This window comes from Malus domestica, chromosome 06, assembly GCF_042453785.1.
Source record: "Malus domestica chromosome 06, GDT2T_hap1".
NCBI lineage: Eukaryota > Viridiplantae > Streptophyta > Magnoliopsida > Rosales > Rosaceae > Malus > Malus domestica.
The window spans coordinates 4,639,592-4,711,680 of record NC_091666.1 but is presented as its reverse complement, the minus strand read 5'-3'; the positions used below and the strand labels follow the sequence as shown (position 1 = coordinate 4,711,680).

The 72,089-nt window shown below is 37.8% G+C and overlaps 2 protein-coding genes and 2 long non-coding RNA genes across 6 annotated transcripts; 3 read left to right on the top strand and 1 right to left on the bottom strand.

Annotated features, from left to right (window-relative positions):
- The first annotated feature begins 9,857 nt into the window (after nucleotides 1–9,857).
- Nucleotides 9,858–11,907, top strand: LOC103436903 (protein TORNADO 2). Its single transcript, XM_008375357.4, has 2 exons — nucleotides 9,858–10,622; nucleotides 11,447–11,907. The coding sequence occupies exons 1-2, from the start codon at nucleotides 10,125–10,127 to the stop codon at nucleotides 11,756–11,758; spliced, it is 810 nt and encodes a 269-aa protein (XP_008373579.3). The 5' UTR covers nucleotides 9,858–10,124; the 3' UTR covers nucleotides 11,759–11,907.
- Nucleotides 11,908–28,278: 16,371 nt separating this feature from the next.
- Nucleotides 28,279–30,702, top strand: LOC139197252 (uncharacterized). 2 transcript variants are annotated; one of them, XR_011582489.1, is made up of 3 exons: nucleotides 28,279–28,733; nucleotides 29,437–29,787; nucleotides 29,879–30,702. It is a non-coding gene; the product is annotated as an uncharacterized lncRNA (long non-coding RNA). The 2 variants fall into 2 exon arrangements; XR_011582488.1 differs by having other exon boundaries at nucleotides 28,279–29,300.
- A 957-nt stretch (nucleotides 30,703–31,659) lies between these two features.
- LOC108173598 (uncharacterized) lies at nucleotides 31,660–33,447 on the top strand. 2 transcript variants are annotated; one of them, XR_011581917.1, is made up of 2 exons: nucleotides 31,660–31,897; nucleotides 33,189–33,447. It is a non-coding gene; the product is annotated as an uncharacterized lncRNA (long non-coding RNA). The 2 variants fall into 2 exon arrangements; XR_001790286.3 differs by lacking the exon at nucleotides 33,189–33,447 and adding an exon at nucleotides 31,960–32,062 and having other exon boundaries at nucleotides 31,671–31,897.
- A 14,696-nt stretch (nucleotides 33,448–48,143) lies between these two features.
- LOC103437059 (protein RGF1 INDUCIBLE TRANSCRIPTION FACTOR 1-like) lies at nucleotides 48,144–50,465 on the bottom strand. The gene is made up of 4 exons (XM_008375522.4): nucleotides 50,128–50,465; nucleotides 49,688–49,885; nucleotides 49,299–49,514; nucleotides 48,144–48,892 (listed from the first exon to the last, which is right to left on the bottom strand). The coding sequence occupies exons 1-4, from the start codon at nucleotides 50,128–50,130 to the stop codon at nucleotides 48,638–48,640; spliced, it is 672 nt and encodes a 223-aa protein (XP_008373744.3). The 5' UTR covers nucleotides 50,131–50,465; the 3' UTR covers nucleotides 48,144–48,637.
- Between the last annotated feature and the right edge of the window lie 21,624 nt (nucleotides 50,466–72,089).

Here is a 72,089-nt window from a genome sequence, read left to right as displayed (position 1 = left end):
TTAAGAGGTGGTAGTTGTTGTCGTCGGTTCTTGCCAAGTACAATAACTGCTAACACGTGTCTCATATTACGGGTGCAAATCAAAAGAAAAATCTCACAAAAACCTTTTTATAGTTATCATGTAGTCTTAAGGAGAAAAAGTGAGTTAATATTTGATGTCAATATCACAGCTTCAGGATGATCATTGATGCACACAAAGGTATAACCAGTCTAAAGTAGGTGCCTCATCAAAACCTCGTCAGGTTAGTAAAAATGCAATGGGAAAAAGTGCTTCCGTAGGGAAAATAATACACTAAGATCATGTGAGTATGCTTTAGGATACTCTATCTGAGTTCAACAAAACTTCCCATGAGAACTACTAGTGATACAAATCTGAATGTTTGCACAATCCAATTTCGTGAACAACCTTATGAAAAGAGATTTCGGTAGTGACTTCATGAATATGTCGGCAAGATTGTCTTGGGATCAGATCTGCTTAACTTCAACCTTGTGATGCCTTTGTTGCTTATCAATGAAGCAAAACTTTAAAGCAATGTCCTTGGTATTTTCACCTTTAATATATCTTTTCTTTAATTGGTCGATACATGCAACGTTGTCTTCATAAATCATTGTTAAAACAACAATGATGGAAGAAAAACCACATGAGGTTTTTATGCGATCAATCACACCCCTCAACTAAAAGCATTTACGTGATGCTTCATGTAGGACAAGAATCTCAACGTGATTAGAAGACATAGCAACAAACTCATTTTTGGTTGATTTCAGGATATTGTTATATCTCTAACAGTAAAGACATAACCCGTTTGAGAACGCTTCTTGTCTGGTTAGATAAATAACCAGCACCAGCATAACCAATAAAACAAACATCACTCAGTGGATTAGGGGTTGGATTCACTCGGTAATGTGTAGGGATAGAATAAATCCATACCCATTGTACTCTTAAGGTAATATAGGATGACTTTAGCACTTATCCAATGTTTGCATGTAGGTGCATTGATGTATCTTGCCAAAAGATTCACAGCGAAGAAGATGTCTGGTGTAGTGCATTGAACCAAGTATAATACATAGCCGATTGCACTTAGGTACGCTGACCTACCCTTATACTCCAACTCAGAGTTTCAACATGCGTACTTTGAGACAAAGTATGTGATACTAACTGTTACAACCAACATGGTTCACATATAAAAAGCATGGATCCCTTCATGCATAGCAAAACATTCATAAGCATCACTCATATCAATCAACATAAACATTATACATTCCAACACATTTATACATAAACATCATACATTCCAACACATTCATACATAAACATCATACATTCTAACACATTCATACATAAGCCAACTGTGCTTCGAAAGGGTTCAACATACTTTGTGTCTTCGACACTTGCTACAATGTGCCTCGACACCTTGCCTTTATTCTCACCAACCAGGTGATGAAATGTGAAGAAGGAACTTATCTTCATGCCACTAACCAGGTGATGAAATGTACAACTCGTACTCTCCTTCATGCCACCAACCAGGTGATGAAATGTACAACCTGTACTCTAATATCATTTGGCAACTTGCCATTCATGCCACCAACCAAGTAAAGAAGGAACTCATCATCATGCCACCAACTAGGTGATGAAATGTACAACCCGTACTCTAATATCATTTGGCAACTTGCCACTCATGCCACCAACCAGGTGAAGAAGTAACTCATCTTCATGCCACCAACCAGGTAAAGAAGGAACTCATTATCATGCCACCAACCAGGTGATGAAATGTACAACCCGTACTCTCATTCATACCATAAACTAGGTGATGAAATGTACAACCCGTACTCTAATATCATTTGGCAACTTGCCACTCATGCCACCAACCAGGTGAGGAAGTAACTCATCTTCACGCCACCAACCAGGTGATGAAATGTACAACATGTACTCTCATTCATGCCACCAACCAGTCTAATATCATTTGGCAACTTGCCACCCATGCAACCAACCAAGTGAAGAAGAAACTCATCTTCATACCACCAACCAAGTGAGGAAATGTACAACCCGTATTCTCCTTCATGCCACCAACCAGGTGATGAAATGTACAACCAGTACTCTAATATCATTTGGCAACTTACCACTCATGCCACCAACCAAGTGAAGAAGGAACTCATCTTCATGCCATCAACTAGGTGATGAAATGTACAACCCGTACTCTCATTCATGCCACCAACCAGGTGATGAAATGTACAACCCTACTCTAATATCATTTGGCAACTTGCCATTCATACTACCAACCAAGTGAAGAAGGAACTCATCCTCATGCCACCAACCAGGTGATGAAATGTGATGAAAGGTGATGAAGGAACTCACATTCGTTCCACCAACCAAGTGATGAAAGCAACTAACCATTCATTCCACCTACCAGAAGACAAGTGGTACAACTTGTACATATGAACTCCTAGCATTCTTAAATAATAAAAAACCCTCACGCTTGACAACTCAACTAGGGGAGCACTTGTGCCCAACAAGAGTTATAGTCACCAACAAAGTCTTATTGCAAGCCAACAACAACTTCAGTGCATGGCATATGAAGATCAAGCTATTTAACCCTCTTGCATCTGCTTCAGACATTTCCCCTCTGTAACAGTGCAAACACTACAACTTGTAGAAAGCTTCACACTCTTGATCAAGACAGTGTGAAGCAAAACCAATTTATGGTGCCAACAAAAGCTTCATCAAAGGAGTTTAACCACAATTCTCAAAAGCTTCACACACTTTTGATTAAGACAATGTGAAGCAAAACCAATTTATAGTGCCAACAAGAGCTTCATCAATAGAGGTAACCACAATTCTCAAAAGTTTCACACACTCTTGATCAAGACAGTGTGATGCAAAACCAATTTATGGTGCCAACAAGAGCTTCATCAATGAAGGGAAACCACAATTCTCAAAAGCTTCACACACTCTTGATCAAGACAGTGTGAAGCAAAACCAATTTATAGTGCCAACAAGAGCTTCATCAAATGAGTTCAACCACAATTCTCAAAAGCTTCACACACTCTTGATCAAGACAGTGTGAAGCAAAACCAATTTATAGTGCCAACAAGAGCTTCAGCAATGAAGGGCGACCACAATTCTCAAAAGCTTCACACACTCTTGATTAAGACAGTGTGAAGCAAAACCAATTTATGGTGCCAACAAGAGCTTCATCAATGAAGGGCAACCACAATTCTTAAAAGCTTCACACACTCTTGATCAAGACAGTGTGAAGCAAAACCAATTTATGAACAAAAGCTTCATCAAAAGAGTTAACCACAATTCTCAAAAACTTCACACACTCTTGATCAAGACAGTGTGAAGCAAAACCAATTTATGGTGCCAACAAGAGCTTCATCAATGGAGGGCAACCACAATTCTCAAAAGTTTCACACACTCTTGATTAAGACAGTGTGAAGCAAAACCAATTTATGGTGCCAACAAAAGCTTCATCAATGGAGGACAATTACAATTCTCATAACTTCGAGGCAAATTCAAGACTGTTCGAAGCAAATTCAATTTATATGATTAATCCAAACCTTTAACTACTACAAGGTGTGGCTTGCATCATAATCTCTTGCTCAACAGTGTGGAAGCAAAATTTGTATATGTTGTCTCTCCCACATTTTCAAATTTCTAGTTTCCTAAAAAAAAAAAAAACAAAGGGAAATTCAACAAAACTTCATCAATGGAGGACAACTACAAATTCTCAAAAGCTTCACACTATCTTGATCAAGATAGTGTGAAGCAAAATCAATTCGTGGTACCCAACAAAGCTTCACCACAAAAGTTTCACCAACAAAAGCTTCATCAATGGAGGACAACTACAAATTCTCAAAAGCTTCACACTATCTTGATCAAGATAGTGTGAAGCAAAATTAATTCATGATACCCAACAAACCAAAGCTTCAACTACAAAGCTTCAACTCCAAAGCTTCACCTACAAAAGCTTCACCCACAATAGCTTCCCCCACAAAAGCTTCACCCATAAAAGCTTCACCCACCACAAAAGCTTCACCTATAAAAGCTTCACCCACAATAGCTTCACCTACAAAAGTTTCACCCATAAAAGATTCACCAACAAAAGATTCACCTACAAAAGCTTCACCCATAAAAGCTTCACCCATAAAAACTTCACCCACCACAAAAACTTCACCTACAAAAGCTTCACCCACCACAAAAGTTTCACCCACAATAGTTTCACCTACAAAAACTTCACCCATAAAAGCTTCACCCACCACAAAAGCTTCACCTACAAAAACTTCACCCATAAAAGCTTCACCAACAAAAGCTTCACCAACAAAAGCTTCACCCACAAAAGCTTCCCCCACCACAAAGGCTTCACCAACAAAAGCTCACCCACCACAAAAGCTTCACCTACAAAAACTTCACCTACAAAGCTTCACCTATAAAAGCTTCACACTATCTTGATCAAGATAGTGTGAAGCAAAATCAATTCATGGTACCCAACGAAGTTTCAACCTCAAAGTTTCACCTACAAAGCTTCACCTATAAAGCTTAAAATATATATATTTTTTCGAAAATTCGAAAATTTAAAAATTCAGAAATTGGAAAATTCAGAAATTCGAAAATTCGAAAATTCAAAAATTCAAAAATTCAAAAATTCGAAAATTCAAAATTCAAAATTCAAAAAAAAAATTGTCTAGGCCTCATCTTCTTTAAGCCTAACAACTTTCATAACAAATATATATGAAGGAGGAGTTTTGGGCTACCACTTAGAAAGGAAAATGGTGAAGTTTTGTTACTTTGAAAACTTGGCTACTAGCAAGACACCTCATTCGTCAACTCCCTCGACCGGAGACTTGGGGGACTCCTACCATATGCTACTGCACCTTGATACTCGGAAGTCTCACGACCACTCAGTGACTTAGATTTTTTCAAGTCTCCAACCGAAAAGTTTTCCTCACTCGGGAAATTAAGGAAGCACTACCTTAACCTACATGCTTCACTCACAAAGCTTCAACATACAAGATTCAACAAAAGGAAAAATTCAAAGAATTTAGTGAAAAATGCCTTGGTGTATTTAACACAATACGTTGAAATGAAGCAAAGCTTGTTTATTGATATCTCCGATAAGTTACAAATATGTACATATACATGAATCAAAATAAACAAACAAGAGGGATCCTTCACAAAGGTTACTCAGGAGAAGTCTCAACAGTCGGCAGAGCCTCAGAAAAAGGCAGCACTAGAGGGTGATTATTCGGAGTCTCAGTATTAGGCAGAACCCTAGAAGGAGGAGGCATCGAAGGTTAATCATTTAGAGCTTCATTACGCGGTACAGCCTCAGAAGACGAAGACAATAAATGCCTTTAGAACAAACCCACAAACCTCTGATGATCAAGTAAAATCTGACCATCAGATTCATGCAGTTGGTCGAGCTTCCTCGTCATGTTTGTAGCATAGTCATGTGCAAGCCTGTGTAACTATTTATTCTCATGCTTGAGCCCTTTGATCTTCTGTTTGAGACTTATCACTTCAGCCGCCAATGATTCAACTTGACGGGTTCGAGCAAATAGGCGTTGGGCCATATTAGACATAAAACCTGCACACTGAACACTGAGAGCCAGAGAATCCTTAACAGCCAATTCATCAGACCGTTTGGAAAGTAGTCTGTTATCTTTGGGAGTGAGAAGGTTCCTGGCCACCACCGCAGCGGTCATATCATTCTTCATCACAGAGTCCCCAACAATAAGAGGATCAGTAGGGGATAAGAAGGATAGGCGCCATATGTTGTCTTGAGAAGGCATAGCTACCTCTTCGCCAAAGTTCAAGTTAAAACGACGGTCGGATGGGCCAGACATTCTCATAAATGATGAAGGAGAAATGAGGTGCAATAAATCTTTGAAGTAAGGGGAAAATTCCTACAAGCAATAACTCTCTGAATGTACTTCTTGCACACAATTGGTGCCCTTATAAAAGAAAGGGCAACAGGGCCGTTGGTTCAAAAATCGAAGAGGCACCACTCTCCGGATTCTGAAGAGGCACCACTTTCCACACGTAACATCAGCTTTCGGGTATCATAGATAACTTTGCCAAAGATCTCTGACAAAGTTTAGACACATAAATTTTGAAGGTCCAGCTACCCTACTATTACCCACAAGGGTAAAGGAACAACACCACTGCTTGATAACTAGAAAGTCCCAATGTGTGTCAACCTCTGTCCTCCGTGGCAAGGCAGACTGGCAAAAATGCCCAACCTTTACTCACATTCGAGAAAACACTCCTAAGAAGATTGCTTGCTCAAAAATCGAAGAAGCACCTCCCTCCGAATCTCGAGAGCCAGACTCCCAACATGATTACTTTCTCAAAAATCGAAGAGACACTACTCTCCGAATCTCAAGAGTCAGACTCCCAACAGGATTGCTTTCTCAAAAATTGAAGAGGCACCGCTCTCCGAATCTTGAGAGCCAGACTCCCAACAGGATTATGTGCTCAAAAATCGAAGAGGCACCGCCCTTCGAATCTCGAGAGCCAGACTCCCAACAAGATTATTTTCTCAAAAATCGAAGAGACACTGCTCTCCGAATCTCAAGAGTCAGACTCCCAACATGATTGCTATTTCAAAAATCGAAGAGGCACCGTTATCTGAATCTCGAGAGCTAGATTCCCGACAGGATTACTTGTTCGAAAACCAAAGAGGCACCGCTCTCCAAACTTTGAAGCCAGATTTCCTTGGATAAAGCTTGTCTGCAATCTTTACACGCAACATTAGCTTTCCAGATACCACAGAGCACTTTTTCAAAGTGCTTTGACAAAGTTAAAACACGTGAAGCTTGCAGCTCCCACTACATTGCTATGACCAAGAATGGTAAAGGAATAGCACTACTACTTGTTGTTAGGGAGACTCCTATATATGTCGACCTTCATTCTCCACAGCCAGGCAGACTTGTAAATAAAAAAAATGCTCAACTTTTCTTCACATCTGAGAGGGCACTCTCAGCAAAGTTTCTCGAAATACTCAGCTTCTTTTCCTTTCGATAATACCTCTGCAAACAAGCCACACCAGAGTAAGAGTATCTCATATCATCAGGGTTAAAAGCAAGAGCATCCCATATCATGCTTTTTCCCTATCTTTTCCTTTAACCTTGTTCTTACTTGCAAGACAATAAGAAAGAGAGTAATCAGTCAACACTTGGAATCAAGCTTCTAGTCAGGAACTGACTGCCTGGAACCCCTTGCCTGATTACTTACCTGGCATTGCTCTCGAGCACTCATCTTCAACATCTTATGCTTCCAGAGAAGATACCACATCTGCCTGAGGAACAGATAGTGCAAGTAAGAAGGATACAAGGAAGCTTGTGGAGACAAACGTAATAGAACACGTGCCGATACATCCACTACTTTGTTAACAGCAAAAGTATCCCATATCATCAGGGTCGAACGTACTCTAGATTTGATGGACTTGTTTTGACCCTCAAATTCTTGAGTCGGTCTTATACTCTAGAGGAAACCAGAAAACCCTCCAGCCCAGTTCAAGAATAAGCTTGTGGAAAGTTACTTCTTCAAAAGCAAAAGTATCTCATATCATCTCTTCTCCATTTGCTTCTCCTCATCCTTGTTACTGTTTACGACACAAGGAAAAGGAGAACAATCAACCGGAAGCCGAAGTCGAACCTCCGATCCAGGTTTCTTGCTTAGAAGTCTGATTGCTTACCTTGTCTGTTGCTTCCTTCGACAAATCTCCTAGCTCGACAACTTGGGTGACTCATACTATAGGGTTTGTATCGCACTTGACCAAGCCTAAAACTACAAGTAAGCTTCAAGTGAAATTGATACATTACCTTGTGCATCTTCATCGGTTAAAGATACCACCCATGTATGGAGGAAAAGTACTTCCAAAGAAGATGCCACATCTACATATGAGACAAATAAGGCAAGTGAAAATGATATCACACTTCGGTACTTAGAAGTTTCATGATTACTCAATAGCTTGGATCTTGCAAGTCCCCAACCAAGGAGCTTCCCTCACTCGGGAACTTAGGGGAGCACTGTTTGTACCATCCTTGACCAATCCCGAAACTACTGAGCACCGGTCAACGTTATACCATCAAGGACCCAGAAGAGTTTCCCTCCAACCAAGAGGCCAATCACAGCGCGACACGTGTCGACATCAAAAGCCAATCATAGTGCGACACGTGTCAACATCAGAAGCCAATCACAACACGACACGTGTCAATGTCAAAATGAAACTAGAAACTCTCTTCTATAAATAGAGATCATTCTCTCACAATATTTCCTAATGTCATTTATACTAAATCATTCACTAGTACTCACTAAAGGAGAGCTTGAACCTATGTACTTGTGTAAACCCTTCACAATTAATGAGAACTCCTCTACTCCGTGGACGTAGCCAATCTGGGTGAACTACGTACATCTTGTGTTTGCTTCCCTGTCTCTATCCATTTACATACTTATCCATACTAGTGGCCGGAGTAATCTAGCGAAGGTCCCAAACTTAACACTTTCTGTTGTACCAAAGTCCTCGCTGATTTTGTGTATCAACAAACTCCAAAATTTTCTATCCTCCAAACTCCAAAACTTTCTCTCCCTCCATATCCCAATTCTCGTTTCCTTTTTCCTATACTTTCACCGTCGACGATCTTCGATTTCTAAGGTAAGTCTCTATACATCCAAATAAAGAACAAATTTGTTTTAGTAATTAATTTTATTTTTAAATGGTGTCTCATAAGTTGTGCATTTTCGAATATATGGAAATTATGATGTTGCAGATACTCAATTCTGCTGCTACTCCAACCGAACATGCATCAGACAGAAACCAATCATGACATATGAAAGAGAAGGATATCGGATAGGTAATACTCAATTTTGTATGAATTTTATAGTTGTTTTTTGTTGGAAAAATTTATTGCATTATTATAATAAAAGTTGATGAATTAACCTAGAATAGAAGCATCATACTGACCAAGGTGCACAAACACCACCACCACAGTAGCTGTTTTATTTAGTTATTATGGACGAATAAAATATTTTGTTAGTATGTAACCGTAACCGTAACATTTATGGTAAAACAAAGAATGTAATCCCTCATATATAAAGGAATTTGAAAATATTAATATCAAGTTCTACACCTGGGCCAACTCCAAAGACTTAAAAAGTTTAAAACCATGAGTTATTTTAATTGGGGTCTTGTGCAAAAGATGACTTAAATAAAACGAATTTATTGTCACATAATGTCATGTTCTAATAGTATAATGTATTTTTTTTAAACCTTATTTATATCATTAATTTATTGGAATGCATGGGAACCCACGATGACAGTAAACCCATACAAATTGTTTTCCTTGTGCAATGCAAAATTTCTAGGGCAAAGCCCGATTCATGTGAATGCAGCCGCCAAAAGCATTATTCTACAGAGATAACTGCTTCCTTCTAAATCTTTCCACGATTATGCATTAGTTGTTTGCAACTCGTCTTTTTTATTTAATTCCTTCATCCTGTTCAAGGTATTCTTTTTCTTTGATAAAACTTAATAGGTAATGCTATCTACACATCAATTGTTACTTTTTACATATATTTCTTTTAATTTTAGTAGTCGTATTGAATGTATTGAAGAATATCAATAACAAAAAATTTATAAAAGTGTGAGAAATAAAAATAGGTGTGTGAATAACATCAAAACCCGCTTTAAAAGAAATCATTCCCACTTGCTTTACTATCTTTACATGGATCCAAGGGAAGGAACAAAAAGTGTTGGTTTTGATGCCAATAGGGTTTAAAGGTTAAATCTGAACTCGAGGTTAAAATTTATAAAAGTGTGAGAAATAAAAATAGGTGTGTGAATAACATCAAAACCCGCTTTAAAAGAAATCATTCCCACTTGCTTTACTATCTTTACATGGATCCAAGGGAAGGAACAAAAAGTGTTGGTTTTGATGCCAATAGGGTTTAAAGGTTAAATCTGAACTCGAGGTTCTGCGCTTGATTTTCCTCTCCCATACTCCCTTGTATAATAAAAGAATTTGGCCCTTCTGGCTTTTGCTACTCCTACCTTAATTTCTTTTCCCTACCCTTTGATTTTTTCTTTTTAAACAGAAGAGGAACATATCGATCTAGAGACCGAAATGGCACTTAGCAACAATGTCATCGGAGCCATCAACTTCGTTGCGATGCTCCTCTCAATCCCAATCATTGGTACAGGAATTTGGCTCGCAACAGAGCCAGACAATTCTTGTGTAAAACTTTTACAATGGCCTGTCATAATTTTAGGCATCTTGTTCCTCGTTGTGGCCATCGCCGGCTTTGTGGGAGCGTTTTGGAGGATCCCATGGCTCCTTATCTGTTACCTCATTGCCATGCTGGTTCTTATAATCTTGCTTGCTGCTTTGGTGGTTTTCATCTACATGGTCACTATTAGAGGCTCCGGCCACCTTGAACCGAGCCGGTCTTACCTAGAATATCATCTTGATGATTACTCCGGTTGGCTTCGCCGTAGAGTTCGAAGCCCTTTTAAGTGGGAACGCATAAGAACTTGTCTTAGTTCTACAAATATGTGCGCTGAGTTGAATCAGAGTTACAGCATGGCTCAAGATTTTTTTAACGCTCACATTACCCCCTCACAGGTAAACAATTTTGTATCATTTTCTTCCAACATCAATTAATTTAAATTTTTATTCTTTTTCACTTGTTTTTCTTCATATGGATCCGATGTAAAGTCAGCTTGAATATAATTTCTAATGAAACAATTACGTGTTTGGAGTGCTTAAGGAATTGGGCTTTTTATTTATAAAAATAGAGATTTTAGAAAAATAGTTTTAATCTCGTAGGTGTATATATATAAGATCGGTTAAATGAGAGAATACTATAAGATCTTGAACATACTTTCTTTGTTAGCTATTTTTTGTAATTTATTGTACAATTTATTGTGGCAAGCTAGAAAACTAATCCCGCTAATTTTCTTTTTCTTTCGAGTCCTATTCACATTTGATAGGCCCAATATTGGATTTCTGTAAAGTTGAAAATTCTTTTTCTTTTCCAATTCCCACTATAATTTCCAGGTCTTCAAATTAATTAACGATGATTATTTTCATTTCTGTTTGATCCAAAAACTTAACTGTTAAGTACTTCAGTTCAATATGTTTTGGAGATGGTTTTTTATTAAATGGCGGAAAACAATAATATATATATATACTTGGTGCAGATTCGATCTCCACCGATCCTTCTCCTCCTAATACTTAACAATTTAACCCACTAATATTATCGTTTAAAAAAAATCAATTTGTTTTAAACTGTAAATTAATCAAGATTGTTAGAGATGTTCTAACCTCATCGTCATGCATCTTTATGCTTTATTCCTTGTGTTAGTGCAACTCCTCATACATCTTTATGCTTTATTCCTCGTGGCGATGCTTCTTCTTTCGTTTAATTTAATTTGTTATCTTTACAGTCAGGATGCTGTAAGCCACCCACACAATGTGGTTACACGTTCGTGAATCCAACGTACTGGATAAGTCCCATCAACAACGCAGCCGACATGGACTGCCTGAATTGGAACAACGACCAGACCCAACTTTGCTTCAACTGCGATTCCTGCAAAGCTGGATTACTTGCTAATCTCAAGAAAGAATGGAGAAGAGCCGACATTATATTGCTCATCACTCTCATTGCTCTCGTTGCCGTTTATTTGATAGGCTGCTGTGCCTTTCGGAATGCCAAAACCGAAGACCTTTTCCGCAAATACAAGCAAGGCTATACCTAATTATCATATAATCTATATTAATTAGGATGAATAATTCAGTCCTTTTCTTTCTCTAGCTTGTTTAATTAATTTTATTTATCTCGTGACATGAACATTACTAGGTGGTGTGGTCTTATCATATTGGTTAATTTTAAGGTTGCTTTTAGTTATGCTTCATGAAATTCGATTTTGATCACACTTTACTCATTCTAACTCAAAAGTCACAATTTTATTATCTAAAATTTAAAATTCATTTTACTTTGACTTGTAGATCTTCTCTTCGGACTTGGATTGTCTACCCTCCTATTTCGGTGCCCTCCTCGTGCCTTCCTGTTTGTGTGGTCACGGTTAAGCCACGTCAACATTTTATATTACTATTTCTTTTTGTTTTATTATTTTTATAAAAAAATATATATAAAATGTTGACGTGGCTTAACCGTGACCACACAAAACAGGAGGGCACGGGAGGGCACCGAAATGGGAGGGTAGACAATCCAAGTCCCTTCTCTTCTCCCTAAACTAAAAAGTCACCCTTGAAACCTATATATGGGACCCACCACCGAATAAGCCTATGTCACATGAACCAATGAATTGGATTATAAATATCCACTATCCATTAGCATTCATCAATAAAAAAATATTAAGTTTAAAAGAAGAAATTAAGAATTGATTTTTTTTTGGGTTGTTGTGCTTGAGTTGCAGAAATAAAAAAAAAAAGAAATTGATTAGCTTGGTGCACTCAAATCAAGCCAACACAACGGAATTAACAGAATTAAGGCAATGTGGAGCGAATTTTAAATTTTATAATGTAAAATGACGACTTTTGAGTTTTAAAGGACAAAATGAGATCAAAATCTAATTCTATAAATAATGTATCGAATTTTAAGTTTTAAATAGTAAATTGATAACTTTTGAGTTATATAAATAAAATGAATTTAAAAAAAAAAAATCAAGTTTTAAAGATGGAACTAGAAATAAGCCTAATTTTAATTTATATGAGCTGCCCAACTTCGATTTTTGTGTAATGTTGACAAAGGTGTACGTGCATGATTTGCGGAGGGAACCGAAAGCAGGTTATTACTTTTGAAATTGGGATGCTTTTTATGTAAAAATCAACTATGCATGTAAGAATTTGTGCAACTGTAGGCCATAGCTGCTAAAAAGACATTTACGTATGAAAAGAGAGTGCATGATTGTGCTATGTTGTGCACCACATCTTCAGCAGAGCCGTACTTTGTTAGTGGGCTCTACGTATGAGAAAGCTGGTACATAATGTTGTAAAATAATGTCGGGGTTCTTAAATTCATTTGTCCTTTATGTTTTGTAAATTCATTTGTAGTCCCTTATCTATTGCGCTACAGATCAATATTGTTCTTGGTATCTAACTCTGTTAGAGACAACATTAATGAGTAGAGCGACAGATAATGAACGATATTGATGAATTTGAAACATTGAGTAACAAACTGATGAATATATAAAACATAAAGGACCATTTGTCATAAAAACTCTAATAATTTGGTATAAACATTGAGAAAACAGAGCACACATCAAGTTGTTTTATTTACTCCTCATAATTTGTTGAATGCACAGTACTTACCAACATTGTTCTAAAAATCCTTGCCTAGCGTCGCCTAGGTGCTAGGCGGCTGGTCACCGTCCCGATTAATGCCTAGACATTTGAAAATTAAGAAATGACGCCTAGACATGCTGAGGCGCCTGCCTATACCTCCTAGGCACCTGTCTAACCTGCCCAGACCCGCCTAGGTTGAGACTTACTTAGATAGAAAATAGATAACTCTTATTTTGCATTTTATTTTTTTCAATAAATTGTAAGAGACTTGTTGAATACTTAAATGAACACACATTATATGCTTGTTCCCCATATGCTTTCATTATATTCCAATACTTCATAATATATATATATATATATATATATATATATATATCTGTTGACCCTAGAATCTACAAAGCCTACGTGGCGCGCAGGCCGAGTAATCTATAAGCTAACTACGTCCTTCGGTGATTGCGGGGCGTGCCAACTCGTCGGCCGAGTCTGGCCGAGGAGTAAATTTGTTGATGTTGCGTTGGGTGCACGGCTGACCTCTGCGTCTTGCGATTGCGGCCGAGAAAGGAACACGTCTCGGCCTCTTGGGCTCTCGAACCTGAAGACAAGGTTACTATTTTTACGAAGTTCAATATCAAATTCGGCTTTCAACGTGCCGAATGTAATCACTTGTGACACCTCACTTCGCCGAGAAGGCTGATGAGATGACCTCAACCAACAAGGATTCAGAAATCCTTCTCGACCGAGACTTGGATGGTAATCAATCGTTCTCACTGCAGTGCTGTTGATGCCAACGGAAGATACTGCGAGACTGATTGATTCTACGGTGACAGAGCTATCTATGCCGACTTAAGATATCACCGGTTGCTTCCACAGTGCTGTTGATGCCAACGGAAGATGTGTCAGCGAAAAAGGAAAAAGAAAAATCACAAGTTGTGAGAATTTGCGCAGGGCAATTTTGTATTGATTTGCAGGGGGCCTTCTCTGACGCACAGCTTCCCCTATTTATAGCGCTGTATCTTGAATCCGAGTTAAAATCCTACTCGGACTAGGTCTTCCTCTTCGGATCAACACCACCTCGACCAGTCCTATCTTCACTAGGATTGTGAACCTAGTCCTTAACTGAGCCGGATTCGTTTTCTGGGTTACTGATCCCGCCGAGACTCCTTATTGTACTAGGACTTGACTTGCGTTATGATCTACCCGACCTAGGCTTGGAAGCCCACGAGTTGAACGATCCATGGCCCTCTCGCCGCGCGGCCTCTCGGGCCGAGGATGATCCTTCCTTCGGCCCAAACTATTATTTTGGGCCCAAACATTGCCCCCTCGCTTCTGAGGTCCTCGGCCTGAATTCTTCGGCCGAGTTTCGGCCTTGAAGAAGCGAATCTACCACTCAGAACCCTAGTGCCCGAGTTCCAAGGCGCGTTTATTGAACATGATTGCACGATCTTGATCCCGCTAACTAAACTCGCCACGTGGCGTCCTCCAACACGGCCAATCCCCAATAATGACGTCTAAGGCGTGCGGCTGCCTGAACCGTCCTGCCATCATGATCTTATGGCTGAACTTAACCACTACCTCAATCCGCGAGCCACTACCTCAATCCGTGAGTCACTTGTCATCGTGCAGGCGTCGAAACGTCTTCCGCCATTAATTTCGCCGTCACACGCAATCGTGCGCCCCCAAAACCTGAGACCTTCGGTCTTCTCAACTGCATTTCCCAAATGTTCATCATGATCAGCAATTCCTTCGGTCGATTTTGCCCTCTGTTTTGAATTTCCAACGATTGCCCTTCCTGCCAAAATCCTATAAATACTGAAATCCCTCATTCATACTTTACGCTTCCAAAATCACTCCGAAATTTCTTGCCCTTGTTCTCCAGCACATATTTCTTCTCCCCAAGTCTTCGTTCCTCAATCTTTAAACCCAGGAAATTCTCTTCTTGTTAAACCATTCACCATGGCCTCCTTTATCTCCAAGCTTTCTAAGGAGTGCAACCAATGCCAGAAAATCATCGATCGGAGTTCAATCAAGACTATCCGATTTGAGAGTGACATGAGTACCTCTCACCAAATCTTGGGTCCTCTCTTTAAGGCGGCGGTGCCACCAACCATCACCGGGCTTCTCCAGAAGCACTGCTTGTCATCCTTGCTGCAAGGATTTGAATGGTTGAAGTGGGAGGTGGCGAGGCCTCAGGGCTCCTGGCCCTCGACCACCGCAGCCTGGGCAGCCTGGGTTGTACGAATGGAGAGGCTTTTCGGCGAGCAATGGAAAGCCCTAGGCATTTATGATGCCATTCGCCTTTCGTCTATGGATATCATCCTGGACAAGGAGCTTCTCCTGGCGGCCTCATGTTTCTGGTGTTCGGCTACTAACACCATGGTTCTCCCTCTCGGCCCCATTGGCCCCACCATCCTCGACCTCACTGCCATCTTGGGGACTTCCCCAACTGGAATTCCAGTCGATGCTGCCCTCCCTGGGCACCCGTCGAACCTAAATTTGAATGTGCTCTTCGACAAGCGGGCCCTTGAGACGCTGAGCGGTGATGGCCAAACACCCTCGAAGGAAGAGGTCCACAAGCTTCACAAGAACTTTTTCAACTACAACACCCTCTACCTCCATTTTGCCGGCCGAGGAGATGAGGCTCTGCGAGAATGGGAGCACGAGGCTTTCCTCTTTTATTAGTACAACAAATTTATTTGTTGTACCAAATCTAACAAATGTCTGGTCGAGAATATGCCAGTGGCCGAAGCCTTAGCTAGTGGTCACACTTTGGCCCTCAGCCCGGCCATACTCGCACATCTCTTACGCTGCTTGGCCGAAGTCACTCTCGACAAGGTCGATCCGCAGCAGAATGGGCCCCTCAGGGTCTTCCAGCTCTGGTTGCAGGTCTATTTTGCCCCTCTTCGGCCAACGATGGCCGATTTTTCGCCCGAGGAAGCGCTCGGCCCCCAACTGGCTCTTCGGCCAATCCCCCCCCACCAAGTTGAAGAAGTGTTCAGATACTTTTTCGCTCTCGACGACCTTTCTGATGACGAATTCTTGATCTGTCGTCGTCGAGAATACCCTTCGTCGATTAGACTTCCAACATCAGCATGGGGCGCGGACGAAGAGGCTGACCTTCGTCAATCCTGGGGGTCTTTCGTGCTTGCCCGCGACCTTCCTCTCGGCTGTGAGGGCCGCCGAGCGAGTTGGGAAGTGTATCACCCAAACTTCCTCGCTCGGCAGCTTGGCTACCTCCAAGGTTGCCCGGTCCCCCTTCTCTCCTCTCGGTCCGTCCTGAGCCGTGGACGCGAAACTGGTTCTTCAGAGAAGGAATGCAGCGACGCAAAGAGGGAGTTCCAATAGCGGTGCCAGAAATTCCGCATTCGACCGGCCACTCCAGAAACTCTTTGCACTGATACCTTCGGTGCCTGGTGGGAAGAATATACCCAACAGTTCTTTGGTGCCCCGGTCGAAACTGTTCTCGCCAAACTCTTCGGTGGTCGACCTAAAAAGGCTTCTGCCCCCCAAACCCAAGGTAATGGTTTATTTCTACCTTTTTCTTTCAATTTTGAACTACTGATCTGCTTTGCTGACTTGCTTTTGCTTCCTCAGGTAGCCGGTCCTTGAAAAATGTGGAAGTGGTCGCTGCAGCTGCAGCTGAGAAAAAATCGGTCACCTCGAAGAAGGCTAAAACCGCTGGGCCTGTCTTGCCGAGCAAACGGTCTCGTCAAGAGGCCGAGCCGACCATCGAGCTCCCTCGGCCTGCCAAGCGGGTCAAAAAGTTGGCGAAGAAAGGAGCACGGGAGATCCACGTCATTTCCAGTCAGACTCCGGAGGCAACGACTCCCAGTTTTTCCCCTTCTCTCACCGTCGGCCAGGTCGAGAAACAACCAACTCCAACCGCAAAAACAGTCCAAGTACGGCCTGTTTCTGAGGTTGGTGCAGCAGTCGTAGCTCCATCGATTGGGGCTACGTCTGCCCTAGAAAGGGCAGTCCCTGCGACCGAGAAGACTTCTCCCGCACCTCCAAAGCCTTCGGTCGTCGTTCTGGAAGAGAGCGAAAGGAGTGACGAAGTTCCAGTGGTGAGTCGCCCTCATCCCCGCCGTCACCCTCTTCCTGGGTCTAAGGTGGCTGTTTCAATCGGCCCTTCCACGGCTGACCGTGGTAAACGACCGGTCGAGGAACCAGTAGCGGCGACCGAAACGCCTGCTCCTCCACAGGACCAGGATGTCCATCCTGCGTCCGAAGCGACTGTCCCAGTCGGCCCTTCCGCGGCCGACCGTGGCAAACGACCGGCCGAGGAACCCGAGGCAACAGCGGAAACGCCCGTTCATCCTCAAGACCAGGGCTTCCACATTCATCCGCATGAGGTTACTTCAGCCTTCGTAAGTACCCTCTATCGTCTTTCCTTGATTGTTTTTCTGCTTTAGAATTCTAAACGAGGAAAATACTAAATGTCAGGTGCCTGTACACTCTTTTCACCGAAAATTCTACACACCGAATGGCGTTATCTATATTTCTTGGCCGCCTCAGTGGCCATCGAACGTAGATAACCTCCATCGGCCGCGTGAACTGAGAAGCAATCTAAGACACTGGGCTCGGCCATTGAGTTCTTTGGGTTCGAGCAACGATCCTGGAGACATGGCCGAGGTCTCATCTCGGCAGGTTAAAAAAAATGCAACTTTCTTGCTATCCTTGTCATGACTTCTTTTGAGCTTAACCTAATTTGTATGTGCAGGCTTCGTGGGAGGTCGAATTCAAATCCCTCATTTCCAGCACAATTACCGGGTCTGGTCCTTCGACCCCCACGACTGAAGCTGCCGATTCAACCGCTCTGTCTCAGTTGCGAGAAGTCTTGTCGCTTTTAACGTCGCAAGTGCTCGAGCGTAATGGTCTTGATCTGCTTGACGCATGTCTGAACGACCTCGGAGCTGACGGTCGTCTGAGCGGAGATGCTATCGTTCGGGCATCGTCGGCCTTGGAGCGGGTTCGGGAGACATTTAGTATCTTCCAGACCGCTCTAAAGGCCGAACAAGACCTGCAAGCTGCCACGGCTGTCCAAGACACTCTCCGCCCGAAAATCGACACCCTAAAGGTAAAAGGAGAAGCATTGGTCGAGCTTGACCGTCAAATGGTGGAACTAGTGAAACGTAGGTCGGCCATTGCCTCCGATCTTGCTAAGGACTTCGAATCGGGCGTAAAAGATTGCCTGACCGAGTATGCGGTGACCACAAAACGGGTCGAGCGGTTGAAGCTGGACAAGAAGAATCGGCAAGCCGAGGTCATCATGGGCGAGGTGCGGTGGTTGGAGTTGAAGGCCCTGCTCAGCACTCTTCTACCTCCTTCCCCTTGAATGTACTTGAATGTAAACCGACCGACTTGCTTATTTTGTATATACTTATCAATCTTAATGAAATGGTTTTCTATTCCCTCATTTCCCACATGACCGGGTAGTATTTTTTCAAAAACTTCCCGTTGATTGGTAATCTGTGAACCAAACCGGTCTGGTCTTTAAGATGATACGCCCCTTTTCCGTATACTTTATGTATGACGAACGGTTCTTCCCAATTTGGCGACCACTTGCCGAACCTAGGATCTTTTAGTCCTATGGGTAACACCGTTTGCCAAACCAATTCACCTTCGCCGAATGTTTTCCGTCGCACCTTTTGATTATATGCTCGCTCGGCAATCCGTTTTTGTGCCACCAGTAAGTTATAAGCGTTAAGTCACCCTTCTTCCAAATCTTCTAATTCTTGTCTCATGGACTGATTATATTCGGCGCTAAACAAACTACTTTGTTCAATCAATCGAAACGAATTTATACTTAACTCGACTCGCAACATTGCATCGTGTCCGTATGTTAATGCGTATGAGGTTGTTGCAGTAACCGATCGGGGCGACGTTCGGTATGCCCATAATGCCTCGTTTAACTTCAAATGCCACATGCCAGGCCTTTCTTTTATTATTTTTTTGAGGATGCCGATCAACACTTTATTACTTGCCTCGGCCTGCCCATTTGCCTGTGGATAATACGGTGTGGACTGTTCCAGTTGAATTTTCAAATTTGCCGTGTGCTCCTTAAACCTTTCGGCTGTGAAGATTGTTCCATTATCGGTTATGATCGTTTCCGGTACGCCAAATCGGATCACAATGTGTTCCTCCACGAAGTCGCAAACTTCCTTAGATGTTAACTCGGCATATGATTTTGCTTCGACCCACTTAGTAAAGTAATCAGTTGCGACTATTATCCATGCATGCTTAGCAGCTCCAGAAGATGGCGTGATTTTGCCGATTACGTCCATAGCCCATCCTCTAAACGGCCATGGCTTAGTGACCGAATGCAGTGATTCGGCCGGGACCCTTTGTATAGGCCCGTGGATTTGGCACTGTACGCATCCTCGTGCAAACTCGATACAATCCTTTAGTATTCTCGGCCAAAAATAGTCGTGTCGTCGAAGTAACCATCGCATTTTCCGTCTGGATTGATGAGCTCCGCATACCCCTTCATGGACTTCTTTAATCGCCCGAGCACTCTCTTGGGGGCCGAGGCATAGCAGTAACAAACCATCATCGCCTTTTCGGTATAACTCGTTCTGGTACGTGACATAGTTCGTGGCGTGGACTCGTGTCCTGCAACTATGTTTTCCATTAGGATTATCAAGGTACTGCATAATGGGTGTTCTCTAATCATCTGGTATTACCTCGGTCGTGCAAATCTCTACAGAGTCCTGCCGATCCAACAACGAAGGTAAGGACATAACCCTGGTGCGTATCACGTCGTCGCGTGGGAGGATTTGCTGGTTAACCAAGGCCGGATATAACTGTCGTAACACCGGTATATCTCGGCCTAGCTTGCCCCCCAGGAGTTGTGCGCCGGAGGCAATTTGAGCCAATTCGTCGGCGTCGGTATTGTGACACCGGGAAACATGTTTAAATGTAATACCGTCGAAGGATTCGGCCAAATAGCTGGCGACCATGTTGTAAGGTGCCAGGGTACAACTCATGCAACGAAAAGAACCATTGAGTTGGTTAATCACAAGTTCGGAGTCGCCGAAGACGAGGGCGCGGGTCGCCCGCAGGTCATGAAGGATTCCAAGGCCGACGATTAGGGCTTCGTATTCGGCCTGATTGTTGGTGCATTCGAAATCCAACTTAAGCGAAAATAACCAGCGATCGTGGTTCGGGGATTGAACGACAATTCCCATGCTCGCCGAAGATGACGTACTGGAGCCGTCAAAGTACATTGTCCAGTGGTTGTCGCGCGTATGGACCATGCCGATTTCAACGTCGTTGCCCCCAAAACCGTATGGGGAGGGGTGTTGAGCAAGGAAATCAGCCAGTGCCTGGCCCTTGACAGCTTTCTGGGCTACGTACTCCAAGCTAAATTCGGACAGTGCCATTGTCCATTTCCCAATGTGGCCCTTTACGATTGGTCGGGTGAGCATGTAGCGGACGACGTCGGTCTGAGCAATGACTTGGGTGACCGATGGGAGCATATAATGCCGAAGCTTGGAAGCGGCGAAAAATACGGCCAGGCACAGCTTCTCAACGGCTGGATAATTGATCTCCGGTTGACTGAGATTGCGGCTGAGATAAAAAATAGCATGCTCCCGTCCGACATCGTTATCTTGCACAAGGAGGCAGCCGATGAACTCTTCGGCCGTCGAGATATAGAGCTTAAGAGGCTTACCACGCCGAGGAGGAACCAGGACAGGTGGATTCGTGAGGGAGACTTTGATTTACGTAAACACCGCCTGATGATTTACGTAAACGCCGCCTGATGCTCGTCGTTCCACACAAATTTATTTGAGTCCTTGAGTTTCAAAAGCGTGGAAAACGCTTTCATTTTACCTGCGAAGTTGGCAATAAATCGGCGGAGGAAATTGATCTGTCCGAGTAAGGACTGGAGTTGTTTCTTCGTCGTTGGGGGCGGGGCATTGATGATTGCGCGTGCCTTATTCTCATCGACTTCAATCCCATGGTGATGCACGAGGAAACCAAGAAAATTCCCGGCCGATACGCCGAAGGCACACTTGGCAGGATTCATCTTGAGGTTGTGCCGACGCATGCGGAGGAAAGCCTGTCGGAGATCGTCCAGATGTGTCTGTCGGCGTTTAGATTTGATGACAACATCGTCGATGTAAACTTCGACGATGGTTCCAATTAAATCATGGAAGATGGTATTCATCGCCCGCTGGTATGTGGCGCCGGCATTCTTGAGGCTGAATGGCATAACAACCCATTCGTAAGTGCCGAGTGCCCCCGGGCAACGGAAAGCAGTTTTGTGCACATCGGCTTCGGCAATGAATATTTGGTTGTACCCGGCGTGTCCATCCATAAAGGATAAGATTGCATGATTTGCCGCAGCATCGATTAACAGGTCTGAAATCGGCATTGGATACTCATCTTTGGGAGTTGCCAGATTCAGATTTCTGAAATCGATACAGATGCGTAGTGCACTATTTTTCTTTAAAACAGGCACGATATTTGCCAACCATTCAACATATCGAGCTGTCCGAATGAACCCGGCTTTCAAAAGCCGAACCAATTCGTCCTTGATGCCGAGTTGCACTTCGGTCGAGAATCGACGAGGTGGCTGACGGAAAGGTTTACATCCGGGCTTAATATGTAATTCATGCTCGACCAGAGTACGCTCTAAGCCGGGCATTTCATGATAGCTCCAAGCAAAACAATCTTTGAACTCCGTAAGCAAGGCACGAAACTCGTCCTTCATTTGTTGGGGAAGTAACGCACTAACAAACAAAGGTCGTGGGTCATCGGCTGTCCCAACATTAATCTCTTCCAAGGGGTCCTTAACTTGGGGCCGATGATCTTCGAGCTTGGCCGGGGCGGCTTGAATTTTATCAAGAGATAAGATAGGACCATTATCTCCTTCGGCAAGGAACTCGACGAGGTTAACGCCCGAATTTGGTTGTTTAGATATAGTATACCAATGGGCCAGCAGGCGTTCCATAGTAGATGAAATCGCGGCCCTACGTGTTTCCCGATCGATGTCAAACATCAGCTTCGGGGAGGAAATTGGCTAATCCGAGTCTTGCCGAATCCTGCTGGACAGTCTCGGCGCCAACCTCGATAGCTTTCTGAACCGAAATCCGAGTCGGCCGTCCTTCTTCATTGAAGCCTTGCAATGTAATGTAGCCGACGTGGTCATCATAATACCGTGCTTGGATCATGTTAGCTTCGAAGGGCTGGCTATCGGCCGGGTGAACAGTGACCGAGTTGCCGTCCCAAAAGACAAGCACTTGATACAATGATGAAGGAATACAGCTGGTTTGATGAATCCAGTCTCGACCGAGCAGTGCATTATACTCGGTTTTGGAATCAACCACGAAAAAGGCAGTCATGTGAGTGCGATCGGCAACATTCATAGTTAACGGAAGTACACCTTTGGTTTGGGATTTGTCACCGACGAAACTACTCATTGTGATCCCTGACGGAATAAGTTCGTCATTCGAGCGACGTAAGGCCTTCATGATGTTCAGAGGCATAATATTGATTGTAGCTCCACAGTCGACGAAAACTTTAGAAACTGGATACCCATCGATATGGGCTGTCACATACAAAGGCTTTAAATGGTGAAGTTTGGCCGATGATGAACGAGGAAACAATTCGGCCAAAGCCGCCTTTAGACTATCATCTTTTGTCGTTGACTCAACTTTAGCAACATATACAAAATCAACATGGCCGACTTCTTCGGCGACTACGTCACCATCGAGGAAATTCGGTTGGGTCGTGCTTGATTGAAAATCAGCGGGTAACACATGGACCATACTGATTTCCATGTTATCCAGGACTGACGGGCCCATCAGGTTAGGACCCTCCTCACTAGCCTCATCTCTTATCTGGTCGGCAACCGCGGACTCTGTTGCCGTCAAGGTTGGACAACGAGACTCTTCTGTTCCTTCTTCGATGGTTTGATCCTGTGGTGCTGCTTCGGCAACTTGTTGGTTCTGCGTACCTACCTCATGTGAGGTTGAGATCGACAGTGTGCTCGAGGTCAGGACCTGCTCCTGGTAGTGTAGCCGGGTATCCCTAGTGTCAAGATAAGCATCCAGACGTGCAACATGTGCTATTTCATCGGTCGTAAGGCCGAAGAGCGAAATAGTCGAGAATACTTCGAAGTGATATCGTAAATACTGAAGGTCCTTCATTGAGAAAGGAAGGTCAGCTGCATCAATATCAGTGTATGGGTCGACTTCAAATCCAAGGACACGAGCTTCTCGTATGTGCTGGAACCTTGCTTTCAATCCTGGGTCTGAGGTTTTCTGGATGATTCGCTCGGCATCAGGACAAGTCAGGACTAGATCAATGGTGTCCTGGCATGCCTTTGGCAAGCCATACAGATCATTGGCCGAATGTTTCTTATGGAATTCTCGCATGTACTCCAAAGCCTCCCCAAGGAACGGGGGGTGCAAATTCCGTCAGATCTTGATCAAAGGTCCTTGTATAGCCGGCGGGGCTAATTTTCTTTCGGCCTCTTGCCTGAAATGTTCAAGGCGCGCCTTCATCTCCCCTGGTCGAAGATGATCCGTTTATCGGCCTCTTCAAACGTGGTTTCGACATCTTGGTCGACCAGCCGTTTCCCTTGAGCCAACTCTGTCATAATGGCTGGAGGTGGTCATTCATCATCAGTAGCAATTGTGTCCTTCGGCCGCCATTTAGGGACCGAAATTTCTTAGGCTGCCCGTCGGCGGGCCATGCAATCTATCCTTTGATGCCGGCGTTTCTGGGATTTGGACAACGCGGTGTAGACGCCTTTCGAAGAATGATATGTATACCAACGTTGATCTCTAGGCTGGGAGGTTTGAAGGTTTTTTGGCTCCGCGATGATTCTGAACTGCTAGAATTGCGTTTATAGTAATCATCGTCATAGAATGAAGCATCAAAATCGAGGCGCCGCCTGACCGGGGGTGTCTCTTCCATCCGTACTTTAGGACTGAGCCTATCAAAAACCCCTTGATGTTGGCCTACGTTGGCTACCTTTTGCCGGGTTGCGTCCATAGGTCGTTCGGTTACAAGCAAAAAGGGTTTCTCCTCTGGCTCACTGCCGACCTTGGCTCTACATTTGCTGCATAAAACTGCTACCCCACTGTCTTCATCGGTGGTATAATCTATCATAGGTTTGACAATAGCGGGTCCCGTTAAAGCTGTAGGCGGTTTGTTTGAACGAAAATCGGCCATGAAACGTGGCCGAGAATTCTGATTCCGAAAGCGTTGCGTCGCAACATCTTCGGCCTTCCCTTTCCCTTTGTCTTTAGGTAGGCATGCATCAACCATATTTACTGTTGCCGTGGGGAATGGGTCAGTATCAACATTCATCTTCTTCTCTGGAAATTTCAGTTTGCCATTATCAATCCAGCTTTGGACGTTGTCTCGAAACACGACACAATTGTTTGTCGTGTGTTTGCTTGAATTGTGGTATTTGCAATATATCTTCCTTTTAAGCTCTTCGGCCTTGGGAATGTTATGCCCAGGTCGAAGTTTGATGATCCTTGCTGATAATAGTTGATCAAAAATTGCATCGGCTTTTGTAATATCAAAAGTATAAACTTTTGACGGTTTCTGTGCTCCTTCAGTAGCCGAGCGGGTTTTGACTTCCTTAGAATCAACTTGAGTCAGTGCCTTGCAGACGTATGGCTTATCTATCATTATCTCAGCTGCATCCACACTAACGCATTCATCCTCGGTTGATGCATAATTGACAGTAGGATTCTTGTAAATCGTCCCCCGAGTTAGAACTTTCGAAATCTTTTCCTCGCGGAGCAAGTAATCATACTGCTCGACATGCTGGGCTAATTCGTACATATCCCGAAAGTTTGCCCCCAAGAATTTCTTTTTGTATTCGACGTCGAGGCCGTTCAAAGCAAGCCTGACAAATTCGACTTCGGGTAAAGGTACTCGGCACCAATTCCTGGCTGATTTGAACCTGGTAAGATAATCCATTGGTGACTCATCAGATGCTTGAGCCATCCTTGCTAATGAGGAAACTGACATCTCCATCCCTGGCCGATAAAACTGCTCGTGGAATTTCTCAACCAATTCCTCCCAGTTTTGGACGGAATTAGGAGGGAGATTGATATACCAAGCTAATGCTGAACCGGTCAATGAGAAGTTGAACAGCCGTAACTTATGGAAATCACTATTAACATCCGCGCATTGCGCGGTGAAACGAGCCACGTGTTCCAACGAAGACAGAGACGATTCACCGGCAAAAAGGCTAAAATCTGGGATCTTGAAACCCTTTGAGTATCCGAACGTTTCCACGTAGGCCGGGTACGGATGGATAAACTTAGGAAACTTCGGCCCTTTCTTCATGGCTGAGTCGATCATCCGCTGAACTTCGGTCATGTCAACAGGTGTTGCTTCGACCCTCTGGTCGGTTCCGTCTGACCTACTATTCGACCCTCCTCCTTTTTCCAAGTCAATTTGTTTGAACCGAACAGGAATAGGCTCGGCCGGTACAATTGGTAACGGATTGTTTCCTGGTGGTAAGTGCTGGAGAAGATCGAAAGGCCTGCTGTCACTGACTTTACTAACCAGCATTTCGAACAATCTGGTTTGTTGCTCATTGGAACTGAGTATCACGTCATGCAGCTTGTCAATGCCTCGACTAAACGTCTGCTCGACTGACCGAGACTGCTCGTCTAGTCGCTTTCGAAGAAACTACCTTGTTGGCGGATCAGATCCTTCACCACCATCCTCATCGCACTCCTCTACTATCCCTTCATTGAGAACGCAAGTGTTTTTGTTAGGGATTTCTAGACCGCGTAGTTGACCGCCGAGATTAACTTCTCTCTCTCGGCGAGTCGCGCTCGTGGACTCAGGTGTCACAGCGCTAAGGGGATTCTGCGCCTGTGGCACACTTTGTCCTATGCTCTGATTCGGCAAATCGACTGTCGACTTTCCCATAGTTGTTTTCTTTTTTACCGATCGTGTTTCAATTGGCATGAACTTCGTAGTCTAGCACTGGGTCCCACTGGGCGTGCCAAAATGTTGACCCTAGAATCTACAAAGCCTACGTGGCGCGTAGGCCGAGTAATCTATAAGCTAACTACGTCCTTCGGTGATTGCGGGGCGTGCCAACTCGTCGGCCGAGTCTAGCAGAGGAGTAAATTTGTTGATGTTGCGTTGGGTGCGCGGCTGACCTCTGCGTCTTGCAATTGCGGCCGAGAAAGGAACACGTCTCGGCCTCTTGGGCTCTCGAACCTGAAGACAAGGTTACTATTTTTACGAAGTTCAATATCAAATTCGGCTTTCAACGTGCCGAATGTAATCACTTGTGACACCTCACTTCGCCGAGAAGGCTGATGAGATGACCTCGACCAACAAGGATTCAGAAATCCTTCTCGACCAAGACTTGGATAGGTAATCAATCGTTCTCGCTGCAGTGCTGTTGATGCCAACGGAAGATACTGCGAGACCGACTGATTCTACGGTGACAGAGCTATCTATGCCGACTTAAGATATCACCGGTTGCTTCCACAGTGCTGTTGATGCCAACGGAAGATGTGTCAGCGAAAAAGGAAAAAGAAAAATCACAAGTTGTGAGAATTTACGCAGGGCAATTTTGTATTGATTTGCAGGGGGCCTTCTCTGACGCACAGCTTCCCCTATTTATAGCGCTGTATCTTGAATCCGAGTTAAAATCCTACTCGGACTAGGTCTTCCTCTTCGGATCAACACCACCTCGACCAGTCCTATCTTCACTAGGATTGTGAACCTAGTCCTTAACTGAGCCGGATTCGCTTTCTAGGTTACTGATCCCGCCGAGACTCCTTATTGTACTAGGACTTGACTTGCGTTATGATCTACCCGACCTAGGCTTGGAAGCCCACGAGTTGAACGATCCATGGCCCTCTCGCCGCGCAGCCTCCCGGGCCGAGGATGATCCTTCCTTCGGCCGAAACTATTATTTTGGGCCCAAACAATATCACTCTATTTTGTAGTTTATGATGAAATTATATATATTTTAAGTATAAACAAACACTTATTTACATGAAATATAATAAATTTACTTAAATCCGCCTAGTCCGCCTAGCCACCCGCCTAAGCCCCGCCTAGATGCCTAGGCGCTAGAACCCAGTCCGACGCCCGACTAGAGCCTAGCGTCTTTTAGAACCTTACTTACCGAAATCACTCCTCATCTTTTTCTTAAATACATAATTATTTTTGTACACCCACTTAACTTATCCAAACTACTCTCACACTCACACCCTGCTTTTTTATAACTTTTGTAGCTTCCAATTGGATTTGCATAAGCTTCAACAATATTTTCCCAAAACTTCTTACATTTCTCGTTAAGAATCTAAATAATTGGTGTTGCAGCCATTGTTCTAAAAATCTCTACTTACCGTTGCGAAGGCATTAGGTGACTGGTCACCATCCTGATTAGTCCTTAGAGTTTGAAAATTAAGAAAGTACGCCTAATCCCGCTTAGGTGCCCGCCCATCTAAGCCCGCCTAGGTCGCGACTCTCGCTTGGACAAAAAATCAATAACTTTCATTTTGCATTTTATTTTTTTTCAATAAAATGTAAGACACTTGTTGAATACTCGGGTGAACACTCATTATATACTTGTTCCCCATGTTTTCAATATGTTCTAATACTTTATAATCTCTATTTTATTTTATTTTGCAATTCATGTATACATTTATGTATTTTTTAAGTATAAATAGACACTTATTTATACAATATATAAGAAATTACATAAATCTGCCTAATCCGATAAGGCATCACCTAGCCGCTTAGGCACTACGCCCCAGCTGAACGTCCGACTAGCAACTAACATCTTTAGCACCTTGGTTTCAGCATATCAATATTAAAATTGTTTTAAAACATCAGTAGTTAGGAACCAAAATAATGCAAGTTTTCCACAAGTATTTGTCGAAACTATATATAGTTAGCCTCCTACCAAAGCTGTGCATATTTTCGGCAGGCATTAACTTAAGAGTGTAACACTTACTCATTCTATATTAAGGCATTTATATCATTCAATATTGAAATTTTAAGTGGGATGTGTTAAAAAATTGTGCTTTGTCAATAAAACCAACACAAGAATAGTACACAAATTCGTTCAATGAAACAATCTTGCAATCCATGTTAAACAACAGCTAACTCAATTTCACACCCTCCAGGTGCTTACTGTTTTTGGTTAGGTACATACTGCTCATCGTGTTTTGGGTTGCTGGGTTTGCTTCTTTTGTACTTGGCTTTCACTATGTTGTGCATTTTTTTGTCTTTTCCTTTACATGAAATGGAAACCACCGACTTATAAGTCGATGAAACTTTACAAGATACATCTTTTTTTACCAAACTTGTGTATCATTTTTCTGCACAATCATGCTAGGGAGATGGTTGTAAATTAATAATTTTTCTTTACTCAAATTTAAGAGAACGATGAATTTATAACCACATAAGGACTGCTTGGTAATCACTTAATAGCTCTTTTTTGACATATATAATTGTTCTGTAATTGAAATCATTTTCATATGTAGTTCTTGGATGTGTGTTCTTCAGTGTTAGTGACATGAAAATTTATTAACGACGGTGCATTCACAGCATGATTATTCCTCCTGTTTTTGGGATCCATCAGATTATGTTCCCTTATAAATCAGGCGAAAAATATATATCTTTGGGGAGAGAAATTTGTTCTGAATCTCTAGAGATCAGTGTCATACATGATCATGGAGAAATATAACAGAAGTTGGACTTGGGAAATCTTGTGAATGGAATACTAGTGGTTTCTTTATGATTGGGAAGTTTTGTTTTCCCTTTTGTCCTGAAAAGATCATCAACGGTGTCACCATACTGTTTGTTTGTTTTTAACTATTTCTATAACTTCAGAGTGCCAGTTTACCAAACTTTTTGTCATAATTTATGTGATTCTTAACTTTTGCATCAATCACTCAAAATGTTGAACTCTTTAACAATCAAATTCTTGTCATTCTTTTGAGAAATTATTCAGTGCTCTGGGGACAATACACCTTTCTGCTGGTATGAAATGTTTGTCTTTGAAATTGATGTTTGTTGGCAATCATGTTAATAACATGTACTTGAGTGAAACAATAGCAAGCATCCCTGTTGTAATATGTTTTTATATTTTACCTGTCACTTTTTCTTTTGCACACAGATGGGGACAAAATGATAAGATGGGAATGGATCAAAAGATTCAAAACAGAAAAAGGCGGGTTTGAATACTTATACAACATCTGTATTCTGTGACGGTTGCATCAAAGAGGTGGAGGCAGGAAGGCGTCCTGGTACACACTTGGATAAAGATGGGTACGCAAATTTGATCAACAACCGTAGTGCAGAACTTGGAAGACAGTTCAATAGAACACAATTGAAAAATAAATGGGATTCACTTAGAAGAGGATGGACATTGTGGATAAAACTCAAATGAGAGGAAACTGGTCTTGGTTGGAATCATATTAAGAGTACTATTGATGCATCTCAAGGATGGTGGGAAAATAAAACTCAGGTGTGAATCTATTTTTAGTTTATGAGTTATCATATTTTTTTCACTGTTATGAGTTTATTATTAATCTCAATATGTATGCAAGTTTTATTAGGGAAACGGAGACTTTGCAAAATTTCGTGATGTTGGCATTGAGCTAGAGGAGAATTTAGATCAGATGTTTATGAATGCCACTGCCACCGGTAAACATTCTTGCGCACCCTCATCTGGAGTACTCCGAGTTGAAAGTGGAGGGGCTTCCAAGAATGATGTCACTACATTGGAAGAAAGTGGCGATTCTGATGAAACGAGTCAAGTTACTATATAGGTACTGAAGAGAGAGGAAAAAAGAGAGCTTCTCATCCACTGAGTACAGCTGCTACGAAACAAAAGAAAGAGAATGTGGGAGGTGCTGCAGAATTGTCACGACAAATTGAACTTATTGGCATGGCTAAGAGTAAGAATGCTGAAAAATCGATGAATACTAAAGTTGCACAACCTTATAGCACTGAGGAAGTGTTGAAAGTAGTCGAGACTTTACCTGGGGCAGAGCTTGCGAGTGATTTGTGGTGGTTTGCAAGTGAGTTATTTTGCACTGAAGAGGAGAAAGATGTTTACTGTCATGAAGAATGATGACTTCAAGCTTCAGTTCCTTATTCGGAATCACAATGAGAATTTGAAGATGTTGTGTGTTATGTTGTTCGCAATGATGTTTCAAGAGTTTGCCAATTTTAAACCATCTTTGGAGTATGAGTAGGTTTAGGGTTTCTGACTGTGCACTGTCTTGTGTCTTCTACCAAGTTACTATAGGTCCTTGTGTTTGGTAAACTTTATGACCTGCTGAGAAAGCTGGACATGTACACCATTTGTATGGAAAGTTCGATCATATGAGCCCAGTTCCTACATTGTACACCGGAAGATGAAGAGAGTTTAACCAAACCTGTGGTTAAACTCTTATTATTTACTGGGTAACCCTAAACCCAAAAATAATATTTTCTAAACTCGATCTTGATCGTTCATTTCTCGTATGAGTTTTCAAACTATTGAAGAAAAATTGAAGTTCCTAATCCAAATTGAATTAAAAAGTTTTCATTTTGAGGTGATTATTTTGGTCATAAACTTGGAGGCTAACTACACCCTCTATGTTTTGGGTGATTATCAAAATAGGCCACGAGGTTTCAATTTTCTCACATTGCCCTCTAAGATTTTGAAATTGAATCAATTTACACTTTTTGTCTATTGAATTATTTGAATTTTCATTAAATTGATGACATGCGAGAAGGAAGAATATTATAAGGGTGAATATAGAGTGATTGAGTCATGTCAAGGAAGTGAATTCCATAACTTGAAGGTTATAGACAACCATTGAATTGAAGACATTAGATTTTCAGCGAAGCATTTTGTTTTTATTTCTTGGGAGACAAACTTTCTGGCAAATGTCATGACTAAGTATGGTCATTTTGTCAAATGTCTCTATATTTGGGATAGAACAATCTTTACGGATCATTTGAGACTAATAGAAAGGAATTAGTTTTGCCTCACAGCTTATTCATCTCCAAGATTACCTAGTAGTGAATGGACCTGAAAAATACATCTCTAAAAGATTTACTAAGTTGGTTTAATAATTCTCCTTTGACAAAGATTGTAGACCTTCAACTCCACTCACCTTCTTAGCAATTTTTTGACCAATTGTATCCAATACGACTACTCAAATGTGTTCAAAATCAAATATGACGGCTGGATTTGAAATAATTTGACATTTGTCCAACAAGAAAAGTATTAAACTTGCACATTTGTCCAACTAATTTGAGAAAAATGTGGCCACAGTTTTCACCACTTCTCTTTTATTTACTTCTGTTTGTAGCATATATATATGTGATCGGTCTCGAAACTGTCAAGCCTTCACTACTTGTTAAAGCCATACTATCGAAGCACGCCTTCTGAATCAACTTTCTTCTTCACTCGACACTTAGCTCCCGCACCACATGCCAAGGCTGACTACCTCGTGTGGCAACAGGTGCCACCGACTAACTCTGTAACCAATCGTAAGCTCTCACTTCCTCCTACATGGAGCTCACTTACTCCGACGTCTCAACCCCACAACAATATCTTAAGAGTCCCACATCAACCAAAGGTAATAACTTCTCCCAGCTATACATCTATAGAAGAAGGTCATTATTCCTTTCTTCCTTGCAGGTTTCCGAGACACACAAGCTGAAGGATTGTAACTGTAAGCGACCGAATCACCCCTGCGGAAGTTCACTTCCCTATTCCAAGTTAATCCTTATCTTGGCATCAACTCTTATTGCTAAAATAAATGATAACTCACCATTTTTTTCCCGGAATTACAAATTGAGGGTATTTATGCTTATAAAATGATTGAGATATAATAACTAAAGTTTTTTTTTTCATCATAAACTGGCGGAAAAATTATTGTAAAACAAAACATAACTATGTATTAAACGCACAAAAAAGAATTAGAACCAAAACAAATTATAAAATAAAATAATAAACAGTCAAATTCCCATTTTAACTACTACTTTAGAGCATCTCCAAAGGAAGAGTAAAAAAGTACACATTAACAATAACAGTAAAAAAAAACAACATTAGTGTTTTTCAACCGAAATGTCAACTCATATGTGACATGATGCGGATTGACATCAAAGATGGTTGCTGTCAAATTTGACAGCAACTTCAAATCTAATTTTAGGAAATAAGTGCTTTTCATCATTTTTATTTTTATTTTTTGTTTTAAAAATACTTATTACAATTATGAAAAGTACATAATAGTTTGACATATCGAGTGGAGAAGAAATTTTTTAAAAGGGTCAAAGTGCCACTTAAGTCTTCAAATTTAAATTGTATGTTTAAAAGGGATGGTGGATCTGTGATTTAATAGAACTCATGGAACCTTTGAACCACGAAGTCCCCGTCGCACAAAGCTTGCAGTAATTACACCATCTTAAATGTCTTACCGATCATTTCAAAGTTCTTTATGTGGTGAATAGTTCATGGCACAAGATTTTTGCACGAAAAATTGTTGGTCGTGCGAGATGGCGCAAAACCTTCATTTTACTGCGTTTTTACCCAGATATTGTGCAATGAAATATCCATTTTGTCATGCTAAGCCTTCTTGCGCGGTGAAAGGTTTCGTGGCCTAATGTTTTCAATTATTTTTTATAGCCTTGATGTTTTCGTACAACGATACTCTGATTTCATCGCACAAAGTGACATTGTGCGACAAAATTTGATGCGTCACATAAAGTTGGGTCGCGCAAATTTTTCTCTACCAGTGTTAATTTGTACAATGCTTTGCTATTACATGATTGCGATTTATTATTGGCGAGGTTCGATTTTGGCATGTCCATTTATTAATTATTTATGAATTAAGTTCTCGCCTTGTACTTTTGCGTGTGATTGGTCAGGTTGCTATCCTTACCGGTATGTGACAAATTGGGCCGTTCAATGCACTTGGATTTCTTATGAATCTTTTGGAGCTTCAAGAAAGATATTTATTGATCTCGTGAACTAGGGAAGAAGAAAACCTTCATATTAAGGTCTATTAGAAGGACCAAAGAATTTAAACAAACAATACATCGATCGAATTGAGTCTTGTTGTCCCATTAACTACGATTTATAAACTAGTATTTCCATCGCCAAGAAATTAATAACAATTTGGGTCTACTTCGTAGCTAATGACAAAGTGATAACATGCGTTACATAATCTAAAATAAAAATAAAATATTTGTCACTCAAGGAATTTTCTGGTACCCTGAAGTATGAGATACTTCGGGTGTTTAAACAGTTAGATTTTTGTTTTAAAATACAAATCTAGAATGTAGGACTTTTAAAAATCCCAAAATATCCTATGATTCAGCTAGATTATTATTGAATCCATCATCCATGTACAAGTCCAATGAAACTAGTTTTGAAGTTGCAGATGAAGATGGTCCCTCCAACTTGTACTCGAGAAGCGACAGTTCTCCTTCACGCTGGAAGACAATGCGACCCTATCGGGCGTGGCGTGGGCCGTAAGCAGGTGGGGTTAAGGGTGGGTTATTCAACAATATATATATATATATATATATATTCTTGAAATATTCAACATGGGTTGCATGGGATTGCAACTTGCATGCATCACACATTTTAACTGCTTTGACTAACAATTTCTGCATAACCTAAATTAGAGTCACTTCACCTTCACGTCACAATGTAGTTGCAGCAACTAGCAACTAGCAAAGCTCTTATCCTCCTTATTCTTCTGTTTCTTGAATTTCAATGGGCCCACTTCAATCAACTCACCCGCACCTGCTGCCTGCTTATTTTTTCGGCCCACGGATTATATCTGCACAGCCATTTGATCTCAGATTCTCAATTATTTGGAACTCCCATTTTCATTTTCAATGTTCCATTCTTTGGTGGGGGGAGAAATTTAACCTACAAGGTGCTATATTTTATATGCTCTTTGGCATTGGAATTTCAGATATGGAGAATCTTTATCTCCACTTTAACACTGGCCTGTTGTGCATCTACTATACAATTCCCCTGTTCTAATAATAGTTGTCCAGATTTACTAGAATATAATCCTTGTTCTTGCTATGACTGACACCAAATTAAGAATCAGAAATAGTACTAGCTCTTGCAACAATGCTTTATAATCAAATGTACAAACAAAATAAAACGAAAAGTAAAGGCTTGTTTTTTTTAAATAATGAAATAATGATTCGAAACTAATTACAATAATTTAGGAGATCAGGAGTTTCGAACGTATGACGCATGTAGAAAACCAACATGCTATCCACAACAAGATTGGACGACATGCAAAAGAAAAGGAAAGGCATGTTTTCTTGTACTTCTGTAAATAGGGTTGGCTTGAATTTTCTTCTAAAAGTGTTAAAAACGTTTTTGAAAAAACTAAAAATGCTCCTGGCTTAAGGTTTGGCAAAAGTACATAAAAGCGTAACGCTTTCTAGGAAAGAACCCGCAAGAAAAGAACTTGTACTTTTAATTAAAATTTTAACAAGTTTTTAATAATAACACTCCTTTGAAAAGCTCCCATAAGGGCTTCTTAATCACACTTTAGCTGATATCAAGAAAATGTTTGTTTTACTGGACGGAATTTATATATATATATATATATATATATAAGGGTCTAGTTGTATTTCTCTTCACTTGTAAGTGAGATGTCTTAAGTTTCAATTTCGTAGATGACGAGTTTGATATCAATATTCCTCATCCCTTTAATCTAAATATATATTGTTGTATAAAGAAATACGCTCGGCTTTCACAAAAATAATTATGAGCTCTTTTACAAGGGTGCCATTGGGTATATTGCAAAGGGTGCATCGACCCATGGACCCTAATTTTTAAGGGGCTCAAAAAATTTCAATTTTGTATAATTATCATTCACAGTTTGGATTTTGGTTGGATTCGAGTTCATACAGTTTTATTCTAGTTTGGATTTAAATTAAAGGGCTTGGGCTTACTTGGCTTGAGTTCGAGTTTGTCCAACTTTATAGAGCTAAATCTTAAAACCTTATTTTGCAAGATGTTATTAAACTTTGTAAACAACATCAATATATATTAGTTATTATTTAATTTTACACATCATCATCCACACAAAGCCAAATAGCATGGAGATCAGTTTTAATCTTTCAAATATGTGAAGTTGAAATACAAGTACAAGAGAATACCAAAGTTTCAACCAAGAGAAACATAAAAGCAACATTATCATCCATTGTACAAATCAAAACCAACAACAATCCTCAATTTAGTCATCCCTAAACCTGTACCTTGCTTATATAATATGAAGTTGAATGAGTAATATGTGTTTGAGAGAATTCGGGCTAGGAATCGAGTTTGGTTAAGTTGATATGCATAGGCAAGGAATCAACTCAACCCAATAAATGATCAAGTTGAGGTTAAGTTGGGTTTGAGCGAGTTTTTACTTCAATTTAATCCACTCAATTGGGTTTAAAATTGGGTTGGGCATGGATGGATTCGAGTTGACCCAACCCAAATTGCACCCCATATATATACATCCTATATTACATGTGTACATATATTTTCTATTAAAAACTTGATAAAAAGTTTTCAGTTTACATATGGCGATGAGTTTTCCTTGTTGGTCATTAAATATTACAATTGTTAAGAGGAGCTTATAATTTTTATATTAATTTTCCAATCCTCTCAAAAAATTAAAAAAAAAAAAATCTTGTCTATTACTGCCTCCCACAAGCACATGCGTCCTTTTATATTTCTCTTTTAATCGTATTTTTTTTTATGAATTAGTCCTAAATCATAATTTCATGTCAGTTGAGAAACCCATATGAGTGTGACTATTCAATTTGTTGGACTGAGATGTCGACTTCGATTAAGATAGAATGTTGATTGTTAAATTTTGCATGAATACATTGTTAAAGAAAATATCTCATGGAGGGTCCTGTCCCTTCAGGGACATCCGATAAAAAAAAAGAGAGAAAGAAATCTTATGGAGGGTCCTTTATAACATTCGCACAAATCTCCCCAAAATGTCAGAGATGCTCTATTATGTTTTTTTTTTTCTGAACAAATGATAGTATCTCATTAAGGGAGTGGGGAGTAGGCTAAACCTAACAATGTGCTTGTCCTAATAATGTAATTCAATTTCGCCTTTAGCTTTAACCCAAAAAAAAAAAAAAAAAAAAAAAAAAAAAAAACTTTACCTTTGACGAGAATTGAATCTAAAATCTCTTACTCACAAATAAAGAGGAATAGACATTTATTCTTTGTTCATTTTGGGGTCATCGAGTAGAAATTATCGTATCAAAAAAACACAAACTTGCACACCAAAGATCAGAAAATATTTTGGGCGAAGTGATTTTTACATTTTTTTTTATTCCCTTGTATTCTGTCTTGTTTTTAGTCACAATATTGAATCAATCAACAATAAATTACGAGCTAAGCAAGAGTCTAGCTAGGAACGAATGAGAAAAAAAGGAGTATGAGATTCACTTCCCTTTTAAGCACTTCAGACAATTAAATCCTTTTGATGTTGGTTTTACTCTTGTCGATTTCTGGATTAAGAGATAATCAGATCGATGTTGGTTTATAGTTTATCTAACTGTGTCATATGATATTCCATAAATAAATTAACTGGCTTGTATTCTTCCTGATTAGTTTAGAGACCTCTCTTGCAATTACTTGAAACAACATTACAAACATATAAAACTGCAATTAATTGTTCATTAAGAAACCCTTTGGAAAACGACCCTCTTAGGTTCTTACACATATATGTCCACGTATATAGAAAAACCCCGTCCTAATGCCGCCAAACAATGACCAACAATATAAAATAGTAGAAATAATTCATCACTGGAAAATGATTATTTTATTTTTCTAGAAGAAGAAGTCATATGGGAGCAGCTTTCAGTTTCAAATGTGAAAAAATCAGGTAATGTTGGTGACCTGACACGAGATCAGTCAAAGCTTAGCCATTCGAGCTGCTGATTAAGGAAAAATAAAACGAAACTTTAAAATTTTAGGATCATCAGTAACAGCATGGTGTTGGCATGATTTGGGGTATCATCAGATAAGAGTTGGTAAACAACTTACATCATGGCTTAGGCAACTTGATTAAGGAGGGGGCCATCTTCGCATATAGGACAAACAATATTAGAGAAGGGTTTTTTTTTTTTTTTTTGGCTAATATTAGAGAAGGGTTTAAAACGCATATCATATGTGAGAAACATTTGGCTCCTCAAAGAATGAAGAGGAAATCCTCTTTAAAATATCTTCCGGTCTATTCACAAACTTTCGTATTTATGATCGCAACCGTTTATATTATAGATCATTATGTAAGGATTACTTCTACAAAAAATCAATTAAAACTAAGATTATTTAGACATCGTATTGTATGAAAAAACATATGGACGAATTCCGTAAAAATATTGGGAACCGTCTATCTATGTGCAGTTAATTGACTAAACGGTCTTAGTTCAATTGATTTTTGCATAGATGATCTTTACAAAATGATTAAAACATGAACGGTTACGATCATAAGCATGAAATTCTGTAAATAGGTCACAAAGTATTTTGAGGAGAAACTCTCCTTAACCTTAAGGAGCCAAGCTCTTCTCATATTCATATGGATGCTTTCAGTTTCATGTGAATGATATATCATGTGCGAGAAAGACTTGGATCTTCAAGGACAGAAGAAAATCATCCATAAAATACCTTGTGGCCTATCCACAGAACTTTGTATTTATAATCGGAACCATTTATATGATTAATCACTATGTAAAGATCATATCTACAAAAAACAATTAAAACTAGCATTGAGCTATATAAAAACAAATGAACAAATTCGGTAAAAGTATTGTCAACCATCAATCTATTTGGTATAATTGATTGATTAAACAATATTAGTTTTAATTAATTTTTTGCAGAGATGATTTTTACATAATGATAATAATATAAATAGTTCCGATCATAAGCACAAAATTCCGTAAACAGGCCATGAAGTTTTTTTAAAAGCTCCTCTCGAATAATGATAATACTAATAAAATAATAGTAATAATCTCTAGTAATTAATAAAACACTCATTGTCAACCAAAACCCTATGAAATTACCAGTTTAACCCTCTAATTAAAACATAACATGAATAAGAAATATGAGGCAAAAATGTAATTTCACACAACCAAATTTTGCTGTTTTTTTTTTTTCAAAGCCTCACATACATGTAATCCTAACATATATCTAATTAAAAAAATTAAAAAAAAAAAACTTATCACTCCCACATTCTCTATCACTCTCTTCCGCTCTCCTTCTACTCCAAAAACAAAAATAAAAAAATTTGTCACATTTTGTGTGTGCCCATGTGTAGTATCTTATTATATAAAGTTGGGAGTCTTTGATTATTTTGGGGGAAAAAGGAGAAGGTGGTGATGGGCGTTTGCATGAAAAAGGAAGAAGCTAATCTATCTCAACTCAAGATAAAGTAGAGATGGTGGAGTCTTTCTTGTGTGCTCCTACTTGGCTACCACCAATAAAAAGAGAAATGGTAAATTATAACTTGATGCCTTTTAGCCCACAACCATTTTATGAAAAATTGATTAAAAATATTTCGTAACATTTTTTATTATTAAGGATACTTTCTTTTTTGTTAAAGGTATTTGTTTTAATTCAAAACATCATGCAGTGTGACTCTTTTTTTGGGGGGTTCTTATAATACAAAAAAGTCATTAATAAAAAGAAAATTTGTCCAAGTGTTTTTTCGATAAAAAAGTTTTGTAAGGGACTTTCTCTCAAAATTTTGTAATATTCTATTTTTTTTGTATACCTTTATTTTTATACTTTATAACAAAAATTTAACAGTTAAAAGCACTTTAGACTATTCATACTCTAGGAACCATAGAAAACCCATTTGGCCATATATACGTTAGAAGTAGCATTGGCCAATCGCCATTTCTAGTTTCTGATGAGATCAAAATGTCAATAAATAATCACAGCAACTAGTCCAAACCAATGGCCGTTTATTGTTATTGTTTGTCACATTTCATGTGTTATATATGATATTATATGCTAAGACTCGTTAAAAACAAAATGATGACTACCCTTATTTAAAAAAAAAAGAAAAGAAAAGAAAAAAAAAATCCTATTTTGTCCAACCATAAAAAACAAAAAACAAAAAAAATAATTGAAAATTTTATTGGCACTCCAAAAATTTAGTACTCTAAAAATTAATCATACACTTCTTAGAAGTATAGTTTTCTTTCTAAATATAGAAAATTAAAATGCACAATTAAATTTTTGAAGTGTCAATAATAATTTCTGAAAAATATTATCAACTATATCTTCTAAATGTTCTCAAATTTTAGTCATAAAAATGATAATTAGGGCATTTAAATTTGATACATGAAATAAGGTCACACCAAATTTTATTCCTAATGATTTTAATTCTAAGACATTTGTATTTGTATGAGGAAACAAATACAAATATGGTAAGACCCACTCCGCAATTTTTTCAAGGATCCAAACCGTCTATATTTCAATTATCATTCATAGATCATCATTTAAAAAAAAAATAGACAAACTCAAAACCACTAGGACATTTATTTTTAGTGAACAACATGAACGAATAAGGTTCTTCAAAGAAACACTACAATGACTACCATATAATCCAACGGTCGCATCTTTTAGGTCTTCATTCAAAGATTATGTCTCCAGAAAAACAACAAAATCCAACTCCATATGACCGTTAGATTAAATGGTAGTCATTTTAGTGTTTCTTTGCATGACCGTATTCGTCAATTTTCTTTGTACAAATGAATCTCTTAGTGATCCTAGATATGTCTATTTCTTATGAGAATATGATCTATAAATTATGAATTGAAATATAAACGGTTTAGATCTTGAAATAAATTTATGGAATTGGCCCTACAAAAATTTGTCAAAAAGTGTATAGAAAAATGGGTATCTCCCAATCCTAACTCATATGTAAGCAATATTACTACGTATCTTAAGTGAGACTACAAAGAGGAAAAAGAGTTTGAACTTTAAACACGTGGAAAACTTCATCTACTCTAAAACAATTTAGTGTAGGTCTTGTTGAACATGTTTTAGTAAATCCTCAAATTAAAGGTCATATACAATTCAGTGTTCATCTATCAACTTGTATGAGGGGAGTAGACCTAGAAATTTCCTACACAACCCGTTAACACAACATGTGAACGATACGAAAATAACGAGTTTCAGGTTGACACGATAACTAATCGGGTTACACGATAAGAACCTATTAATAACGGGTCCTTAACAGATTTTGTCACAGCCCGTCCTGAATTATTTTTATCGATAGCGTGAGTTGACGAAATTGCCCTTGAGCATTTGGTGATGGTGTGTGTAAATGAGCTAAGGTTTAGGACCAATTATTTTCTTTCCTAACTATTTGGACCCAATCAAATTTTTAAGTTTTATTTGTTTTGGTTGGTAACCCAATTTGGACCACACACACTCACCCTCATCCAATATCGTTGACTCTCCCTCTCTCCCTCTCGATTTTCTTCCCATTTTCCGTACAAATCATACGAACAAGTTTCAAGTATCCATTTCATTCACGGATCGAAGACTTGAAGGTTGGTTTTGTGTTCCTTGCAAGCCCAGGAACACATTGGTACCCTTGGTTGGTCATGAGGACGTCGGGATCGTGAGAACTCGAATATCGATTTCTTGCATTGTTCATGCACACGTGAATGTGTAGTTTTCATGGAGTTTTGAGGTTATAGGAAGCTTTAGATCACTCCCTCGAAGCTCGGAGAAGAGAGTTGAGACGTTTTGGAATTCAAGAAGCTCGGGAATAGTGAGTTGCAGAGGTGGCTGGTTATTGTGGATTTTTCCGGTGAGATCCCGTGAGTTTTAGGTCCTAAAACTGGTAAGGATTTGTTCTACTTGTCTTAAGCTTCATTTTTGGTATAAAATTCGTGAAATTTGGTTAAGAAATGAAGAAGATATTATGCTCTCTTCTGATAGAAGTGCTTTGGTGGATCACGAGGATTTTGACGGGGCTTCTGATAGAACATCACCATGTAGGATCACCCTCGAGTGTTGTATTCTTAGTACTTATCCTGCTTGACTGCACTTAGACTATTTATGCTCTGTTTGTGTATTTCACACTTAATTTCGCACTAGCACTCTATCTTAACTAGTTCTACTGGTAGTTTGGTTTTATTCCTTCGCAATTCCCTTATATCTCTATTGCTTCCGCACTGTGCACATGGTTACGTAACTTCCACGTGACGGGCAGTATGCCCTGATTTAGGTCGGGGTGTGTCAGATTTACACGAAGGTGAAACTGGAGTAACCCGTTTCGACATATTAAGAAAAAAGTTATTTTGATGATTTTAATTTTTTATACTATAAGACCTTACTATAAAATACAATAGCCAACAATACATGTGTACATTGTATATTAAATATGTATTATTGTAGTATTATTCTATATAAATTTAAAAAATTTAAGTTTTATTTATTTATTTTTATAGTATATTATAGGCAAAGAGTGAGATGAAAAAAAATTATAAAACACGTTAAAGCCTAATGAAAACATCGCCAATATAACTCTTGAAGACAATATATTAAACCAAAATTTCAATACCATTTTCCTTAGTGATTAATTAAAATTGAAGGGTTTTGTTGTAAAAAAGTGCAAGGTTCCTCAACCTTGAAAAGCAACTCCCTTCATTTTGCATATTCTTGAACATTTGGTATTTTGTAGTAATGTACTAATGTTTTTTCATTAGGCTCTTATTTGGGGTATATAATACTTAAAAGACAAATGTTTTCTTTATGTTTTGAAGTAATATTTATGTGATAATGTGGTATGCATATACTAATTTAGTATTATGTTTTCTATTTATTTTTTTGCAAATTATGTTTTTCATTTTCATTATTTATTAATTTAAAATATATTTACTTTAACGGGTAACGACTCCGGTCATATTACCTGATAATATTAACAGGTCGATTTCGGGTCAAGTAATATTACCCGTTTACTTTAACAGATATTACACAACACGATTCGTTAAGATAGAGGGTATGTCACGAAAATGATACGAAAACGAAAAACACGACATGACTACCAAGTCTAGAGGGGAGCATTAAAAATTTCTCCCGGCATTACCACTACGTGTAAAACATTAGATTAATGGAGTTAATTAGGTCTTTCCTTGTTTAATTTTTCACCAACCTCATAGTTGTCTTTCTTGTATTCTCACGCTCTACAAGTAATTTTGTAATCTCCTTTTTAAATTAATTATTAAAATAACATTTAAAATGAAGAGTGATGTAGTTCAAATAGTTAAGAATTAAATGTATTAGACCCGTCATTTAGTATTACGGTATAGTGATATTCCTTTTCGCTTGTAAGTGCGAAGTGTTAGGTTCGATTATCACCAAAGGCGAATTTAATCCACATTATTGCTAGTCCATTGTAAGGCTAAGCCACTATTTCTTCCTTAGTGTAGATAATATTGTTTATTAAAAAAAATGTATTGGACCCATATAACATGTTGTGTATAAGTGTTGGCCTCTCTGTTTAAAAATCCCACGTTGGAGTTTTAACAAAATAAATAATCAATTATATACAATAGTTTCAATTGTAATTGCACGGATGCTTTTACGATAAAACTCTACAGCTCTTGGCTACAAGTGATTAAGTTGAGGACATGATGATTTAATTATTTTCAAGGGCCACTAGATATTGCAAAAATCAAGAAAAGATGAACATTTGTGGGGAACTCAAAAGTATATTAACAAGGAAGCTTCCTACCGTCATTTAAATACAGAAGAGAAAATGTGGAATATTGGGTTATAAAATAGGGGATGATCCCTGACGGGTTAAAGGAAATACGTGTGCTATAAAAAATAAAAATAAAAAGGAAAATTTTGAAATAGGTCTAATTTTATAGGCTGACTTTTGAAATAAGTCCAATTTTTAGTGACTTTTAACTTTTGAAATAAGTCCAATTTTTAGTTACTTTGAATCCATATCAAAATACCTATATAAATGCGTCTGATGTTTTATAATTTTATTTGATGAAAAGCAACACGTGATTATAGTGAGGAAAAGCAAATTGTTTTGTTCTTGTGAAGTCTAGAACGTTGTTAAAGTATAGTCATCCTCCGCCATACATTAGCGAGCAGCCAAATTGTAGCAAACCGACCACCACGAGGGAATTCAGTCATTGGGCACGAATTTCAGTCGCATTCAACACGGTACATCTTTTGTTTAATTTATGCCGCTGGTTAATCGCACAAATGAAACTAAAAGAAGACTAAAATACTTCTGCAAATTTTCTCAGCTTATATAAAAATAAATTGCAGTGGCAAAGCCACATAAATGTAAGGGCAGTTTTATTTTTTGCCTAAGACCCTTGAGCATTTTCATGTTTATTCATTAACTTGCAGATACACCCCACTGGTTTTTTATTTTTTTAGGAAAACTAATGAAAAGGGTTTAAAAACTTTGAGTTTTAATAATAAGGACAAAATAAAGTGTAAAGTGAATAGTACCATGATTAATTTTTTATTTTAAAAATATAATTTTTTATTAAAATAAATAGTACCGAGAACTTTTCGTTAATTTTTTTTTTTTTTTCCGTGATCAACAATTAAATACATTGTTTAGACATTGTATTCAGGTGGGATTAGGTTTTCTGTACTACTATACAGTTGACTGGAGAACAGTTTTCTGTACCCAAAAAATATACTCCTCAAAATTTGGTGGATGTCACGTGCATTCCTCTCTACAATTGTTGGATATTTGCAAAAGATTAATAAGTTCATGAAGTGACACAGACCAGCAGAGACATATGTATATCATTTATGTAAATTGTGTCTTGAGTCAGCTAGCTGTACAAGTTTGAACCTCCCCGGTTTTTCTTAGCAAACCATTTAAGACAAGTCGTCTCTGACATTTTGAAGGTTCTGTGAAAATTTAAAAATAAAATAAAATAAAATCCTCCTTACTTAAAAACATAATAATATTTTTGGATAATATATTTATACAAAGTTCAACAATATTCAAACTTAATGAAATCAGCATCTCACTTTTACAAATTGAATAATGTCTAATCACCATGAAGCATGATTTAGATTCATCACTAAAAAAATAGAGCACGACTAAAAGATAGATACGAAAATACGTCTATATTTGTAGAATAAAGTAATTGACACTTTTGTTTTTTTATTGCCAAATAAAAGTGGAGAAAGTCTGGGATTGTTATCAGTCTACTCAAGTCTCTATGAATAAAATCAAATGATGATGATTTTTTTCAGTTAAAATTTTTTACTAGAAAATTTATACACATGTGTAATATAAGAAGATAAAATTTCCTTTTACAAATCCCCAACGTTCTCTTTGATAAAGAATATGATTCTCTCCCATTCTATTACCATCCCCTTCTAACCCATTCTCTCACACTCTTATTTTTGTCTTATTCTCTATATAAAAAATTCAAAACAAGATGTAGACGTGGTGTAATCGCAACCGTTTAAATATGAGAGAATCCTACTTCCTCTGATAACAGACAACACCGAATTGTACCCTTCTCCTTCTTCAGGGGAACTAGTTTTGTGTTTTATTTTTGCTGTATTTTCTGTATGTGATTTGGAACCCTCAACCCTAGCTAGGGGTTTGAAGAAGACTGGGACCCACTACCAGCAATCTTCACAGCCAAGTTAGGCTTCTGTATTGTACAAGAACGTTCTGGTTCTACGTACCTACGACGACTACTGACCCTGAGAGACTTTGAGAAAGAGAAAGTTGGATTGAAACGAATAAGAAATTAGACATATATATAAATAAATAAATAAATATATATATATATATATATATATATATAGAGAGAGAGGAGATAAGCAGCGTATTGAACGGTTCACAGCAAATATTAATAGAGTAGGATCAGGGACAGGGTTAGATATATTTTTTGAATGGGGACATCTTAAAACAACAAAGTAAAATTAAAAAGTTCAACCTAGTATACAAACGAACCACTCATATGTTAGGTCATAGTGTTTTATGTTTGTGGAAATCACTGTTTTTATATAAAAACAACCAACATTGATAAATCAAAAGCATTTTAAAATCCAATAAATAATATGCACAAACAAGAAGAAGAAACACAACAAATAGAGCAAGTAAACAAAAATGATAACATAAATCAATTAGAACGAAAAACTCCAAATTACAATAAAATTACAATCCTTACATATATTTAATACAAATCACCCACTTCGATAGTTAGATAGTGATTCTATTAAATACATTTAATTACATGAATTATATTGATCGTTCGATAGTTATTATATTAAATACATATAAATATTGTAGTCATTGCCTTTTCTATTGTGTATGGCATAAAATAATGGGTGGGGTGTTGTTCGCAAAATGTAAGTGAATATTCCATTTCATTAGAGTGGTTAATGAGGGAGGTTTTAGCTTGAAATTTGATACTACATGTACTCTTTTTTGTTTAAGAACCAATGTGAGTGGGGTGGGGGCATCCAACCCCAGAAAGCCTAAGGTGGCTCCGTCTATAAATAAGATTCTCTTCCCTCTTAATTTCTACCCCATTTCATCTCTTCTTATTTCAACGATTACAATCCCATGTCGACATTTTGATTCGAATTTTTTATACGGAGAATGTTGCTGGGAACTTTCACAAGCAAATATAAATATATGCAAGTTGCTGGGAACTTTCACTGACACGTGGCTGCATATATTTCACCCAATGTGAGGAACGATATGAGCGCATTCCACATTGCACGAACATAGCAAGGTGTCACTAGTACTACTCACTGCTGCTGAGCCTGAGTGCTTTTCCTCCCTTCTTAAACAACGAAATATCGTACCGGAAAAGCCGGTTAACAAAACAAATGAACGAACACCACCACCAGTCACCTGTCCTCCTCAGCAGCCTTCACACGAAAGCAACTTGTATGAAATGTGTGTATCGCTACAACATATAGTGTATTGTAGCAATAATACAAAGACACGTAATAAAACGTCTTATACTAATAATATAATATAAACATATAATGTACAAGTCGTTTTCTTCAAGGCATTTGGTTAACAATGCAAATGAACACCACCACCTGTCACCCCCCGTCCTGCTCATCATCTTTCTCACGAAAGCAACTTGTGTGAAATGAGTGTATCGCTACGATAAATGGTGTCTTGAACTTTGTTTTGTGCTCAGCTTTCTTACCTTGTTTTGAGCTCTTTTGGGTTCGTGCAGAACTATTTAAAAATCATAAGTTTCTTTTTGGACCTTGTCATAATTGGACAACAAAAAAGTTAGGCTATCGAAAAATTGCGATTTAATATGTGGTTAGGATTAATTACCAAAGAAAATCTGGTTAATAATGTCTGTAAGCTCATTATGTGATGATACGCCTTCGAATGCCACGCGCAAACACCCTTCTCACATCGAGATATTCTTTAGTGTGTCATGAATACAACTTGATATTTTAATTATAAGTCCATCAAGTATAATATGATAATTCATTAGAAACTTCAAAAAAAAATTCAACTAATTGTATTATAATACTTGATGTATCAAACCATGTTGCTCGTAACACTAAAAATTTCTTGCTCACAACAGTCCATTTGGCCCAACAGTACTACTACAAGACTTTTCTAGGTACTGAAACAAAATCCATGTACCATATATTATAAATGTTAGTGATGTACATTAAAATATATATAATTATTTTAAGATACGTCATGTACCAACTCGTATTTCAAATAGATAAAAAAAAAAAAATCATTCTACTATTACTAATAAAGTAATCACACCTATCCGTGCCATCTTCAATCACCTCAAACAACTAGGTAACTGAGTAAAAGGCATTATTTTATGGGTCGCATAAGTAACATCTTGCCCCTTAGCATAGGCAATTGAGTATTGCTAATGTTATGAAATCGCCAAGTATGCAATGTTGCCTTAATTCAGTAAAAGGTTATATTAACTCATTCAAGGGTACATTTACGCCCCTCCCTCCTCCAACCCACAATGACTAACGACTTAGAGTTTGTAGTTCAAGATGGGGCATTTTTATAAATTTACCCTTTTAAAACCGAACAATCGGACAATTCAAGAGAGATATCTAAACAATTAGTTTATTGTCTAGCGGTATTTCTATTCATTTGTAAGTAAGAGGTTTTTTTGTTTGATTCTTACCAAAAGTAAATTTGAACTACATTATTGCTAGTTTGTGAAACTTACCTCACTTCTCTATCCCTTTAATGCAAATAATAACGTTTCTTCTTTAAAAAAAAAAATCTTGAAGAGAGAGATTGTGCATTAAGTAGGCTTGTAAAAAAAAAACAAATAAAGACGGCATGATTTAAATTAAACAGTTCAGATTGTTCGATAAGCAAGTTTCAGAGCGTGAGATACTAAGAGGATCTAATCCCAATAATTCACAAGAACTATAATCCATTTGAGTCGTCGTCACGTGTCCCACCAAGATTGCCATAAGTGGACAGATCAAAGCCCAGCATCACAGTGCACGATCAAATCAACGGCCAGGTTTCTCCACACCAGTGGGACCCCACAAGAAACGTAACACAATTTGCTAAAGGAACCGCCTTTCTGAATTTCTGACCCAATAAAATATATTAAAACGGAGGGCGGCTGCGACCTCGTTATGATTCCGAGGATCAAGACCGCCTTAGCCTCCCTTTCCCTCACCAAATAATATCCCAACACGTGTCCCGCTGTGACAGAGAAGCCGCGTCACGAACCCACCCCACACGAGACGGCCGGCGTGGGCCCCGCTTAAGTTATCTTTTATATTTTTTATTTCATCGCCTGGTCAAAAACTTGTAAGGGCAGAATTAATGGCACTGAATAAAAATACAATATATAAAAACTATTATTTCACCTTCCACATATATACATATTCCACAACCCACTCCCGAGGAGTAGATTGACTTTTCCCCAACCAAAACCCTCTATTTACATCTTCACCCCCAAAACTTACGTATATTTCATATTTCAAGAACCATCCTACATTTATGCAGGGAGACCGGTAAAACTGTGAAACAGTAAAAAGACGTTATTTTTCTTCTTGTTCTGACCCCTCCACCGTCCACAGCTTTTTCCCGGTCGTCCACTTTTGTTACTGTCTTATTCTCTAACTTTTCCAACACTTGCACTTGTTCCTATACGGCTTCTATGTACAATACCAGAAAGCTAAGTGGGCGTTTTTCTAATTTTCTCCAAAACATGGCCTTTTTGAGAAAAAAGCTCAAGCGATTGGAGGGGCATTTGTGATAGACTTACTGTATAAGTGAGGCATTTAGGTAAATATACTAAAAGTGCAAGGGCTTGACTTAATATTCGATGATTAGCCCTCCCATTGGGGCTCTGTGGGGAATGCCCTTCCGTCTCTTGGCCGTTCTGTAATTAGTGGAAGTTGGGGGCGGCGTTGACGGTGTGAAGCTCTGGACTTTGTTGTGGCTGCTGCTTTTGAACCTTGCAATTCCGTGGCTGCTGCTGCTGCTGTACGAGTCATCTGAATCGGAACCCCCCATTGCCTTCGAGTACTTGTTCTTCTTCTGGGGATTACCGGATGATGTCCCCACAATCTGCTTTGCAAATGCAATGGATTGAGATTAATTAGTATGGTATTTACCCCAAAGTTTGGAATTATTGGATCAAATGCGGGGTTGACCTGAACCAATGACCAACATTTACACAAATGCTTACTTTTTGGTTGCGGGGTGTTTGGTTGGTGAGAAAATGGAAGGGAAAGTAAAATAAAACGGAATGGAAATTCAAAGTGTGACATTCACATTGAAACTCAAAGATTTATGGCGTTCAAGGCAGTGAAAAGTCAACCTCATATGAATGCATGACATTTAGTCTGAGCTCATTGGTTTGATTTTTGGTTGGAACTTGGAGACAAAACAAAAGTTTGAAACTTTCTTCCATTTTCTCAGCAACCAACCAAACAATGGAAAATGGAAAGGGAAAGGAGAACAATATAATTACCTTGCAACCAAGAGAGCAGAATCTGAAGGAATCGAGGAGGCTGCGTTCACAGACTTCACAGGTATTTGTGACTCCTTTGCCAGGCCTAGGCTGTGGCCTCTCGTTCAGAAACACAACTCGGGCACTGTTGATAATGTAGGTTTGGACTCCACTGATGTCCAGATGCTTCTGAATCTCATTCACCCTTATCACATCATGGTAAGACGACCTCCTTATCTGGACAAATTTATCACAAAAAAATATCCATCAAATTTGTCACAAAAATTCAAAATTTAACAACAAATTAGAAACAGATTGGGGAACTGGGGTTTCCCGAATAATTGAGACACAAATATCTGTGGCAAATTTGATGGGGAAAAAGCTCAAATAGCTGTGGCAAATTTGGGTACCTGAATAGCACGGTGGTCCTTGTGGTAAGAGAGGCAGAGAGAGCAGAGAGGGCCGTTCATGCAATCCAAGCAGTACATGTTGCATTCAGACTTGTGAGAGTCAGCGTGGTGCTTGCATTGAACAAAGAAGTTCTCTTTTAGCAGAGGTTTCAGCCATGGCGGCCACCTATTGTCGTCCTCGTCAGGACCTCCAGCACCCTGTAAAGAAACTCAATCAGAACCGAAAACCCACAAGGAATATCACGAGAATCTGTGAGAAAAACAATCTGAACCCAAAATTTGAACCTAGAAAAACAGAGCATTGAACCCAAAATCTGAATGCAGAGAGAGAGAGAGAGAGAGGGAGAGAGAGAGAGAGTGAGAGAGTGAGAGAGTGAGAGAGTGAGTGAGACCAAAAAGCAGAAATCAGAGAAATGAGAAGTAAAAGTGTGGGGTTTTACCATGATTCTCCTGCTCTTGGGCTTGATTTCTCTGACCGTGGTGTCTTGATTCTCGATCGCCAGCTTGAATGAACAGAAATGAACACTGGTTTGCTCAATGCTGAGATGAGAGAACACAGAGAAAGGAGAGAAAGTAGAGAGAGAAAATGTGTTCTTGCGAGTGAAAAGGCAAGGCTTTTGGAGAGAGAAAGAGAGGCGTTTTTTGGTTTATAGAAGCAAGAGTGGAGGCGGTGAAGGAGGGAATGGGTTCTTGTATAGAGTGGTGGATGGCGTTAGAGAGAGAGAGAGAGAGAGAGAGAGAGATGGGTCGTTCTTATCCTCACGAAGTCTACCACCGCAGCTGAGTCCGAACCCGAATCCGAACCTAAGAGAGATGCGTTGGGCGCAAGGAACCACCCTCCTTCTTTCCTTTTAATTTCCCTTTCATTTTCATATATTATTCTTTTTCTTTTCTTTTCTTTTCCATTTTCTTTTTTAATTTTATTCTATTATTATTTAAAGCTTTTATTGTCACTAATTATTAGCGATTTGTTGGAGGCGTACCTATTCTTTTTTCTTTTATTTATTTATTTTTTAATAATTATGTGACACGAGACATGACATCTATTGTTTCTTTTTTTAATTCACGTATTTTGAGGTCCCTATTCTCTATTGTCCTAATCAAACTTTGTCCCAAACGCTAATCTCACTTATTTTTGTTTTCTGATTTTCTAACTGACAAAACTGAATAAGATATTTATGAATAAGTGCACCCACAATATAATTATGCTATTTATATGGGGATTTTTTTTTTGTTCATATTATTTTAAATGGGGATGGTCACAACTAAATATTAATCAGTAAAATGTTTTTTGGCATCGTATTCATGTGAGTTGCTCATGAGATTTCTTTTAAGTAGAGACAACCAAAATCAAATGACTAAAAACTATTTTGAATTCACGTGTTTTAGTTAATTATTTCAAAAATTTTCCATTGATGACACAATTTAACTAAAGAAAGCTTTTAAGCCTTCGCGGTGAATTTATATCAAGCAACATAGGTGGAAATATAAATCATTAGACCTAATTAGAACGTGTCACATGCATCATGCCCTCAAAATGGCCATGTTAGTTGTTACCATTGTTCTAAAACGTTATGCTTAGACGTTACGCAGTTGACCACCACGTTTTATCCCTAGGCATCTAGAAAATAAAAAAGGGTGCCTAGATGGGCTAGGCAATTTTGTGACCTTTTTATCAATTTTTTTAATTTAATAAAATGGTTTATGATCAGACTCTCACTATATGCTTAAGTGGGTTTAGATAGAAAAATAGATCATTTTCATTTTGTACTTTGCATTTTATGTTTTCAATAAATTGCAATTGTTTGATACCTAGATGAATACTCATTATATGTTTGTTCCCTATGTTTTCAATATATTCTAGTGTGCTTCACAATTTATAAATCATTCTACTTACAATTTATGTTTCCCCATACAATTGTATTTTTTTTTAAGTATAAGTAGGTACTTATTCATATATTACTTATTAAATTTAAATAAAACCTCAATTTTCTTTCTCATTAATTAAAACCTTATTCATTTTTCATTTTTGATCAAGGTCCTTTGAATTTTCTTCATGTCATTATTCGAATATTAATTATTTGCAAGTCATCATATATCAATTTTGAAATTAGAAAACTTATTGATCATTTTCAAATATATCTTTTTAGGATTTTTTTTTCACATATATCTATTTTTAATTCGTACCCATTTTTTAAATTTGTACCAATATTCTTTTTAATTTACTTTGAAACCATAATTTTGAATTTTAATATGTACCCATATTCTTTTGTGAATGTACCCATGTTAATTACATGTATTTGTTTATGTCTTACAATATATTAATAATTATATGCGTACATTATTTTTTTGCTTGAACTATGTGAAGAACAATATAACTCTATTATTGATTTTTAAGTAATTGTTATATTGTAAAAATATTATTTAAATTTGTTTAAATTTGAATGAGTAAATGCAGGTGTTAAATCTCTTAATTAAATGCACAAGGTTTCATTCTAACAATTAGGTTGACTAGAAACCAGAATCAAAATGACCCTAAAATAAAAACTGCTTAGGCCCCTAGGACTAAGCCCCCTACTCACCACCCAACTATGGCCTAACAGCTTTTAGAACATTAGTTGTTATGCTTTAGGGCATGGGTAAAACCGTAATCCCAACTAGGGCAAAGTGAAAACCTTAATGAAGAATGGTGAATTTCACGGTTGGGGTTCCAAACATATAATTCGAATAAATGTATTTATAATAATGAAATACACAGCAGAAAATAAATAGTCGGGTTGGGGCCTAATGCCTAGACGGTTAAGCGGGAGTTAGGCAGAGGCCTAAGCAGACTAAGCAGATATAAGTAAAGTGATTATATATTGTATAAATAAGTTCCTATTTGTACTTAAAAAATACACAATTGTATACATAAATTACAAAATAAAATGACATATAAATTATAAAGTGTTAAAACATATTGAAAACATGGGGAATAGACATATAATAAGTATTCATCCTAGTATTCAACAAGTCTCTTACATTTCATTGAAAAAATAAAATGCAGAATGAAAATTATCAATTTTTTGTCTTAGTGAGAGTTACGATCTAGGCGGGGTTAGGCAGGAGGCTAGGCGCACATTCTTAAATTGTAAACACTTAGGGATTAATTGGGGTGGTTGCTAGCCACCTAGAGCCTAGGCAGCTCTAGGCAGGGATTTTTAGAACGGTGTTATGTAATCTCAATTACATATTTGGTTGGTTATGATTGCAACAACAAACAAATGCAAAGGAGATTTACTTACAAGATTCCTTAGCCTTGCAAGCATTGCTTTTTAGGATCATCCTTGTACTAGTTTTCTTCCTCTTCACAATCGATTCATGTAGAGCTCAAAAGTGTTTAGCCTCTAGGAGTATCTACACTGATAAACTAACAACAGATGATACATGATCAAGGTATTTAACCCTTCATGATTGATTGAATTGAGCTAGTAAGATCACTTAAATAATTAGGGTGGGCGGCACACTGAGAGAGTTCTGCTAGGGTGTTTTCTCGCTTTCTCTGAGGAAAATCTTAAGTTTTACTCTAAGGGTTGGAGATGGTATAACTGTAAGGAATATGTGTGAGAACACGAAGTATTTATAATACCATACCCACACCCTGGCATTGGGCTTGACGCCAAGGGTTTTGCTCCTCGCTTCAAATGCAATTCTCTGACCCACTTGAGCTTGTGGCTTGTCCCCTTTTAATTAACTAAAATCAAAGACCTCTTTTTTTTTTTTTTTAACAAACTTTTTTTTTTTTTGAACAAACGATATATCTACACTAAAATCTAAAATTTATATTAATTAAAATAATTTCAACAAGCTCAAGTATTTTAATCCAATATAATTAACAAGTAATTATATTCATCATTATCCATATAACGTTCTTAGAACTATCATAGGTGTGTGACTTCTTAAGTTCAAACTAAAGCCGGCAGTCAGTAAATTAATAGATTAATTTAATTCCACTAGCCATGAGTGACATCTCGCAGTATATCAGGGCTATCCAAATTAAATAAAAGTATATGTGATTTAATCATGATATTGTTTCGAACCTTGGTTGTAGTTAAATGCAATTTGGTTCTTTTATCATCCATATCATGATCAAGATTTATTTGATATGAAATAGTGTCAAATCACATGTGAATATCTTTGATCACTATGATGCATTTCATGTTGAAACGGTTGTTACAAACCATAGGTTGCTTAGAAAGTACTCAGCAAAGATTTTTGAGATGGATCTTCAAGTGGTTACCATGGATTGCTCTTTCTATAGGACAATTACAAGAATGTAACAGATTCCTTATTGCTCAAACATATATCCCATAGTCGCAAGTTGATATAAACTTTGAGATAAAGTTAAAATTCATAATTCTAAGTACAAGATATCTAGTGAATGAGACTGCCTTTATTTGTCTCAAAAATAATTTGAACGGATGAGAGTGGAGGCATATATGAATTAGGGGTGAGACAGACAAGTTTATGTCAAGGTTTGACCTAACCATGTTAGTTTGGTTTCGATTGGCCATCTCTGAAAGAAAGCCATTTATTCGTCAAAATAATAGGGGGAAATGTCATCAAGCATTATTTTTCTCAGTTTTATTGGTACACATTATTTTCCTCTGTTCATTGAAAGAGATAGGACACAAACGTACTTTTCCAGTATTTTTTCCCCATTAACGATTAAGTTATTTCAATTTGTTTTATTTTTATTGCCATCAACATTTGCTTTCAAGAAATATTGAATATCTCCATGGTGAGATACGATCTCTCCAACAGGCAACAGTGGACAAACGTTTGAGGATACAAGGAGTCTCTGGCCTTGAATTGGTATCCACCAACTGATGCTACCAAATGATATTTATTCCGGATGGCACACCATTTCATATCCTTTTGAAAAGGTCAATGAAGACCATTTTAGTTTTGGCAAGTAGTTTTGGTATTAGTTGAACAGTAAATTCTTTGAAATAATCAATGTACTTTGAAAATAATTTGACTCACGGCAAAATACGAATAATTTCAAACACGTTTTTGATATAATATTTTATAATGATAGCATAAGAGTTTATGGAGAATCCTGCTTTTGAGAGAATCTTTCTGAATTTTCTATTTTAATTATTATTAATTCTACGTTCTCCAATTGTTAAGGTTTTAGATAACAAGAAACTTCACTATAAATCATCATGAACTTTACAAGACATCTCAAATGTGGTCCTTTAAAACATATTTTACTTAAGTTAAACCATGTGCACTACTAGAAATTGTCATTTGTCCGACGAACCAAATTTTGTCAGATAAAATTAGTTTGCCCGACAGAATAAAACTCTGGTCGGGCAAAAGTGGTCACGTTTGTAACATCCCACATCGTCCAGGGAAGTGGATCCTGTAAGCCTTATATGTATATTCTCATCTCTACCTAGCATGAGGCCTGTTGGGAGCTCACAGGCTTCGGGTTTCATCGGAACTCCGAAGTTAAGCAAGTTCGCGCGAGAGCAATCCCATGATGGGTGACCCACTAGGAAATTCTCGTGTGAGTTCCCAGAAACAAAACCATGAGGGCGTGGTCTGGGCCCAAAATGGACAATATCATGTTACGATGGAGTCGAGCCCGGAATGTGGTGGGGTCTCGAGCTGAGATGTGACAATTTGGTATCAGAGCCAATCCCTGGCTGGAAGTGTGCTAATGAGGACGTTGGGCCCCTAAGACTCACTCCAATGGTGGGATATGGGCTAAATTTCCCCCCAAACTCAATCTAACCCAAGGGGAAATTTTGGGCTAAAAGCTAAATGGGGAAGTGAGGCCAGATTCCGCCCAAAATTTAGCCCAAAAGTCGGTGTGGGCCCCACCGAAATGTTTGCTTTTCAATGTTTGGGCACCAAACGTAGCCCAACCCAACCCCCAACGCGCCTAACGCGCAAGCTTTCCGACCGCGATGGACCCACCCACGTGGGCCTGTCAGCCACATTTCGCCTTGCATCCAATGGCTCTTTGCATCCAACGGTCGTGATCATCAAGCCGTTGGTTAATCCAATGGCCTAGATTCAATTTTGTTTTTTTGTTTTTATATTTATATATTATTGAATCCAACGACTGAGATTGAATATAATCAAATCTAACGGTAAAAAAAAGATCTAACGGCCCAAATTTAAATTCAACGGCTAAAATAATTAAAAAAAAATTGGTGAATTGAAAGTTAGCCCAGGGTTGAAAGATTGGTGAAAGTTGAAGACTTGCTTTGTGGAAAATTTAGTGATTTTTCAATATTTATCGGAATTCAAATGTTTTTAGATTAAAATGTTCATAAAATTAATTTACGATAGTTTACATATTTATTTTTTTTTAAATTTAATTTAAGAAAAAAATAGCCTAATTTAATAATCTCGGGCTAAAATTTTAGGCCAGAACGGTTGGAGCGGAAAAACTATTTTTGGGCTAAAAGCTAAATTTTTTGGGCTAAAAAATTTGGCTTTTAGCCTAACCATTGTAGATGGTCTAAGGGGGTGGATTATAACATCCCACATTGCTCAGGGGAGTGGATCCTCTATGCCTTATATGTATATTCTCATCTCTACCTAACACGAGGTTTTTTGGGAGCTCACTGGCTTTGGGCTATGTCGAAACTTCGAAGTTAAGCGAGTTCGCGTGAGGGCAATCCCAGGATGGGTGACCTATTGAGAAGTTTTCGTGTGAGTTCTCAAAAATAAAACCGTGAGGACGTGGTCGGGGTTTAAAGTGGACAATATTGTGCTACGGTGGAGTCAAACCCGGGATGTGACAAGTTTTTGGGGGTTTTCAGAGACTTTGGGGTTTGTGAAAGGATTTGAAACCTCATGGGATGTTGGTGAAATTTTTATAACAAATGAGGTTTTTTGTGAAATTACGACAAACTACAAAAAGTGTTAGTGCAATTGACCCTGACCATAAATTAGATAGTTAATTATATTTATACACACAAAATTGATTACGTTGTTGACATGCCCTTTAATAGAGTCTACTATTATATGTGATATTCACCTATAGTAGCGAGTGCATCCACAATGAAATTTTATGTGTCTGAATAGAATTACTCAATTTTTATTTAAAGGATCAAGATGATATTAAAAGTTGGAGAATAATATCTCATGTGAATCATTTTTACCGACAAAACATATGGCACAACGATTTCCCTTGGAACAATTATTGTTAAGAAATAGGAAGCTTATCGATTACTGTATGTAAAACAAAAAAGGGTATTTGATTGAAGAGTATAACTCTTTAGTGCTCGTGCAGATATGGTAATATATTGCAAAAATTAGGCATTCCTTAGTGCACTTGACAACGTTTCCCATCAAGAATTAGAGAGTAATGTGGACTCTGTGCTGATATGGATAACCACCAAAACACTAAAGTGTAAATTATGCATGCTTATTGATCAAGAAAAACGGGTTGAGATTCTTTTCGATCTCACATTCCGGAGCTTACAAATTCAGCAATCTAGACCATTCAAGAGATAGATAGATAGACATTGTAGAGAGACATTGAGTGTGAGGTAGACCATTAGGTTGGGGTTAATTGGGACCGTAAAATTCAAATTGAATAATTCAGATTGTTGGATCTATGGGTTACAGAAAGTGAGATCTGGAGAGGATCTCAATCCAAAAAAACGATCCATATTAATTATTATTTGTATACTTTTGGATGCCAAGATGAAGATAGAAATATTTTTAGGTCTTTAACGACTTTTTGGAAATCAGAAACAAACAACCAAATTATGGAAAGAATAAAAAATGCTTACATCTCAGCTCAAGTGAACTTAACTTGGTACAAAAAAAGAGACTTTTTCTAATTAGGTAACTTATAAGCTAGTAGCTTTTGCCCTCTTTAGGATTTATATTAAAAAGGGTGCTTAAGTAAATGTATTTTTGGCGGTACTCGGGAGTGATTGTATGGAGTCTGGGTTGCATTTGGTGGTGGAATCAGATTCAAAGGGGTTGATTCAGATGGTGAACAAAGAGGTTACGATTGAGGTGACTTCAGAAGTTTATCTCCAAGACATTTGGAGGATGGCGAGCTTATTCCAGTTGGTAAAGTTTTGCTTTACCCCTCAGCAATGCAATCGTGCGGCTCATTCGTACGTTGTTAAGCATGGCATGAGATTTGGCTAGGATGAATTGGGACCAGAGTTTTTGTTTAATATTTTAGCACAAGATGCAAATGTTGCTATTTGTATTTAATTATTATCAATAAAATTCTACCTTTTGAAAAAAAAAAAAAGTATTTTTGGCAATATATTAGGTTATAATGTTCCAGGAAAATGAGTTAAGACATTATAATTGTGTGGGTTATTTATTTTATAAATGCATATTTAGATTTAACCAAGTTAGCTAGAGCAACGTGCTATTTTATTTGTACTCAAAATTTAAATCTCTCTCAATAACTTAGATAAATTTAGCACAAAATATATCAACGATTTGTGAAAAAAAAAAAATACACCTAAAACATCTAACAACAAGGCTCAAAAGCAGTACATGTGGGTGGTCCAGATCCCACCCTGCCCAGATTTATCCAATTAAAAAACATGGATCTACGTTCAATAAAGAAAAGGATGTGTTCTCGTGGGATATTTGGGAGTTGTTTTGGCACTTTAATATTTTAGTTGGTGATGTTGATATATCGATTCGTATTTGTTCATTAATAACTTAGTTTATCTCTTAAATAAAAAAAAGGCTTACAAAAATCATTATCATAAATTACGGGATAATTACACAATTAAATATAAAAATATCGTTATTGATCACATACTTCGTTAGAATCATATATCATTGGATTCATATGAAAGCTAAGATTCCTTCCTCGAGTCTGCATTTCTTGCATAGAATTATATATCTCTTCCCTATAATTATCAACGTATATCTCTTCCCCAAGACAAACCTTCACATATAAATCTATTTAGGCCCGTCTTCTACGAATTCTTCTAGATAACTTGCTTCTCAAGTTTCTCTATTGCTATCTATACAAATCCTACCATTTATAAACCTATGTAAAATCATTTAGGGTAAACTGCCATTTACCCCCCCCCCCCCCCCCAACTATCATGGGAGTGTCAATCTGCCCCTAAACTATTTTCTTCAACCAATTCACCTCCTGATTTTTTTAAAATTGGCTAATTTCAAGAGTTATGGAAGTGGTAAATTGTTCTGGTAGTTAGAGTATTCATCTTCAATTCACTGCGTTTCGGATTCAAACATTCTATGCTCTTAGTGTAATTTAAAGTAGGTATATCGCTTATTAAAAATAATTCAAGGGTCATCATTTCTACAATATAGTTTTCCATATGCCTAAAAAAAAGGGCTTTTCATAATTCAGTTTAGTTATGGTCCAAAAACGAAAACAAAGGGGGAAGAAATGTATCTGGTTTCTTTACTTTTTGTTGTCATTTGTTTAACTTAAAACAAATATTTGCACATATATTTTTGTGAAATTAAAGCGACCTTTGAAACTGGGGTTTTAGGAAAGTGACTCACAAAACAAGCAATACTGGTAGCTAATGCGGTTTTCTATATGAGAGTTTTTCTGTTCAAAACACGAAGAAGAACGCCGCATATTGATGTCATTATATGATTGGAAGAATACTTATCAAAAAAATCATTTTAATTATATAATAACATGTTGCATTTTCGCACCGAATTACAAACTCATTGAAAATACCTCTCGTTCTATAGGATTTTAATGCCTTAATTAATTTCATGGTGATGTGATTCATCATCACCACTCAGCCCTTGTCAACATCATTCCCTGCTGGTCCTTTATCACGGCGTTTGTTTCTTTATTCGTATTCTACAATTATATTAGTCATCTAGAGAATTCTAGGAATATATTAGGTTTTTTTAAACAAATTCCAGGAATACTATACCATTTCATATGGGATTAATTTTTCAGAAACTTGTAGCATTCGAGTCTTAAATTTTTCCCAATTAATGTTATAATTTTAAAATAAAAATTAGTGAATATTAGTCTACAAAATTTTTACAATGTGAGAAAAATAACCATTTTAGATAATACAATTAGAATTTTCCGTCAAATAATAACCAAATAAAAGTCAAATAAAAACAAAAATTATAACAAAGTTAGCTAAAATGATCACATTATATATTTTACAACAAATCCAAAGTTCATTCGACAAAAAAACAAAAGTATAAATGCCCCAATTTCTCTTTAATTCTGTAAAAGCACTTTTAAAGAACACACTTTCTAGTAATCAAAACGAGAAATGCTATCAATCCGACTTAGCTCCCACTTTTGAAAGCGATAGCCAAGTGCAACTTTTTTAAATATCGCCTATCTTTACACTTTAATTGTGTTTAGTTCGGCATGATGATATGTTACTCCTCCAATTCACCGTTAAAATTATGAAAGGCAGCCATTTGTTGTCAGGCATGTCGCACGCTTTCACTACTGCCTATGGGCGTGAGTTGCCGTGATTTGACTAAATGCTTCCTGTGTATGGCTTAAGCAACCCCTATTGAAAGGAACGAAAACAATATTTTTTTCAATCAGGTGGAATTAATCAAATGGCTGCCTCTTAAATATTATAATAAATTAATTGAAGTAACTAATAATAATAATAATAATGTTTTCTTCGTTTTAGGACAACAAGAAGCACCACAGCTGCGCCAACGATAAGAAGCAAAAGGTTGGAAATTGCTTGCAGTTCAAAAGATAAAATGTTATGAAAGCTAGACTTATACATGAATTTATAGCATATTTATCAAAAGATTGGCAGTGTTTAACAGCTCATTGTTCAAAAGATAGAGATACTACGAAAAATACATTTATATACATATGTCTATAGTTATAAGAAAGTAGTCACATACACCTCTCTAGTCAAGGATGACGTTTGGTGTAAGCTCCATGAGGAAATGGTAGATTATCCAAGCCGTAATTTTAATCAAGCATGCTTAGTTTCAGTAAGCCTACAACTGTGTGTTGGACTTAGCCCGAAACTAATAGTAATCAACAACTAAAACTAATCTTTTGACAAAAAAACAACTGAGACTAATCTGAACCATAAATAATAGTAATCAACAATACTAATTGGTGTTTTATAAGTCAACTTCCTAAATCTCAAGCTCCTTCCATTTCGACCAGCTGGTATGAAATTAGTATTCCTAATTATCTTCTTCTCTTCTTGATCTTATAATCTAATGAATTGTCAGTGTCTACCTTTTCCTTTGCATCTACATAAGGTGCAAACAAAAGCATTAGAAATTGAATTTTGGACATATATCTAAACTCAAAATTTGTTGTGCCCTATATTTATAACTGGGTGAAAGAGAGGGCATGGCATGGAGAGAAAAGTGATGGAGAATAGGCTTGAGAAATTGTATGTATTATTCCACAGTCTTTGTGCCTTTATTTATAGTAATAAGGAGGAGAGAAACTTGCTCTCCAAATAATACAAAGTCTAATAGGAAAAGATCTTCTAGACCCCGAAAGATTCCTAATCTATCTCTACTTAATATTTACACAATCCCCAGATGTATTAGAATGTTTATCACAACACCACTCCTTGAGTGTGCAAATACTCAAGTAGATGGTGCATCAGATCTTCAGGCAAATGTAGAAGCAGTTGATGAAATCGTCTCGTCTAGTTGGCACAAGTAGCGAATGCAAGTCTCAAAACAAATGGAAGAATGCATAGGTGGTAAAATTCACAAAACCTTGTTATGGCAAAACCCAAGGTGGGACAAACGCCCATAGTCATAGTAGAAAAGTAAGAAGTTATATTAAGTTAAAACTATACGTCTTCTAGATGCAAGTAGAATGTCCACAAGGGTATGACTAGCCCAAGATGGGTGCCTAGTCAAAATGTAGTCTGCTAGCAAAAATCCAGTAGGAAAAATGATTCTAAGCATAGGAAAAGTCAAGCGAGTATACTTATGGATAATCCCCTTGAGTTTGACAGAACTTTCAAATGAAACTACATTCCTCAGACAAGCTTCTGGAAGGTAGACTTCGGTAGTGACGTCGTGTAGAGGTCGGTAAGGTTATCTGGGATCAGATTGCTTGACTTTAATCTTCTCATGCTTATGTTGACATAGACATAATATGCTTATCGTTGACATTTTGGATGTATCATGATCTTGTGATACATACGACGCTGTCTTCATGGATTGTTGTTGGAAATCAATGATGGATGAAAATCGCAGGGAGTTCGAATATGCTCAACAAGAGTTCTTAACCGTGTCTCTCACGTGATGAGATATTATGAGTCTTTGGAACTACTTAAAGATTTTGCAACAAAGGTCTATCTGATTGACCTCCAAGATACTGTGATGTTCCTTAACCATTTGGGAACATACCTTGTGTGGATCAAATAGATAGTCTGATTCAACGAATCCCACAAGGTAGGCATCATTTCGAAGATTAAGGTGGTGTGATATATTCTGTGATGCATAGGAATGGAGTAAGCCCAAATCCGTGGTAATAGAAAAACATCTTTAACATCAATTTGGTGGTGGCGTGTAGGCACATAGTTGCTTTATGCTAAAAGATTATCATCACTTGAGATGTCCGATCTAGTGCATTAAGCTAAGTACAATAAATGCCAATTGAACTTAGATATGGTGCCTTATGTTCGTATATGGAACCTTATGCTTTATAACCTCCATAAAGGTCTCATTTGCATATGGCGTATAGATGATCAGGGGTATATTCGGAAGTAACATCTTCTGGGTCTAGTTCGACCAGTGGACCAAAATGCCGTCCGAACTATGCTCAAAACTTCAGGTCGAGGTAGCATTAAGTATTTCCAAGATTGTAAATATGAAAGTCTAACTTCAGGTGCGAGTTAGTTTTCTCAAGCTCTTTCGGAGTCTTAGTGAGATTCATGTCATTGACATAAATGGCAACTCTAGCAATTTTGAACTTTGTACACGCATGGACATTATCCCTAACTAATCAGATATTCACTTACACGAGTATATCACATCCGCATCCGTAAAGTGAAAGCCTAATCAAAACCAAGAAGGCATTTTGTGGGTTAGAACTATTTGAATCAGTACATGTAAGTCATTCGGAAACTTCCATGTAGATTTCGTATCATGATCCCAAAGATACCTTACAACCACGTTTGCATGCTGCAATCAATCACAAGGCATATGAGAAATGCCTTATGCCATAAGGCGGCATTATATTGCACTATTTCATTCTTTTCATTACTTGGCTATCGGCCAAAATTGCTTCGTCAAAAAATTGGGTCCATAACCCTAAGTCTGCTTACTAAAAAAAGGCTAAGAACTTCACACAAAACTGGTGTGAGCGTTTGACTAAGTCAAGCAAGAAGGATCGACTAGTGGTGTTACGTGGACTGTAGTTGCCGACCACAGTAGTTGCCGAAAACAACAAACTCGTCGCCGACCACAAAGTGAGTCGCATGCGGGGGGAAAAGAGCAAGAGGCACGAGAAACAGCGGAGAATGATAGAAAAATAAACCAAAGTGTATCTATGTTTTCTAAAGCAGGGGCATACATGAAATAGCAGAAACTAAGCAAAGCAAAATTGAAATTAGACTATGCTTATGAATAGTAAACCAATTCATTGTGAGATTTAATTTGGATTGAATTTTGCACCATATCAGGGTTTAAGAAGGCGCTAATGCATATGCTTCCAATCGTACTTAAGCTTAAATATTTGTTATTTCTTCAATTAGTTCAATATATACGATTTATTAATATATCGATAATTTGGCAAAACCATTCAACTTAATAAGTTATAGTTACTTAGTATTACGTTCTAGTGACAATTCTCTTCACTTGTAAGTGAGAAGTCTTAGTTTCGATTCTTGACAAAGATGAATTTGAACCATATTATTGCTAATCTATTGTGAGGCTTAGCCTACCCCCTCTTAGTGCAGATAATACCCTTTGTTCCAAAAAAAAAAAAAAAAAAAAAGTAATAATCGGCAGGACCCTCTCTAGTTGTAGGAGGAACTCGAGGTGGGTATGACAAATGGAATTTTTTTTAATTGTCATATGAATTATATATATATTTTAACTTGCCATATGAAATTTTTTTAAGCAATTTGTCATATGAATTTTCTAAAATAATTAATTTGTCATCTCACCTAACTCCGTAAATTTTTCATCCAAAAGAAAGTTATTTTTGGATTTTGGAACTCATTTTTTTCACAAGATTATTGATTGATTTGTTTATTATTTTTATACAAAGACATATCATAGATGTACACCAGGGGTGGCCAATAAATTGGTTTTCAACTTTGACTTTCTTTTTGCAAGTTCTCTATTTATCTTTTGGTATGAAGAAAACATGTCACGTTCATTTCATGAACTAATACTGAACTACTAAAAAAAGTACATTATGCCCACTAACATGGAGTTTAACTAATTACAAGCTTTGATAATTCAAGGTGGTCAAACATGTTTATTGAAAAAAAGGAAAGTTAAAATGTCCAAAATAATTTTGAAGGGGATCGGAATGGGGATTTGAAATAAAAAATCGCTTTAAATTTTACGGTGAGATGAGAAATTAATAATTTTCGAAACTTGATATGACAAATCATTTCAAATTTTAATTTTATGACAAATAATAAAAAAAGAGTATAAGTTCATATAACATTTCAAAAAATTTAATTTGTTTTTAAACTGATGGAACATTTGAATGAGAAATTGAGTTGTGCATGTCCTGATATCACTTTTGCGTTTTAAACATAGTTCTTCTAAAACCTAATTAAAGAGGTTAATTATTGCTCATAAAAATTAAACAATTTTTTTAACATGTGTTACTGGGTGACAAAGCCTTAGGGCTAAAACCCAAATGGTAAGGCCATCTCCAACCGATGGCTGGCCAGAGGGCTCGTTTTAGCCCTCTGGCCCTCCAAGATCCTCCAAGATATTAGGCCATCTCTAACCGAGGGCTGGCCAGAGGGCTCATTTGAGCCCTCTGGCCCTCCAAGATTCTCCAAGATATTAATATTTTAATGAACAGTACAGGGCCATATTTGCCTCCATCTCCAACCGAGGGTCAGAGGGCTCGTTTTAGCCCTATCACAAAAAACCGTCTCCAATCGAGGGCCAAAGGGCCATAGGGCCAAACATAATTTATTATTTAAAAACTACAACTAAAATGTTGTTTAAGTTTCATGTTGTATAATTTTTATGTTGGTTAATTTTATTTAATGTTGTTTCATATTGTTTAATGTTGTTTCATGTTACTTAATTTAATTTAATGTTGTATAATGGCTTAGGAAGTTATAGGAAAAAAATAGAATTTAAAAAAAATATGAAACAAATTTTGTGAAATAGAAGTTATAGGAAAAAAATGGAATTTAAAAAACAATATGAAGTAAATTTTGTGAAATAGAAGTTATAGGAAAAAAATGGAATTTAAAAAAAAATATATGAAATAAATTTTGTGAAATAGAAGTTATAGGAAAAAAAAAATATGAAACAAATTTTGTGAAATAGAAGTTATAGGAAAAAAATGGAATTTAAAAAAAATATGAAACAAATTTTGTGAAATAGAAGTTATAGGAAAAAAATGGAATTTAAAAAAAAACCAAATTTTGTGAAATAGAAGTTATAGGAAAAAATAGAAGTTATATGAAAAATTTTGTAAATAAAAAATAATAATAATAATGTAAAAAAAAAAAAATTAAATCAAATGCAACGGCTAGTAGCCGTTTCATTTGAATTTTTTTAAAAACAATCCTATTGGTTATAACCGACAGGAATACACCATTATTTAGTATATTAAATAATAGTATGTATTCCTGTCGGTTATAACCGACAGGAATAACAAAACTATAAAAAAAATAGCCAGCCCTCCAGCCCTCTCTGATCCTGTGGGGCCCTCCCAGATTCCAGAGCCCTCTGGCCTAGCCCTCGGTTGGAGACGGTTTTAGGGCTATTTTCGGCCCTCTGGCCCTCTGGACCCTTCGGTTAAAGATAGCCTTAATATTTTAATGAACAGTACATGACCACATTTGCCTCCGTCTCCAATCGAGGGCCAGAGGGCAAGAGGGCTCGTTTTAGCCTTGTCACAAAAAAACCGTCTCCAACCGAGAGCCAGACATAATTTATTATTTAAAAACTATAACTTAAATTTAATTTAATGTTGTATAATGGCTTAGGAAGTTATATGAAAAAAAAATAAAATTTAAAAAAAATATGAAACAATTTTGTGAAATAGAAGTTACAGGAAAAAAATGGAATTTAAAAAAAAATATATGAAACAAATTTTGTAAAATAGAAGTTATACGAAAAAAAATATGAACCAAATTTTGTAAAATATAAGTTATAGAAAAAATGTCACAGTCCGTCCCGGAATTTCTAATTCCGAGGACGTGAACTTACAAAAATGCCCTTAAACGGGATTAAGGTGTGTAAATGTATGATATTTGTTTTACTCTAAGATCCTAAACTAGGGTTAGATTTATATTTGTATGTGTTAAATTGTGTTTGGACTTAGGTAGGGCCTCCTACCCTCAAAACATTCCCTAAAACCCGTAACCTTTCCTTCTCTCTTATTCTTCTCAGAAAACTCTCTCTCACTCTCGCTCTTACTCTCGAACTCACGGCAACCACCAAGAACCACCACAATCTTGTACCAACGTTCCATTTAAGACCACCATCGTGATCCTGAGGACTTCACGAGCTCGGGGATACCAAACACAGGTGAGTTTCACTTCGGAAAACCCTAGTTCTAAAGTTGCCGTGAATGTGTACTGTTCATGAGCTTTGAATTGGTTGTGTTTTAGGCCAAACCAAGCTCATAGTGAGCTTAAGGAGGTCCCAAGGAAGCTCGGAGTGCTTCGTTGGCATGATTTGGACGTCGGGATCACGAACTGTGAGTTTGGCCGAATTTTGGAATTATTGGAAAGGTATGATCTCGTTGTTTTTAGACCTTAAAACCATTCCAACGTGATAGTAGGTGTTTAGGGCTTCAATTTGGTATAAGGTACGAAAAATTTGGATGAAAAACGAAGGAGAATAGTGAGTTTAAAGTTTTTCCAGTTTTCCGGCGACCGGAGTCCGGCGAAGGACCGCCGGAGAAGAAAGGAGAATATTCCGTTATATTTAACGGAATATTCTAACGGCAGTAACGGAAAAAGGTTAAGTTTAACGGAATATTCCGGGGTTTTAACGGAATATTCCTGACGGCGTCAATTGACACCGTCAGTGTGCACGGCACGTGGCCGCGCGTGGGGGCGCGTAGGTCCGTGCCACGTCAGGCGCGTGGGGGCGCGTGAGAGCTCCAAAAATTATTTTTAAAATATGGGGATGATCCTGAGGTTGTGTAGGTCACGGTGGTATATTCATATACCCAATTTGAGCAATATATGAGGAGTTATTAACTAAGAATTGGGTTAGGCGTTAAATAACGTCAAATTGGTTACTTTTGTATAGGCGAGGTTTATACGGACGTTGGGCATGGCTAAGGGAGGCTCAGGGACCTTCGACACGTCGATGTATTCTGTGAGTGGGCAGTTTTGTTTTCCGTATATATATATATATACTTAACGTTTTCCCAGAAATTGAAAATGCATGAAATTATGTTTAAAATGAAATGCATATGAGTTATGTGGAAAAACGGGAAGTGAAATACCATGCATAGAATTGATATGAAAAGTATATAGAAATGTGAGTTGAAATGCCATGCATGAATTAATATATGATGCATATGTATGAATTGGTGCGGTGGACGCACATGTAAGAATTGATTTATGATGCATATGTATGAATTGGTGCGGTGGACGCACATGTAAGAATTGATTTATGATGCATATGTATGAAATGGTGCGGTGGACGCACAGATGAGTATTTAATTACTGTTATGATGATGATGATATATATTGAGCTCAAATCCTGCACCATGGTTTAGTGCTTATAGTATTCACTGCATCGCACGCTCGCCTTGGATCCAAGTAGATGCTAGTCGTACAGTCCACGCGGAGTGGGTACGACAGACCAGTCGCGAGAGTGTTAGTGAGATTCCGACTGGTGGGTGACCTTAGATTATGTGCACAGATGATTTATGAGAAGCACTAGAGCGTAACTTGTGTGCAGAAGGCCGGACGGGTCACAGAGGTGACTCCGGTAGAGTGATAATGATAGATTTTGAGCTCTAGGTTCAACCGTATAGGGCTATTAGAGGGCCTACGGTTGATTACTTTCTTGCACCTGATATGATTATGTTGATGCATTCATACCTTATTACTGTTGAGATGATGTGGCATGGCATAATTAATATGAGAAATGTTGAGATGACATGGCATGGCATGATTGATAAAGAGATAATGTTGAGATAGTAAAAATGAAGTTTGAGAATATATATGTATATTTATATTTTACATTTCTGGGAAAGTATACAGGTTTTACGGAGAGGGGTTACAACGTTTTGAGAAATGTTTGGATTTGGAAAAGAATTGTTTTACTGACCCACTCAATTTTGGTTTTGCGCCCCTCCAGGTTCAGGAATCACAAAGGTGTGGTGACTACGAGGAATTCGACGGTGTTCTGACAGATTGGACAAAATTAGGACTCACCTTCGGGTGTATCAATTTAAATTGTATCTTAAAGCTTCCGTACTGTGCAAATGGTTACGTCACTCTCACGTGACGGCCAGCATGCCCTCCTTCGGGACGGGGTGTGTCAAAAAAAGTTATAGGAAGTTATAAAAAAAAAGGTTTAAATTCATAAAAACAAAAATAAAAATTTGAATACAATGGCTAGTGACTGGCTAGCCGTTGGAATTCAAATTAGTGTCAGTTATAACCGACATAATTGGAATTCAAATTAGAATTAACGACGGTTTTAATCGACACTGTTCAAACTATTATTATATTAACATTCTATTAGTGTCGGTTATAACTGACACTAATAATATAATATATATTATTTCTGTCGGCTATAATTGACAGAAATAACAAAAATTAAAAAAAAAATGGCCATCCCTCCAGCCCTCTTCGATTCCGTGGGGCCCTCCCAAATTCTAGAGCCCTTTGGCCTAGTCCTCGGTTGGAGACGGTTTTAGAACTATTTTCGGCCCTCTGGCCCTCTGGACCCTTCGGTTGGAGATTGCCTAAATGGGTGCTCCCTTTGTGCGGGTTCATTAGGTTTTCTAATCCAATATATTACCATTAGGTCAAGGAAGGCATGACAAAGTTTTTTTGGTCACTTTTCTTTTAAAATTCTAATTCCGCTGTTGTAAGATGATCATTGTGATTTGTGAGGACTTTCTCTAAGGACTATAAGGTCTTACAGTTATTTTATTTGTAATTAGTATACTATGTATCCTTGATGGAAATGTTGAAACATAAATGCAACAGAATTTTCAATTTTCTTTTCCACAAAGTTCCATTGTATTCTTATGCATTAAGTTAAGACTATGTTTAGGTGAGGAATTTCCAAAGTTAATTCGAAGAGATGGATGTCAATTTACTAAGAAATGAATTACATGCACTTTGTAGAATATTTCAAATGCATGTGAGAAAAATTTGCAAATAACTACTTGAAAGGAATTAATTAAAAAAATCGGCTTACATCTCTTATATGATCATGAAGTACATTTCTAATATCTCTTATGTTTTCTAGTTTTATTTTATTTTTTCATTTGGCCTAAATCTCTTGGAACTTGAAGGTTCCTCACCCAATACCTAAAGCAAACATATATCAAGCCATAAGAGAGGATTAAAGGTTGAGAGATCACATTCATAGCATTCTGAAATTGCTTTTGAAACAATGCTTGATATCTGTTAAGAATTTGAGATCATACTTTGATGAATGATCCACAAATATTCCCATTTTAAAATGAACTTGATTCCTATTTAAGTCAAACTCACTAAAGTAAATTCCTTGAGGATAATCATTTTCCCACTTGTTTGTCTGAATACACTATTGAAATGAATCAAGATTCGTATCTTGGCGTGACATCATGAGTGATGAACAGGTGTGACAACCACAAGATTATGGTTGTTTCCGTATTAGTAATTCAATTATGTTATAATGTGTGTATTTACTAATATCATATTTTTCTTAGGAATTGTTATTAGCACTCTTAAAATCTCATTTGACACTCCAAACTTTTCATAAATAGAAAGAAAAATACACTTGTAAGGGAGTGTAGAATGAAATTTTTGAAGTGCTAATAAATTTTCCTTTTTCTTTTTGAACAAACGATATTATCTACAATAAGGGATATGGAGTGAGCTTAGCCTCATAATGGGCAAACAATAATGTGGTTCAATTTGCATTTAACGAGAATCGAATCTAAGACCTCTCAATTATAGGTGAAGAAGAATACTACTAGATCGTTGTACTAAGTGACTTTATTAATATCATATCTTAAGTTTATAAAATATTAACAATGTCAATCGTCTATTTATATTAGAGATTAACTTACTCTAAGACCAACTCCAATGGTGGGCTAAAAGCCAAATTACCCCCCAAATCCAATCCAACCCAAGAGGAAAATTTGGGCTAAATGCTAAATACTAAATTAAGGCCAGATTCCTCCCAAAATTTAGCCTAAAAATCGGAATTTAAAATTTTCAATATTTATCGGAATTTAAATTTTTTTGGATTAAAATCTTCATAAAATTAATTTACGATAGTATATTTATTTAAAAAAAATTAATTTAACATAAAAATAGCCTAAGTTCATTCTTTAATAATTCCGGGCTAAAATTTTAGGGTAGAACAGTTGGAGCAAAAAAGCTGTTTCTGGACTAAAAGCTAAATTTTTCGAGCTAAAATATTTGGCTTTTAGCCCAACCATTAAAAATGATCTAAGGGGAGAGGTTAGACTAAATCATATAACGAGTCAACATCTTTTTAATGTAATCTTGATACCAGATGAAAGGACAACGTGTTTCTTGGGTTAAAAAAGTTTGTCACAATAGAACGAGTGGTCTCAAAAAAAAAAAAACATGGGAGTTCAAACTCGAAATGAAGATTCCAAATAAATTGAGATCAAGATAAATGGGAGAGAAATGATTGTGGGTATGAATTTAACTTAATAAAAGATGGCGGACTATGGGTCAATGGTGAACTCGAACCCCCGGTCACGGCACACCACGCACGACCACTTGTGCGTATCGTATGCGTGTGGGTTTCACACTTGCTTTTGTTGACTCCAAAAACTGCGTTTCGGGTCCTAGACAAATGTGGGCTCCCGCAATAGCAATGGCTTCGGTGGGGCCCTTCATAACTGCTTTCACCGGCCTGCCGTGGTGTGCGGATATAGTGTTTCTGAGTTCACTTTCGTTTATTTGTCCCCCAATAATACAATGCCACGTCATCATACGAGACTGCCGACCTGTAGCTCTTGGCTGGTTTCCTGGCTTAGTAAAAAATAGCTGAACTTCTTCAACTCAACAAAAATACCACTTTTATCATTTAGTTGAGCTATTATTTGTATCATCTTTCTAATAAAAATGATACCCACATATGCATGCCTTATACATATTAAAGAGATGATACAACTAGATAGTAAATGTAGTATTACTCGTTGAACAATAAAGTTGTCTCTTGCGTACGGTTTAGGGTTAGGAACTTTTAGGATAGAAAAAACCAAGGGCGGAGGGCATTAGGCCCACAATTGAAGGATAATGCTAACTGAAATTTAATTATTAAATGGTTTGCCAAGGAAAAAGAATAGGAGAATGTTTAACCTTCTTGGTTATCTTAGGCAAGTGGTTTACTCTTTTGAAACCATTATTAAAGCACATGAAAAGCATGAACAGAATATGAATTCAAAAAGAGGAGAATATAAAAGCATGTTTGGTATCCTTGTTTTTAAAGCATTAAGCCTTCTATAGATTATGCCGACTCAAGCATTGTTCCTAAACAACAAAAGGAGAGCTATGCTGTCTCAAGCTTTGTCCGTGTTAAAAGTCGGATGGAGTCTGAACTGAGTTTAACACGTATTTATTTTATGTGTTGTTTTCAGTCTCTGTGTCACAAGATGGTTAGAGAGAGATAATAGATGTGTTACTATTGGAGGTTGCTGACAGATAGTGTTTGTATTTGAGTGCATGTGAAAGTTGCGTGTTAACCAGGTTTCTTAACCAAATGATTGTGTATCAAGTGGGACGCTGATTCAATTAGGTTCTTTTTTGAGCCTCGAGTGAACGAGAACTTAAATTCAATGTATTTCGTGTATGCTTGCCTAAAAAATAAATGAAAATGAAATAGAAACTAAAACGAGAAGCATCATGTGATCATTTCATGATGGAATCTAGATTACAAACGTTCACATAAATAAAATGTAGGCCGATGGGTTGAGCTACACAACTTGAAATGTAAATTGACTGGACATGTAAAGAAAACAATAAAATTCTAGCAAGATTCAAGCCATGCAGGCGAGATAATGCTAGAG

What these genes read in the sequence shown, in the direction of transcription:
- LOC103436903 (XM_008375357.4), top strand. Translation starts at nt 10,125, where the DNA reads ATGGCACTTAGCAACAATGTCATCGGAGCCATCAACTTCGTTGCGATG. An exon ending in CTCACATTACCCCCTCACAG is followed by an intron (nt 10,623 to 11,446) that starts GTAAACAATTTT and finishes TTATCTTTACAG; the next exon opens with TCAGGATGCTGTAAGCCACC.
- LOC103437059 (XM_008375522.4), bottom strand. An exon ending in AGGACCACCGTGCTATTCAG is followed by an intron (nt 49,515 to 49,687) that starts GTACCCAAATTT and finishes AAATTTGTCCAG; the next exon opens with ATAAGGAGGTCGTCTTACCA. An exon ending in TCTGCTCTCTTGGTTGCAAG is followed by an intron (nt 48,893 to 49,298) that starts GTAATTATATTG and finishes TTTGCAAAGCAG; the next exon opens with ATTGTGGGGACATCATCCGG.